Source organism: Amborella trichopoda, chromosome 8, assembly GCF_054954075.1.
Source record: "Amborella trichopoda isolate Santa Cruz 75 chromosome 8, AtrichopodaSantaCruz75HAP2 v2.0, whole genome shotgun sequence".
NCBI lineage: Eukaryota > Viridiplantae > Streptophyta > Magnoliopsida > Amborellales > Amborellaceae > Amborella > Amborella trichopoda.
In genome coordinates this window covers 44904791-44976879 of record NC_142343.1, presented here as the reverse complement: position 1 = coordinate 44976879, position 72089 = coordinate 44904791, and the positions used below count along the sequence as shown (strand labels likewise).

General features: G+C 36.0%; 3 protein-coding genes across 25 annotated transcripts; 2 read left to right on the top strand and 1 right to left on the bottom strand.

Annotated features, from left to right (window-relative positions):
* Positions 1 to 16969: 16969 nt before the first annotated feature.
* LOC18432440 (Auxin efflux carrier family protein) lies at positions 16970 to 29279 on the top strand. Of its 5 annotated transcripts, none has more exons than XM_020666173.2 (11): positions 16970 to 17103; positions 17958 to 18128; positions 22499 to 22578; positions 23350 to 23474; positions 25326 to 25447; positions 25921 to 26130; positions 26272 to 26346; positions 26601 to 26701; positions 27363 to 27415; positions 27540 to 27734; positions 28953 to 29279. In XM_020666173.2, the coding sequence occupies exons 2-11, from the start codon at positions 17964 to 17966 to the stop codon at positions 29072 to 29074; spliced, it is 1248 nt and encodes a 415-aa protein (XP_020521832.1). In that variant the 5' UTR covers positions 16970 to 17103; positions 17958 to 17963; the 3' UTR covers positions 29075 to 29279. The 5 variants fall into 5 exon arrangements, with proteins under 5 accessions (XP_020521832.1, XP_088730194.1, XP_006842607.1 ...); XM_088874068.1 differs by having other exon boundaries at positions 28933 to 29279; XM_006842544.4 differs by lacking the exon at positions 16970 to 17103 and having other exon boundaries at positions 17635 to 18128.
* Positions 29280 to 34506: 5227 nt separating this feature from the next.
* On the bottom strand, positions 34507 to 40716 carry LOC18432439 (Tetratricopeptide repeat (TPR)-like superfamily protein). Of its 5 annotated transcripts, XM_088874072.1 has the most exons (4): positions 40398 to 40521; positions 35601 to 35661; positions 35445 to 35524; positions 34507 to 35320 (listed from the first exon to the last, which is right to left on the bottom strand). In XM_088874072.1, exons 3-4 carry the CDS (start codon positions 35501 to 35503, stop codon positions 34729 to 34731), a joined length of 651 nt encoding a protein of 216 aa, XP_088730198.1. In that variant the 5' UTR covers positions 35504 to 35524; positions 35601 to 35661; positions 40398 to 40521; the 3' UTR covers positions 34507 to 34728. The 5 variants fall into 5 exon arrangements, with proteins under 5 accessions (XP_088730198.1, XP_088730196.1, XP_020521843.1 ...); XM_088874070.1 differs by lacking the exon at positions 35445 to 35524 and having other exon boundaries at positions 34507 to 35243; positions 40398 to 40712; XM_020666184.2 differs by having other exon boundaries at positions 34507 to 35243; positions 35445 to 35661; positions 40398 to 40707.
* Positions 40717 to 46135: 5419 nt separating this feature from the next.
* On the top strand, positions 46136 to 61827 carry ABCB25 (ABC transporter of the mitochondrion 3). Of its 15 annotated transcripts, none has more exons than XR_016060903.1 (21): positions 46136 to 47061; positions 48401 to 48637; positions 48976 to 49159; positions 49462 to 49523; positions 50383 to 50426; positions 50562 to 50664; positions 50977 to 51084; positions 51270 to 51353; positions 51513 to 51573; positions 52050 to 52181; positions 54254 to 54399; positions 54557 to 54673; positions 55080 to 55160; positions 56407 to 56495; positions 57273 to 57328; positions 57442 to 57522; positions 59361 to 59426; positions 59543 to 59635; positions 59842 to 59906; positions 60629 to 60764; positions 61402 to 61827. XR_016060903.1 is itself a non-coding variant. In XM_088874062.1 (21 exons), exons 9-21 carry the CDS (start codon positions 51294 to 51296, stop codon positions 61513 to 61515), a joined length of 1170 nt encoding a protein of 389 aa, XP_088730188.1. In that variant the 5' UTR covers positions 46166 to 47061; positions 48020 to 48116; positions 48401 to 48637; positions 48976 to 49159; positions 49462 to 49523; positions 50383 to 50426; positions 50562 to 50664; positions 50977 to 51084; positions 51265 to 51293; the 3' UTR covers positions 61516 to 61827. The 15 variants fall into 15 exon arrangements, 8 of the variants coding, with proteins under 8 accessions (XP_088730189.1, XP_088730183.1, XP_088730187.1 ...); XR_016060901.1 differs by having other exon boundaries at positions 55075 to 55160; XR_016060902.1 differs by having other exon boundaries at positions 55075 to 55160; positions 55436 to 56495; positions 61402 to 61610.
* Positions 61828 to 72089: the final 10262 nt, after the last annotated feature.

Below are 72089 nucleotides of genomic sequence, written 5' to 3'. Positions count from 1 at the left end.
GGTGATTGATCCATCAAACAAATAAATATAATGATAATAGAAAATAATGGTAACGTCAAGATTTGGAATCTCTACCTCTCTATAAATGTTTTAAGTATTCCATATACAAACATACATCCCACCGTCCAAACATTAAAGAAAGAAATTCATAATAAAATATGCAGATATAAAAAGCTAACTATTTAGATGCAAACACGTATCACCAACTCAAGGGAAATGAATAGTGGAGGTGCACGTGGAAGTTCTTTTTGAATATTGGCTTAATGAATTTATGCGGAAATTGTGACCTAAGATAAATCAAAACCTTAACCCTAAATATTTTAGGGTGTTTATACAAGGTGGCTATTATAAATACCGAAAAAGTATATAATGAGACTATGTATTTTTAGAATATATATATATAGAGAGAGAGCCAAGGCTCTAATCAATCAAATTTGAGCCTACCTTAAAAATTTCACAAGAAGAGGTTGTTTTGATGCCCAAATATCTTTAAATTGGTCATCTCGACATCAAGATGCGTGGACAAGAGAAAAAAAAGGATCACAAGTTTTGGAAATAGTCTATTTTGTGATGCATTTTTGGACCGTCAATTTTTCAATATTTTCAAGTTTTCATAGATATGTCGATCTATACTATTTTTGAAGCTTTAAACTTTATAAATAAAAATGAAAATATATTTTAAGACTATCATAAAGATTTCCAACATTGAAGCCACACACTATTTGAAGGTAGGCTCTAATTTGTTTGTTTAGAGCTTTGGCTCTATACAAACCGCACCCTTATTTTTATACATGAAGGCTTTAATTAGTATTGACCAGTGATTTAAAAAATATCAGGTCGGCACGGAATCGTTCGGTCCGATCCGGAAATCAGTCACTTTATGTTGATTCTGTTAATATATAAGAAATTGTTCGGGTCTAGAAGAGAACAGGGAATTTGTTAAAGAAAATGGCTTTTTTTTTTTTATTGTTAACAATAATTTCATTGAGATTACAAGGTACAAGGAGGAAAAGGAAAAAAGAAGAAGAAGAAGAAGGAAAATAGAGGAGAAAAAGAAGACCAAGAAAAGGAAAAAAGAAAAAAGGGAGAGAGAAAAAAAATGGGCATCGCCTATATCTCAGCGTGTGTCAAAATTGAATCTCCTCCCTCAATGACCAAAAAAAATACTGCCAGAATGGAAGTCAAACGCTAAGGGATTGAGGGAGGATGTTTGCACCAACTGATAACATTAACCAAATCTCCCTCAATCAAAATGCAAACATGGTTGCTCTGCAGTCTAGATACTCCTTCTTGCATTGCTCTCAATTCCACTTCATTGATATCACAATAAGTGAGGCCACCGAGGTAGGAGAAAATAGTGGAGCCCTCATGATTCCTAAGTAGCCCACCAAAACCAATTGAAAGAGTTCGAGGCTTAACATTGTTGTGAAAATTAAGTTTAAACCAGCCAATGGGAGGTGCAATCCATTGACATGGTCGCATCGTCCTCCATTGACATGGTCGCACCGTCTTGTGAGGACGATGAAGAAGAATGTCTGCAAAATTGGTAAAAAAGAGCTCTTTGGGTACATCGATAAGTTAAAAGATGACTGAGCTCACAAAATTATAAGCCTCATAATCCCCTTAAAGACCTCTTTGAGTGAATGCATACTGACCTCAAAACTCCTATGATTTCTCTCTTTTCAGATGGACCAGCAAATTGCTGCAACCAAAGTTTGCTAGATCCAAGTTTAGGAAAGGTGGTTGAGGATTATTGCGAAGAGTTCCCTAATGTTCTCCGGCATCACCAATTGCCAATTAGCGATTCCAACAACCCAAGACCATAGATAGATATCCCATGAAAGGGAAGGGGATAAAGAGATGGTAACAATCTTCATACGCATTCTTGCACAAAAAACATATATTAACAAGAATCTTCCCTTTCTGTTTTAATTGATCCCCAATAAGAACTCTTCCTTGCTCCAAGAGCCACATAAAAGCTCCAACTCGATTTGGGCCCAAACTTTAGCATTCTTATCGGTCATCTCAAAGTTTCTATTGTTATTGACCTCATCATAAAGAGAGCTAACCAAAAAAGTACAAGAAGGGGAAAGTTCCCATGAATCCTGTATGTGAGAAAAGATGCAAAAGGAGTTTAATTTCTGCATCAAGGAAATATATTGATGCTCTGGCTCTCACTCACCCTAACTCTAAGATCAATCTTCCAACTGCATTTCGTTCCCTGCCCATCCACAAGTTCTGCTATCGAAAACTATAAACCTCAGGAAATAAATCCTTCAAAGGAATATTGTCCAACAGTAAAACGGCGTTTTGCTATTGGAAAAATGCCAATCCACTTAACCAGACTGGTTTTGGTTAGTTCACTGTTTTTGCACATGTTTTTTTGTTGGTCCGCTATTTTTTTTGCACATTATAAGGGCAATCCAAATTGCTGATTCATCGATCTGGCCCAGCTTTTGCGATACCCAATCCGAGTCAACAATCCGTTTTTTAAATCACTGATCTTGACTATCGAATGTGAATTGAGTAGCAACCTTTATTCCATTGGCCTGGCTCAAAGTTTAAAATAGATTCTCTTGAACTACGAGACACTTCCAAGGTATCAAATTTCATATCAAATAGTTATAGGCAGTGGTTTAAAAAACGGATCGGTGGCCCGGATTGGGCACTCCAAAAACCCATCGGATCGGTTATCGGTGATCCGGATCAGAAATCGACTGAATTGGTAGGATTAAGCCTTAAAAAATTTTATTAAAACTCATTATAAATATTGATTTTTAGGAATCTAATAAGAAATGAGGGTACTACATTATTAACTTTCATTTTTTTCATCAATATGTGAATATTGAAATATTCTTTCCCTGTATGAACTTATGTTAACCATTAAATTTACATCGCACAAAAGAAAATTATAGAATTATCATGGAAGAAGTATATAATCATACATGGACTACAATAAGAATGGATTAAAACGATGAAAAAATGGCCACCAAAATCCCAAATTGGTCGGATTCAGCCTTAAAAATTTTTAAAAAGATTATTAAAAATCATTATAAATGTTGTTTTTTAGGAATCCAATAAGAAATAAGGGTACTACATTAATAGCTTTTTATTTTTTTGCATCAATATGTAAATATTGAGATGTTCTTTTCCTGTATAAAGATTCTTATCAAACAGTTATTAAAACCTAACTAAATACAACATTATACATTGAAATTAGAATTATTGGTTTGTATTTTATTATTTTATCATCATTTTACTATACAAATAATAATAAATATGAAATTCGTCTTATAATATATCTAATTTAAAAATCTAATTTACAACTACAACAAAAAATAATATATTGCATAATTTTTAATGTAAATAAATTAATATATAAAATACAAGATTTGATTATCATTGTAATTAGTATAATTATTAGTCACAATATTATAACACAAGGGTATGATCCTCACAAATAAATAAATATAATGTATAATAATTAGTGTTGATATAAATATAGAATTTCGTAACATCAATTTGCAATCATATTTTAATAAAATTTGGAAAATAAATAAAAAAATTCATATTTGCAATGTGAGATAATTGATAAAGCAATTTGACATAAATTCTAAAGTGGTATGAGCTAGTGTTATTTTTCGCTCTTAAAATATCTCATAACCTAGGAATTTTTTTAATGATCTAGAAACCAGCATTAGTATTATTTTTTGTTTCTTTTAATATCCTACGAGCTAGTAAAATAATTTTATATAATTATGTTAATTTTTGTAAATTATGATATGAAATTTTATTTTTGTAATTATATACAATTAAAGATTAATTATATGTACTTTATGTTTGTATATTATAAAAATAAAAATAAAAATAATTAATCTTAAAAAGATTAAATATTAAAAATAAAGAAATAAAATTAATTTTAAAAATAACTATAGACCATTTCATTTGTCCTTATATGAGAGAGAAAGATTTATTTATAGAACCCACCTATCCCTACCTAATACGAACACTATATATAATTTGGAACAAATTGTAACTATTGTTTAAAATAAAGTGCATGCTTTTGCAACAACGTTGGACTATATAAATAATAGTCCCCCATCGAAGTGATGCGGGACAAGGTAAATGTATATAAGCAATTGCAAAGCACAATCAATAGTGGGCAGGTTGATGCTAGGGCCATATGTATGGACGTGTGTAGCTGATGTTAAACGTCATAGTTCCTAATGTCAGTTTGGGGATGGTTGTGTTTTTCTTAATATCAGTTCAGGGATGGTAGTGTTTTTATATTATTAAAATGGTACGAATGGGTTGGATCTTGTTTTTCCTAATGTCAGTTTGGGGATGGTAGTGTTTTTCCTAATGTCAATTCAGGGATGGTAGTGTTTTTATATTATTAAAATAGTACGAATGGGTTGGATCTTGTTTTTTCGTTTGAATCGAAACGGTAACAATCACAGTTCGTAATGTCAGTTTGGGGATGGTAGTATTTTTTTTAATGTCAATTCAGGGATGGTAGTGTTTTTATATGATTAACATGGTACGGATGGTAGTGTTTTTATATTATTAAAATGGTACGAATGGGTTGGATCTTGTTTTTTTTTTTTGAATCGAAACGGTAGTGTTTTTATATTATTAAAAAAGTACGGATGGGTTCGATCCGAATCGCCCGAGCCCGGATAAGAACGGAGATTTTTAAACCACTGGTTGTAGGTAATTCAGATAAGTAGTATATACAATTCCCTCTAACTAGTTAGAGGGAAGGTGTTGTTTATACAAGGCGTCTAGGTTGAAGCAAAGAGCATTGATTTATGAGAGAAGATGCAATTCTTTCGTTGGAAGTCTTATAGTGGCATGAAACACGTTTTCACCACTAAAAAATGGTGCATATCAAATATATCCATAAACATTTGAAAATACTTAAATATATATATATATATATATATGATCAATTTCATATCATAATAACCTTTTTTAGTGTTATTATGAAGCACATCTCACTTCTATAATATAACATTGTCATCTTGTATGAACTTTTTCCAATATTTTATATCAAAAGAATGACTGTTTTTACTTTTTAGTAAAAAAAAAAAATTCACGACGACTTCTAGCTATCTGAAGTGAAATTAAGAGTTAGAAATTTCAAATTATATGATTTTTCTACAAATTTGAAAAAATAAAAGGTTTGAGAAGAAATATCCGTAGACATGATACAACCTAGCTGTCACAAAGTTTGAAAAAGAAAAAAAAAAATTGAGAGGAAACTAGCAATGCTTAAAGACACAGCCTTAGCCATTATTTGGTATATGTTAGAATTGCTTACAAAATTTTATTGGACTTTTGTGAGGATCTACACGCTTACATAAAGTGTTGCTTTCTACCAAGAAACGGCACTTGGTATTGATATATATAAACTCAAGCTTGAAGTAAAACAGACACTTATCAAAGGGTGTGGTTTCTATAAGGTTGCAACCTTAAACAATCCGAAGCACCTTCAAATTCGATTATAACATGTAATTTTTGTGAAAAATATTTTGAGGATTATCTTAAAATCTATTTTCATATCTAATTATAAAATTTTAAACTTAAAAAATGGTTAAAATCAAGTAGATCTATAAAAATATGAAAATCTTGAAAATAGACGGTCTAGAAAATATATTGTTATATACACTATTTTTGGGACTCAATTTTTTTTTTTTTTCATATTCATACATCTCGATGTCGAGATGATCAATTAGAGGTTTTTTGAATATTCAAACAACCTTTTCTGATGGATTTTTGAGGTGCATATGTGATTCTACATTTTAAGGTTGCAACCTTATGTAATTTTTTTCCTTTATTCAAATCCTTAAGCATTGTTTTTTAAGGGAAAAGTTTGTATCGAGCCGAGGCTCTAAACAATCATATTCAAGACTGCCTCAAAAATTTCACTAGACGAGAATGTTTTGAGCCCAAATATCTTCAAATTGATCATCTCGACATCAAGATGCATGGACATGAGAAAAAAAAAGATTTCAAGTTTAGGAAATAGTGTATTTTGTAATGCATTTTTTGACCACCAATTTTCAAGATTTTCAAGTTTTCATAGATTTGTCAATCTACACCATTTTTTAAGCTTTAAACTTTATAAATAAATATGAAAATATATTTTAAAGCTATCACAAAGATTTCCAGTGTTGAAACCACATTTCTCGGCACTATTTGGAGGTAGGCTCGAATTTGATTGTTTAGAGCCTAGGTTCTATACAAACCGCACCCTTGTTTTAATGACAATGGAAACAAATGCCCTATCATGAACCCAAACGTATAATGAAAAAGAATTATATTCACCTAGGGGTTGATGGAGCAGTTTTGGGTATAAATGTTGTATAAATGTTGAATTTGGGTTAATTTGGTTGTCAGGTGGTAGTTTATTATTTGATTATAATTTTTTTTATAAAAATTTGACATTAGATTTAATCCTCTAGTTGACCATCTAGATCGGCCTTAATAGTTAAATCTGAGCCATTGGGTTGATAATGCTATCTCCCTACGCAACATTCTTTTCTTATTATTAGTTAGGTTTTTAGTCATATGAAAATAAATTATACCAGATAATATTAGAAATCTAAATATTCAGATTGAATATGGGTTAATCTGATAGCCACGTGGTAGTTTATTATCTCTGATTATAACTTGTTTTTTTATTAGAAATTTGACATTAGGTTTAATCCTCTGTCAGTGAAGGTTACCATCTAGATCAGCCTAAATGGTTAAATCTGAGCCATTGGGTCGATACTATTATCTCCTTGCCCAACATTATTTTCTTAATATTTAGTTAGTTTTTTAGTCATATAAAAGTAAATCAGGGCAAATAATATTAGAAATCATGCTTATTTTAAGGTACAAGGAAGGCCCAACTTGTGATTGATATCTTGAAATCATGCGTATTTTAAGGTACAAGGAAGGTCCAACTTGTGTTGATATCATGTCCATCTATGAAGCAAAAAGATGTGAGTAATTTTTGTAATGTAAGGATGACTCTCACTTTTACTTTCTCCAAACGGGAATGATGGTTTTGATTGTTGTTTAAGGCGTGCAATCAAATATACAAAAAAGATAATAAATATTCACTCCCTTAGGTAGAATCCTATCAAAATTTTGGGACGGAATTTCCTCAACCTTGTGACTAGCCTTAAAATAAACTACACTATCTACTTAAAATAACATCCCACGCTTGAGCAAAAATTATCCAATTTTTTAGTAATATATCAACTTGCACTCTCTATGTGCCGAAAAATAATGAGGTCCCAAGACTGATCAGGAAGCGAGAAATATCTAAATGTTCGAGAACTCAAAATCCAAATTATTTTTCATGTAAATGATCATCTAGTGATATTGAGATGAATCCCAAAATTTCCTATAAAAAAATCCTCCCAAGTAACCATGCTACTGACGGGAGTTGTTGCACAATATGCTCTCACGGGAGCATGCTATGCGTGCCACCAATACTTTATTTACTATTGGTTGATTTCTATGATAAATAGTCCTATGGTCTCGAAAAATATGCCATGGTGAAATAAAGTGAGCTGAATTGTGAGAAGGTGGGGCATGTACCTTACATTATTGAACAATAAATAACATGAAATATACTTTCTCAACCACTATGAATCAAACTTTAGTTATATTTAAATGAGGTGATGGACCCATGCAGCAACTAAGTTTCATGGAAATAAAAGAAAATGTTAAAAGATAACATGCTCCTGCGGTATATGTATTCCTTCGCACACCAAACTAAGAGATCTGTTTAGAACTCCAAATTTTGGGATGTAACCTCCTGACGATCAACCCAACTTCAAAAAATAAAAGAAAAATTCTCAAATTACCTACAGGAGGTTGACTATTTAACAATTTAACCATATATTTAGATTTTATTTTAAAAAAACTATAAAAAAACACATGATCATGAGTTCAATCCAAACGGGTACCTTATTGAATATTTCATCTGTTGTTGGTAAATTGGTAAATTTCTCAAAATTAAATTACATATGCTCTATATTTTCTTTAAAACAATGGCATAGGGTTGGACAAAGATAGTCCAATGTTACAACCAGCTCATTTGGTGACTCTAAATCCTAAAATTTCAGATCGAGAAATATATAAGTGTATAATGTGATCCCCAGGGAGTACACCACATCAAGAATAAACCAAACTCTCATGGCATCATCACGAATTTGAATCATTCTAGAAACGGAAAAGCATTCCAAATACAAACATAAGAACACAATCTCCGCCAGTATTCGCGCAAAGAGACCTAAAGCAAATGAATATAATAAGTGCATATAGCATGCTCCCGTGGGAGCATACTGTACGACAACGCCCTTGGGGAAAAAAATTACTTTGAGAGATCCTTCTAAGTATAATCAGATGATTATTTTCAAAAAAAAAAAAGTTTTTAAGTTCTTGAACACCTAGATCTTGACCTCTTAAAATTGGACAACTCTTGTTCAATCTTGGGACGTTAATTTGTTTTTGTGGAACATAGAAATTCATCTTGTTACTTTTTCCTTTTTCCTTTTTTTAATTATTAGATTAGCTGTTAGGTTCTAGAGGCTTCGCTAGCATGAGTTTTACGAGATGCTCCCGCGGGAGCAACAGATATTTTCAATCTATGAGGATCTAACTATTTATTTAAATGATGAGGGCTATGACCAAAATTTGGTAAATGGACAAATTTACATGATTTGTTGGCCCATTGAGCATTGCTTTATTGGAGCTCTTTTAAGGATGGGCCTTATGAATTTTGATGGAAAATAATGACCTGGATAATATTTTTTTATAGAATTAGTGACCTAGATAATATAATCCATGATTTGATGGGGGTAAAAAAACATATTTCCACTCAACAGATCTGCCTAGATCCCAATTTCAATATCTTATTTTTGCTTTTTCTTTTTAAGGATTGGCGTGATAATATTTTATGAAAAATAGTCATCATCTTAGCCATTTCTCGAACTATTTCTAATCGGATTTATGAAAAATAATATTATTAATAATATTTCCTATAGAAAAAGTAACATAGATAAAAACTTTCATGAATTGATTAGAAAAAATAGTCCCACCCTCCCCAGCTCTGCCTATCTCTTTCATTGATTTATAACTTTTCAGTTTACACAGCACAGGGAAAGAACAAACTGCTGTTAGCTTTTTGCTTGTGCTTCAGAACAAGTTTTATCTTGGACCATAATATTTACTTTTGTCTTTGTGGTCTTGAGGACCATAGTCCTCCACATGGCCATAAGACTATTTATGTTGGACTAATTGCTTTTATAGAAATGCCCTTTAAGAAAAGCATAAGGTTAAAAGTTTACTGATAAGGTTGAAATTTTCCTCTTGAGATCATCTAGAATTGATAGGGACATTCTAGTGGTCCACCATAGTAATATTAAATGTTCGAAAAATTTGTCAAAATACACCTACTATTTAATATTTTACCCATATGTTTTGATAGTTAATATTAATTTCAAAATGCCCATCAAAAGTTTCGACAGTTAAAAAAGAGTAAAATGCCAAATAGTTGAAATGTAAAATATAATATCCTTGCCAATTTTTTATATTTTCTCAAAAACCCGAAGCTCCCATTAAAAAGTGGCCTCTATTTATTTCTTTTAAATTTTAATACACTGTACCAGGAAGATTTGTGATGTGCTTCAAGTTTACAGTGACGGTTAATTTAAGTATTAAAATGCTATTTAATATTTGTGGTTTATGAATTCCCCTTGTTCAATTAATTATATTCAATTTCAAAAAAAAAAGAAACAGAAGTTTTATGATCAACTTATAAACTAATAATGCTACCTTATATCCTAGTAAGCCACAATTCATTTGATCAAAAAATAAATAAATAAATATTTAAAATTAGGAAAGTTTATGAAAATATCAATATGAGATAAATTATTCAACATTTAACCATGAACATGTATCTTCTGATTAAGTTTAAAATTAAATAAAATGTATGGGTAGAACGTTTGATAATTGATCTCTCGTGGGTATTTGGATAAATTTCTCTTCAAATTTTATTGGTTAATATCTATGACGTGAATTATTCAACATTTTACCATGAACATGTCTCTTTTGATTTATTTAAACATGTCTCTTTTGATTTATTTTAAAATTAAATAAAATGTATGGGTAGAATGTTTGATAATTGATCCCTCGTGGGTATTTGGATAATTTTCCCTTCAAAATTTCTTTATTAGTATCTGTGATGTGCTTCGAGTTCTCAAATATTATTGGCTTTCAATCCTAAATCGCCCCAAAATCGAGACAGATAGATGAGTAAACCGACTCACCAAATCCTTTTCTTTTATTTTTGGGGCGTATCTGGAACTCAAAATTTGCCTCTGTTTTGGTCCCATCCCTACTAAAACAATATTTTACCAGCAGATGTCCCATCCCTACTAAAACAATGTAATTCTTGAGTACATAGTTAGCTCTAGGTTCGAGGGGCATTTCACCTCTAACTAATTGATGATTAGGGGTGGCAATCGATCTGGATCCGATGTTTGAACCCGGCACAGATCCGGGTATGGGTCTAAGAATTGGACTCGGTGGGTTGGTCCGGGTCTAAATATTGGACCCAAACACTACTCGGGTCCAGGTCCGGGTCCGAGTCCATCTTGACCTACCCGAATAGTATTATTATACATAATATTTAATATATAATCTTTTAATAATACTTAATTAATACTGAAATAAATTTAACTATATATTTAAATTATAATATGTAAATAATACATGCATATACTTAACATAACACACACACACACACATATATATATATATATATATATATATAATACATGCATATATTTAACATAACACAAACACACACACATATATATATATATATATATATATATATATATATATATATATATATATATATATATATATATATATATATATATATTACACACGCACACACACACACACACATATATATATATACTATGGAGTAATTTATCATTGTACTCAACAAATTTTGGACACTTCTATACCCTTATTTTGTATATAAATCATTTTTTTAATAAGGGTATTTTTTATCAATAGGAAGGGTATGACGTTATCCGGATAACATGGGGTGTGACATTACCCATACGGATTACACTAACTATATTTTATGCTTCATATAGGTGATGTCACACCCTATGTACATTGGGCCACACCTCTCCTAGTGACCAAAAATATATCCTAACTAAAAAAATTGAGCAAATTACAAAAGCCCCCCAAAAGACAATATCTATGCAACTTACTCACCATCCAAACCTTTTCTCACACTTTTTTCCCAAAAGTATACTTTCTATGCAAATACCCCCAACCAAAAAATTATTTTTTTGACAAAAATGCCCTTCCCGTACAAAAAAATCAATTGGCGTTGACTATCGGACCCAAGTAGCACATTGTCGGAGCACAGTATGTAACTACCGGAGCAAACTGTCTAGAACATATACTGTCGAAGCGCCTTCAGATACTGCTGGAGCGTTGTGACTCCAGGACAAGTACTGCCGGAGCGCCCTATTCAATTGCCATAGCACCTCGTCTCCAGAAAAAGCACTGTCGGAGCACATTTTGCAAATGCTGAAACGCTATCATCTCCAAAACATGCATTGCCAGAGCTCATGTGTCTCAATTGCCAGAGCAATGTCTCTCGAGTGCCAAAGTGCCCTGTGCAACTGCTGGAGCATTGTGGCTCCAAAGCATGTATTGTCGGAGCGCATTGTCTCTAGAATGTGTACTGTCAGAGTGCCTTCTGCTACTGCCAGAGCGCTGTGTCTTCAGTGCCGGAGCGCGCTATGCAACTGCCGAAGCGTTGTGGCTCCAGGCATCTATTACCGAAGCGCACTTTGAGACTGCCGAAGCCCATTTTTGTCAAAGAAAAGGGGCACTTTGTACGGGGAAGGGCATTTCCATAAAAAAAAAAAGAACGTTTTTGCTTGGGCAGGTATTTACATAGAAAGTATACTTTTGGGGAAAAAGTGAGATAAAAAGTTTGGTTGGGGGTAAGTTGCATAGATAGTATATTTTGGGGGGTTTTGTAATTTTCTCAAAAAACTTCATATACGAAATAAAGGTATAAAAGTGTCCATATATTGTTGACTACAATGAAAATTACTCCGTGTGAGTATCATATATATATATATATATATATATATATATATATATATATATATATATATATATATATATGAAGATGCTAGGGTGAGTCCATGGGCTCGTGGAACACTGTAAGCCCAACGGCCCAGATTGAATTTGGGCCAATCTGATGGTCAAGACTGTATATCGGTAATATAATTTTAATATTTTTTATATAAATCCAAATAACATGAATTTAGTGCATAAACTATTATCTTCAAGTCTCACTTAATAAAATATTAAAAATAATTCACATAAAATAAATTGACTAGACGCTCCAAATTTCAAGTAATTTGGATTTGTAGAAAAAAAAATTAAAATTCAATTACGAATATAATTGTGATCATTGGATCGGTCCATATTCAACCTAGGCCATTGGGCTTACACTGTTCCATGAGCCCTGGGCTGACATGAGTTTTTTATCTCTCTATAGATAGGGTCAGCCCACTAGCTAATGGAATAGTATAAGCCAACGGTCTAGATTGAATCCGGGCGGATTTGACGGTCATGATTGTATTTCGGTAATATAATTTTAATATTTTTATATAAATCCAAATAACATGAAATTTGGAGCATCAACTCTTCTCATCAAGGCATACCTAATAAAAATATTCAAAAAATAATTCTCATAAAATAAATTGATCAAATATCCCTAAAACATAAATTGACCAAAATACCTTTATAACGTTTCAGGGGTATTTTATGAAAATTATTTTTTTAATATTTTTATTAGGTATGCCTCTATGAGAAGAGTTGATGTTCCAAATTTCATTTTTCAAGGGTATTTTGGTGAATTTATTTTATATAAAATATTTATTTGATATTTTTATGGGTGTGGTTTCTATAAGGTTGTAACCTTTAACAATCCAATTAAGACACACCTCCAAATTTATTGTAACATGTAATTTTAGTATAAAAAATTATTAGGATTATCTCAAAATCTATTTTTATATCTAGTTATAAAATTTTAAACTTAAAAAATGGTCAAAATCAAGTAAATCTATAAATATATGAAGACCTTGAAAATAGACAGTCTAGATTATGTGTTGCAAGATGCACTATTTTTGGGACTCAAAATCCTTTTTTTTTTTTTCATATTCATACATGTCGATGTCGAGATAATCAATTAGAGGGTTTTTCAACATTGAAACAATATTTTCCGATGGATTTTTTAGGTGCATCTGTAATTCTACATTTAAAGGTTACAACCTTATATAAACTTTTTCCTATTTTTATTAAATTTTACTATTTTTGAAGAATAGACGTTCTAAAGTTCAAGTGGTTTGAATTTGTGAAAAAAAAAATACAAATCAATTACAAAATACAATTATAATCATTGAATCGGCTCAAATTCAATATAAACAGTTGAGCTTATACTATTCCATCAAGCCCTATATATATCCAATACCGAGTTACTTGACTAGGGCGCGTCACTACACAACGGATTCAATATGAAGAGCTGAGCTTATACTATTCCATCAAGCCCTATATATATCCAATACCGAGTTACTTGACTAGGGCGCGTCACGACACAACGGGTACGATATGGAAGACATATTTGAAATGCCGAAAAACTGATATTTACATAATTTTTGCTGTATGTTTTATAAATGCTGGCTACACCTACCCGTCACGTGGCTGAAAGAGAAACGCATGCAGCTTGCCGCGAATGGGACTGGTGGTTGATCAGCAACCAATATATTTCTCCCTCATTCTTCGAATATGTTCAGTCTTGCCCATTGTCAGATACCCAGCCCAAGTTAACAAAAATGCCGAATGTTTCAGTTTCGCTTTGGACTTTTTTTTGGTTCGGTGAGAAAAAAAAACAATTCAGTGTCTCGGCCGATTCGGGGAAGACTTCAAATTTTTTTTAATTTAGTATAAATAAATTAGATATTTATATATATATTATATATAAATAATAAAATTTTTTTTTTTTTTTTTTAAAAAAACTACATTTATATACCTATTTATTTGTTCGCCGAAGCAAACCTGAAGCAGTCTGAATTTGACCGAAGCAGCTCTAAGCGGTATGAATCTGACTTAAGCGACAGTACTACATTTCGTTTCTCTTCGGTTTATGCCTTCTCTTCGAAGAGAAGCGAATTTGATAACATTGGATAGGATTGACAACATACCCGGCCTATCTTGGGATCGGGTCTATAGCACGTTCGAAAAATCGAAGGGATCAGGTTTCACGTTCGAAAAATCGAATTAGCCTTGGAAACTGACTAAGGCAGGTATTGGTCAGTCCAAAAAATGTTAAAAAGACAAAAAAATCCAAAAAATATGTAACTTATATTTAACGCTTGATTAAACTAAGCATATCCAAATGAAGTTGAAAAGTAATGAAAAAAAATAGATTAAAAAAATCGATTTGTGGTAAGGGTTATTTTTAAAAAAATTCAAAACATATGAAAAAAATGTAAAAATGAATATTCATGGCCAAAACATTTTTCAATCCTTGCGAACACTTTTCAAACCAGACCACCAAAACCTGATTGGCAACTACATGGCAGTTTGACTGGCCGGTTCCAAGTTGGACCGGTTGAGTTTGTGAACACTGGTAGGGCTTAATAGACTTAAAGAATTAGAGAGAGAAATAATATCTAAATATTATAAAGAATTAGAGAGAGAAAGAAGAGATAAATATAGAAACAATTAGAGATGAAAGAGATAAATATAAACAGGATCAAAGAGACAAATATAAACAGTAGAAAAGGGTTTAAAATGCCGTAAAACATGAGTTAGTTTTTAACGGTACTTAAAATTGTGTATAACATTTTAGTTTTTACAGTAGTTTAAATATCGTAATTGTGCTTCACGGTAATACGACTACCGTGAAGGTTATTTTGGTAAAAAAATGCCTAAATTGAAAAAAAAGGGTGTGGACGACATTTATGAAAGTTGGAGGTTTTTTTCTAAATAGAGGAAAATTAAAGTATTTTTGTGATAGTTTCCCTAAATTTAAATTTGTTTTTAATTATTTTTGCCATAAAATAATATTGGAATTTTTATTATTTTGTAGAACTTTTTATCGGTATTTTTCGTTTTTTTTCTTATTGTTAATCAATTTTTTTATAAATAATTCATGCTAATTTAAAATAAGATGCTTAAATTTTTAAAATAAACTTTAATAAAAAAATTTTATATAAGGGTGAGGCCCTAAATAATGAAACACCTCAATAATTCACTAGAAGAAGATATTTCTATACCCAAAAATCCTGAAATTGATCATCTCGACCTGAAGACATATTAAATGAGAAAATTTGGATTTCAAGCAGGGCATCTTTTAATAAAATTTCAAGATCATCAAGTATTCATAGATCTGCTCGATCTACGCTATGTTTTATTCTTTCAATTTTATAATTTGAGATGAAAATAGATTTTCAAGCCATAAATAAGATTTTTGGTACTAAAATAATATACATTGTTTCATGGTGCGCCTTACTCAGCCTTATACAAACAAGATGATTAAAATTTTAAGATCAACTTCAATAGGGAGTCCTCCTTTCCCTGCACTTTCGACACAAAGATAATGAATTAGTTCCAATTTGAATAGTTTGAATAGAGATACGGTTAGTATGAAGATAACTACATCTAGGATATCTACAAATAATTTTGGGAACTTAATATCTTCATTTTAAAGGATATTTAAAAAATGACCCAATTTTTTTGAATTTCAAGTAGATCAGTTATTTTGAACTTATTGTTCTCCAAAATGCCATTAAATTCGGTACTCAAAGTACTAAACTAAGGGTTTAGCTTTACAATTACAAAATTAGTGTCATGTACTTGGATTACTAAACATCTAAACAAATTTTTTGTTTTAGCAGAAAATAGTTTGGTAATGGCAATACCGAACTAGTTTTTTGTTTTCTTTTTTTTTTCTTATAAAATCAAGTTTGGCACTACTAGTATCAAACTATTTTTTTTTTCTTTACAAAATCAAGTTTGGCACTACCAGTACCAAACTATTTTATGTTTTTCTTTTCTTAAAATTATACAGAGATTTTGTTTGGCATGGGGAGTACCACAAAACAACATTGAGCTAAAAAACATTCAGTACTCCCTATACCAGTCATTGTTTTCGCAATTGCAAAGTTATAACGTTAGTTCGGTACTATGAGTTCACCTTTGGTACAAAGAAGTCACGTACACTCTTGGCTAGTAGATGAAAATTTGACCATTTGAAGTATGTCACACCATTCAAAGAAATTATATCTTGTATATACTATAAGAACATTCATCTTTGGTAGAAGGCTGACTTATACACTCTTAGCTAGTAGATGTAAAATCCAACAAATTAAATATCTCACACTAATCAAAAAACTTATATTTTAGACTTTATGCTAGATCAATGATACATTACCGATCACCTAATTTTACAGCCAACAACCAATAATGAATATGAAATTATTGTGTAAAAAATATCTGGCCTTATTATGTAAAAAAAAAAGTTTACATAAGATTGACAAATTAGCGATTGAGTTGGAGGATAAATCATAAAATTTGATGCACCCAGGAGAACATGGAATCTTTTGGCCTCTAAAAAACGCAGGTCAATCGTTTCAGAGTCTTTTTTGGTTTAGTGAGAAAAATGAACTGCTTCATAGCTTTGGCCGATGCAGGAAAGACTTCAGATTTTGGCCAAAATGATTTTAGTTTTATAGAAATTTTACCAAAATAATTTTTGTATACAAAAAAAAAAGTTTTATCAAAAAATAATAAAATTTTTCTTTTAAAGTATTTGCATGAAAATTAATTTTTAGGTAAAAAAGTGAGAAAAAAAGATAGGTCGGCGAACCGTATACTTTTAAATCTGACCAAAGACTTTCATTTCCCGGGAGGGATATGGGTACCATTACCGTACAGCAAATTTCGTTAGGCACGTGGAGGAGCGGTCGATAATCACCAAGTCCAAACAAGGTAATGCCCATTTTTGGTATTTAGGGGTAGAGGAAGGTGATTATTGCGCACAGATGTCCATCTATAAAAGGAGAGAGAGAGGGAAAGAGTATCCAATTTCGTTGCAGAGGCTTTCTTCCTAATTTGGCTTCTCGCTCTTAAATTTTAGAGAGAGAGAGAGAGAGAATTTTTTGAGGGAGAGAGAGAGAGGGAGACTAATTTTGTTGCAGAAGTCGTCCAAATTCCTTCGCTTTCGTCACTTTGAACCTTTTTTTAATTTTAGAGAGAGAAATGAGAGAGAGTTTTAGGGAGAGAGCGCAATTAAGGATTCGGAGAGTATTGTGAATAAATTGCAGACAGAGAAAGACAGGGAATTTGGAAGGTATTGGAGACGAATTTTAAATAGAGAATCATTTGAGAGTTTCGACGAGAGAGAGAGTTTTTAGAATATTTGTCGTGAGGTACTTTTCTGGAGAAAGAGGCTTTGAAGTTTGCATTAACGAGGACAGTGTAATTCCGTGACTTAATGGTTGTCTTTTTTATGAGATTTGGTGGCTCACGTATTTTCCTGAGATTTCTAGAGAGAGAAAGAAAGGGAGAATTTTGGGTTTTAAAGTTCTTGTTAAATTAGGACACCGGTTCTTCTCATCGGTATTAAATTCCTGACTTTATTCTGAGTCCCTAGATTGTAGTATCTGTTTGGGTTTCACCAGTTCAGGGATTTAGGTTTTTGGACGTTATGGGTAAAAATTCATCGGACGATTCATGAATTTTGTGAGAATTGTTTGAGAAGAAGGGAAATTATTGGCTAACTTCTACTGAAATTAGGGTTGCCGGGAAATATTGGCTGATTTTTGTGAGGATTTAATTTGTAGAAAGTGATGGAGGTTTCAGAGAAAATATCGAGTGCTCAGGATGTGTTAGCAAGCATGAAGTTTGCAGTGTTACCCATTGCAAAGGTCTTCACGATGTGTTTTCTAGGGTGTCTTATGGCGTCGAAATATGTTAATATTCTTCCGGCTAGTGGGCGGAAGCTTCTAAATGGGGTAATTTTATTTTTGTAATTTTTATTGTCACCTTTATCCATGCATGCTGATTTCAGATTTTTTATTAGCTATTTGCCAGATTATTGCATGATAATTCATTGATATCTGAATAATTTGATTTGATATGGGAAAAAATTGCATGCATTAATGCTTTTCTATCTGAAAAAAATTGCATCCATTCCGATGCTTTGCTATCTGAAAATTTGGGCTCTGATATGGTTTAAGTATATATTTGACGCAGCTGAAAATTACTGGCAGCCAATTTCAGCTTGTTTGAAGCATCCATTTAGATGCTTTGCTAATTTTGTCCTGCATCAATATTTGGACAAAATTAGAGCTTCTGATGTATATATATATAAAAGAAAAAGTTTATATAGAACCGAGGCTCAAAACAATCAAATTAGAACCCACCTCAAAAACATCACGAGAAGAGGTTGTTTTGATGCCCAAATATCCTCAAATTGATCATCTCAACATCAAGATGCATAGACATGAGAAAAAAATGGATTTCAAGTTTTGAAAACAGTGCATCTTGTAATGTACTTTTGGACCGTCAATTTTTAAGTTTTCATAGATCGGCTCGATATATACTATTTTTGAAGCTTTAAATTTTATAATTAAAGATAAAAATATATTTTAAGGCTATCACAAAGATTTCCAGTATTGAAACCATATTTCTCGACTCTATTAGAAGGTGCGCTTTACTTCAATTGTTTAGAGCCTCGACTATATATATATACAATGAGACCATTTGAAAAAGGAGAGATCAAGGAAGATGTCGCACACATAATTAGAGTTGGGCGGGCAAAGTGGAGATGTGCAACTGGAATTTTATGCGATCGTCGCATATACCAATGAAGCTGAAGAGTAAGTTTTATAGGACAACAGTGAGACTAGCTTCGCTCTATGGGGTGGAATGTCGGCGAACAAAAAACAATATACCCATAGAATGAGTGTAATGGAGATGAGGATGTTGAGATGAATGAGTGGCAAGATAAGAAGGGATAGAATTCACAATGAATCTATTCAAGAGAATTTAGGCCTGACACCAATAGGCAATAAAATGAGAGAGAGTAGACTTAGGTGGGCTCGCCATGTGCGGCATCGACCAAGTACAACACCTGTTAGGAAGTGCAAATTAGTTCAAGTGGAAGGACTGAAAAGGGCAAGGGGTAGGGCCAAAAGGATGTGGTTGGAAGTAATCCAAAAAGATATAGGGAATTATGGCCTCACTGAGGAGATGGGGACCTTTAATAGAGTAGAATGGAGAACCAAGATTCATGTAGCCAACCTCAATTAATTGGGAAAAGGCTAAAATGATAATGATGATGATGACAATGAGACTATTTACCTTTGGTACAAGGTGGTCACAATTAATCTTGACCATTGGATGTGAAATTGGGTGATTGCATTTATTCGATTGACCAAGCTCAAAATTCAAATGAATTTTTCTTGAACTTTGTGACCCACCCTAGCTATCAGATTTCAAATCAGATGGTTGTAGGTAATTGTGACCTCCCTATACCAAAGGTAAATGGTCTCATTGTATACAATCCCTATATAATAAGACCATTTACCATATTATATATGGATTGTATATATTAAAAACTTCCATGGACATAACATGTTTGTGGCGGTTGCTCGTGTTTTTTTGTGTGAAAAAACCCCAGTACCACAACGGACACACTATGTCCATGAAGGTCTTTTAATTCACACCGTCCCAAAAAATCAGACAGCATCGAGCCTATGGGCGAAAATACTGTTCATTTTTGCCCATAGGCGTTGTGTATATCTATATATATATGTATATAATTTCAGCCAATTTGTTATTTGTCTATCAAATTGTGTTAAATTGGCTTATTTGCCATTTTAGAACTATGAACCACGTAATTCTATGAATGGGGTTTGCTTAATTTCATCTCTTAACTTTTTCTTAGCTAAACTTAATGGAGATTATATTGTTTGAAACACTAATCATGTTTCCTACTTTCAATTTGGGCAAATTTTAGCCAAATAATGGGAATTTCCTTCCCCAAGTTGACTTAATCTGGAACCATGAATTATATGATAAAAGAGCGGCATATGTTTCTTAAATTTTTCACCTTCTTTAACTTGTTGTACTAAACAGTGATTTAATGAGTTCAAGGGGCCCCCAAACAACAACAACAGCATCATCATTAACAATCTTAAGAATAATTTAGTAATGGTAATAAGAGTGATAGTGAATAAACGTGAAGATGGTAATGATAGTATTGCTAATAATAGGAAGTTAAGAATGATTATAGTAATAGTTAATAGCAATAGTAATAGTAATGGTAATAATAATGGGGATAGCGATGACAGTAAAAGTAATTATAGTAATAGCTATACTAATGTTGATGCTAATAGCAGTAGTATAATAGTCAAGAAAGCAACAATATTGTTGATGACTGCAGCTGCAGCAATTGATTTAATAGTAGAAGCAGTAGTAATGGTCATAAAGGAGATTATGAAAAATAATAAGAGGCCATGTTACATATTATTTTTTTCTGCATGTGAATGTTGCATGATTAGGCTATCTGAAAGTTCTCAGTAAGTTGCATGAATCCCCCGTTAAAAAAATTTCTATGACCAAGAAAAAACATGTTTGAATGTCACCATCTTGTAATGGCTAGAACCCTTTTGTAAAGTCCTCGGGGGTCCAATTAATGCCCAAGACCAATTACTACTGGTCACAATAAGGTCTATTTCATTATATTCTGGGGGTGATTGAAGTGACGGGGATTCAGAGTTTTGCTACTTAGTTGTTGATGGAGATCGAGAGCTGGGTGATCCAAAAATTTAATTGTACTTTTAACTTCATAGATGTGGGTGTATGTGTTATTTTTTTATTAGGGTTTTAGGAATTATAATGTGAGGTTAATCTCCAATACTTAGCTTCTTTTTCTTTTTCTTTTTTTACTATTCATAGGTTACTATTCATGTTATTGTTCATGGATACTCTTCATGGGTACTATTCATAAGGGTTTTTTGAAATTGTTAATATTGTTTAGGGGTATTTTAGAGTCTTAGACCTTGAGTTAATTTTAGGGTTTCATAGGTTTATAAAATGTGGGACTTCACATTATGGGATGCTTATGTTGTTGGAATGAATTTTATTTTATGAAAAGAAGAAAATTCTTCTTCTCTTGGCTTGATTGACAGCTGTGTTTTTTCTCCATTATTGTTGATTTTTACTTGTTTGAGGTTCAGCAAAAAGGTGGATTTAATTTCCAACCTTTCCTTCTTGTATCAAGTGGTGTTAGAGCTCAGTTCGAAAATGTTTAGAGATTGCGATGCCTGGTTGTAGATGTCTAGCCATAGGGATGCTGATCTGATCTGATTGCACAAGAAAATCAAAGGATAGGGCTACACAACTGTTGTGCAAATGAGATAAACAACAATGTGTTTTAAAGAAAGAGGAATCTACAAGGGTAGATCCAAATTGTGAAGGTTTTTATGGAGATTGGCGCAAATCAGAGTCTGAGTGTGAGCGGGGTCAGGCTGATGATGTGTCAAGTTACATATATGGTTTTGAGGTGCAATGGCATTGACAAAAGCATAATTTTGAAGGAGAACAACAAGGATCCAATCTCCAATTGGATTCAATGTTATTGGATGGTCCTATCGTTGATAGGATACTTATTTGATAAAGAACCAGGTGATCTTATCTTTGATAGTGATCCTATTTTCAATGAGCCATTGGATGAAAACGAAGAACTTGGAGTTCCTATATATGACGAACAACAAGTTGTAGGCAATGGCGATGGTCCTCACAATGATGGTAATGCTTGCGATAGTGGTGGTGTTGAAGTAGGTAAAAGAGGAGGCAACTGGAGGCAGCGACCATAAAGAGCTATTTTCTCTTACCAAGGTTGGGGCTAACCTTTCTTGTTTTCAATTAGAAGATTCCATCCCACAAAGGCAGGCTACCATATCTAGGTGCACAAAATTCTCAACAACTTGTTTGAGGATATTTTGGTCAGGCTTTTAATCCATAGGTCTCAGGATCAAGCCCCAATGTCAATGCGTAATATTGATCTTAAATTTATTTTAGGATTTCATGGGCTTATAAAAGGTAGAACATCACATTATGGGATGCTTATGTTATTGGAATCATATAATATGAAAGAATAAAGTTCTTCTTCTCTTAGCTTGATTTATAATTATGCATTATTGCTGATTTTTACTTGTTTGAGGTTTGGGAAAAAAGGTGGATTTAATTTCCTACCGTTCCTTCTTGCATCAGTTGTTGAGGAATATGATTATCTTCCTTGATTCGTGTATATACTGAATTTGACATCATATTAAGTATTCAATGTCTCACCTTTTGGTTCAAATTTGTATTGCAGCTTGTGTTTTCTCTACTCCTCCCATGTCTGATCTTCTCTCAACTTGGACAAGCTATCAACTTAAAAAAATTGTTAGATTGGTATGCTAAGTAACCTTTAAGCTTTTGTTTATTTCATGCATGAAATAGTTGTGATCTTCGCTGATTGAACTGTAGTGTTGATTATGTTGATGACTCTATTATGTAAGTTTTCACCTTAGACCCTTGCCTTGCAAATAATTCAATGCCTTCTTTGTACTTGCCTGATCGTTTGGTATTGCACTTACTTCTATTACCAGAGTCTCTTGAAAAGTGTTCATGTAATTGATTTTTTCTAATTCTCTTTGTAAGGTAGAGTTGGACTTTGAAATTTTTCTTTCATAAATATTGTCAGTTTGGGGAGGATTAAATACGTGGATTTCTTGCTACTTTATTTCTTACTAGAGCACTTGTTCCATGAAATATATCCTTTTGAAAATTATACATGAAATTAATATTGAAAAGGGAAAATAAAAGCTGAAAATTTTGCTTTGAATGAGTTATTTACAGCATCAATTTTCTGGTCAACATCTTTTTTATGACAGCAGAAGTTTTTGTGTGTGTGTGTTTTTGTTTCTGGTTCATCTTTTACTCTCTTAGAACCTAATTCATCTCCTGTCACCTGTGTAATTACTCTGTTTGCTTTGTATTAACTCTATGTTCAAAGGGCACGTATGTATCTCATTTTAAGTGCCTACAAAGACCAATAACTTTCTTCTTTGATTTTGAAGAATTAGCACATTCTGGTAAAACGCTGTTCAATAACTCGACTGATGCTTTCAACCTTTCCCCAATGAAGGGCATGGAACTAAAACTGAACGTTTCATTTTGCAGGTGGTTTATTCCTGTCAATGTTGTTCTTGGTAGCATATCAGGTTCACTGATAGGCCTGATTGTTGCCATCTTTGTTGAACCTCCATATCCATACTTCAAGTTTACAATTGTACAAATTGGAATTGGTGAGTTACCCCTGTCTCTGCTAATAAATGAAAATGCGGCACCAGTTTGTGGTCTTTGCTCTTGATAGGTGTTATAAACAATGACTTTGTGGGCTCAAAATAGTCATTTTTCATTCATTTCCTTATCTTTTGTTGCGAACTTCAGTCCACCTTTATTTGGCTTGCATTATAATCAAAATCATTAATTAAGATTCATAGCTGATAAAGATTGTTATCCTTAGTATGAGTATAGTTGAGATGATGATGATGGATGAGTGGCAAAACAAGAAAGGATAGAATTCAGAATGAATACATATGAGGGACCTTATTGGTGGCTCTAATAGGCAATATCGGAAAGTAGATTAGGTGGGCTGGCCATGTATAACATAGATCTAATACAACACCAATTAGGGGGGACGATTTGGTTTAAGTGGAAAGCTCTAAAAAGGCAAGGGGATAGTCTAGAAGGACATGAATGGAAGCAGTGAAAATAGATGTTGTGACTTTTTGTCTGACTGAGGGTATGGTCCTTGATAGAGTAGAATGACAGAATAAGACTCGTGTTGCCGACCCCAAATAGTTGGGGTAAGGCTCGGATGATGATGATTACACACACACAAGAAGACGAGTAAGTGAGTAAGAGGTTGATGCAGCAAGACGAGGTTAAGCCTCTAAATAAAGGTTGGGAATTCGTGCCGTACATGTGGCGACCTTTCATCTCATTATAAGAACCAATCCCATCCCAACTACACAAAAGATTAGTCAACAAGAAAGTACCACATCTTGAAGAACGGTCTGGGTCTCAATGATACTCGATAGTTGTTTAGGAAATTTAGCATCGACTTCCGAGATAAACTAAAAAGAAAATGGAGTGGTTGAAAACTTTTCAGATTTGTTTTTCATCATAGTTTCACATCTTGCAGCATGGCTTGTGCTATGATTAACATTTTCTAGTAATTTGAAGTATTGCTTTTTCTTTGAATGAAATCACCGACCTGAAACTTTATTCCACGCTGTCTTTTGATATAACTGTCCTATAGCAAAATCGTCTTAATTAATTGCTGCAAGGCTTTACTATCATCTGCATTCTCCTTAATTGCCTCAACAGTACTAATTTTATGCTTCTTTTGTATAGTCATATTTGCTTGTGCTATTGCAAGCTTCTAGACTGAAGGAGGATTCTTTTCAATGTGAACCTATATTTGATTCTCCATTAGGGCATGTGTGGTATGCGTGAAAATACTTCTGTGAAAGTAATTTCATGAAAGAACTCCCCTATGTGATTATGTGTGAGAATTTTTTCACACCAATTGGCTGCCAATTGGTGTGAAAAAACTCATGTACCTAAATACATGGGGAAGTTCTTTCATATTAAAATACTTTCATGTAAGTATTTTCACGCGTCCCAAATGTGCCCTTAGATTTTGTCAAGGGCTCTTTTGTGGTGTGAACCGTCTTTTTCTCTCTTTTTCTTTTTGAAAAGCGTGGCAAGGTATACCAATATCTAATGGAGAATGCTATAGTTGTACTCCAGAAAGAATCCAGCATCCTTTTTTTCTGACAGATGCTGGAGATTAACACTAGTGGGGCCCTCAGGGACACTCTCCCAGTTTCCGTTAAATCTCTTTCCATTATAGGGAACAGACTGTGGATGCCCATTTGGGTTACGCATACCAAACTTCATTGCTTGATGTTGGCTTACTTTAAAAGTTCGCTTCATTTATGTCCTTTACATCCTTTTTATGAAGGTCTGTTAAAAGTTGGAGTGCTCATTGGAAGTCCAGTGTAAAATTTAAGATTGGGTTGGTAAAGTGTATTGTTTGCTTTTGTATTGGAAGCTTTGGAGGGCTAACCCATTTGGTTTGAATGCAGGAAACATCGGTAATATTCCTCTTGTCCTGATTGCAGCATTATGTCGAGATGAAACCAACCCGTTTGGTGATTCTGATCAATGTAGTCAGCAAGGGACTGCATACATTTCATTTGGCCAATGGGTAGGTTAGGAGATGCAGTCCTCTCGACCATTCTGATTTTGTTTTTGTATCTTCTGTACATAATTTTTCTTATATTGCTCACTCGTGTTTTCATTGATCTTCTATTGTGATTTGGCTGATAGTAATATTTAGGGGAAAATATCAGGACAGTACGTGGAACAACACCTTTATTGGTCATGCATGCAATCTAAAAACTTTAAATATCAGGACAGTATATAGACCCTTTCTTTTTTTTAACCTCAGAATCCATGTTTAAGTATCAGACAAGAATGCTTTATACCAGGGGTAAAATGCTAAAATTGATAGGTCCGGAAGCTGTCCTTATATTTCATGTTTTTGGGTCACCGGCATGATCAGTGTGGGTGTTTCAATTTCTGGCTGAACAATTTACCAAATATTCATGAATTTTCAGTTTTATTCAGTGAGATGACTTTCAATCTCAATATAATGAAAGTGACATATATATTGGGCAGGTTGGTGCAATTATTTTGTATACGTATGTCTTTCATATGCTTGCTCCTCCTCCTGGAGATTCCTTTGAGAGCATTGAGTCAGATTCCTTTGAGAGCATTGAATCTGGAAAATCTCCCACAAACACTATTTCAAGGGGTTCTGGGCCTGAAACATTGCCCTTATTAGCACCACAGGCACCTGCAACACAAACTTCCAACAATACGGAAAGAGTAAGGAGGGTCCTTAGAGTTTATATCTTCATCTCATGTAGGCGAATGCATTAGTCTGCATGCAAAGTTTATGGAATTTCTGCTTCTTTGTCTACTAGCAATATATTTTAACATTTTCTGCTTTATCATGATTCTATGCAGATACTCAAATTCCTTTCCTCGCTTTGCGAGAAATTGAAGATTAAGCAAATTCTTCAGCCTGCCATAATTGCTTCTGTAAGTATTAAAGTGCATTATAAACCTCCTTTCTCTGTATGGAAGATATGATTTATTTTCTAAGAAGAAACCCTTAATTATTTGAAATCTAATCTAGAAACTCCTTATTACTTAAATCATTGGTTCCTTTTTCTCCTCACTATTTGTCATGGCAATTAGTGTACAAATAGTTCCTTTTGGCCAGTTAAACCAATATGGCAATATTGTGGTTTCATCTGATTTCCAATTAAATCATAAATGTGCTTCTCTTGCAGATCCTTGCAATGGTATGTGGCTGTGTGCCATTTTTGAAGCGTTTGATCCTTAACGATGATGCACCATTGTTCTTTTTTACAGACAGCCTCATGATTCTTGGGTATGTTAACTTCTCATAGGCATCAAATTTTGGATTTAATTTATGAGGATGTTCTTGTTTTTATTCAATAATACCTTTTCAACTTACAGTGTCAGACCATCCAAGCATTTTATAAGAGCTCCGTGTGTTGAACAATTCATTGCATCAATTGGATATTAATTGTGCTTAATTCACATGAATAGAAGAGAATATGAGTTTAGAATAATCATTGCATGTATCTTCTTCTTGTGAGTTATGCCTCTTGAGTTCAAGTAGCCTGATGTTTAATGAAAAAATCTCCATTAAATTTTTGGGTGGTACTTTTTCTTTATGTTGGCTAGAGGATTTCCAGGGCACACTTCAGTTTTCGTTCTTTTTAACAAACAACTCCTGATGTTTATAAAGGTGTTATTTATGTTGGTTTGTGGCTTCTCTACGTCGGTTGGTGGTGGGTTTAAGACCATGTTCCTGGGGGAAATTTACGCAATTTTTTAGGTCAAGAAGATCTTTTAGATATTGGTGCTCTAGAGCTGCGCTGTAAAAGTAGATCTACAACCTATAGTTTCATATTTGACATTAATTGCATAAACTAAGTAGTAATTCCTGTGGATATCTAGTTCTAGTCCTTCCTGGTAAGCTTTCTCATAATCAATATTTATGTTTGTTACTGATGCATTTACAGAGAAGCCATGATTCCATGTATATTGCTTGCATTAGGAGGCAATCTTGTTGATGGTAAGTATTGTTATTATGTAGACATAAATACCATTCTAGTTTCTTCTCTGATTTGTTGTGTTGAATACTGTGAGTAAATTACTGTGAAATTCATTTATCATTTCTCTCTCTCTATTTGTGACAGGCCCAGGTCCAGGAAGTTCGAAGCTAGGCTTCCGAACCATAGCCGCTATAATATTTGCACGACTTGTTTTGGTTCCTCCAGTAGGTCTCGCCATTGTAACCATGGCAGATAAGCTTGGCTTCCTTCCTGCTGGTGATAAGATGTTTCACTTTGTTCTTCTTTTGCAACACACCATGCCCACCTCCGTGCTCTCTGGTAATTTCACTTCTTTCCCGTTGTTCCTCTCTCTCTCTCTCACACACACAATGTACCCACCTCTGGTCTCTCTCATAATTTCCACTTCTTTCCTTTTGTTCCTGTGTGTGTGTGTGAGAGAAGGCATTACTATTTGTGTGTGGAAGCATTAACTATTAGAAAGAGAGCTATAAACTAGGTGTTGATATTAGAAAACTATGTTAGAGAACTATCATTGCAATGAGTCTTCATTGAGTAAAGAAATGTATAATAACCCAATAATGCCTCAAAGTCGACGAAATAGTCATAGATTTAAAATACTAGAGGGAGGCTTGGAGTTTTCACGAAAGTAATACACGGCTCCTGTGTGCAAACATTCTCGTCTCCCTCTCCCTCTCCCTCTCTCTTTACACATGCTCATCTTTATAATCCAGTGTTCTTTATAATTCAGTGTTTGCAAAATCCAACCGGAATGGTTAACCGGACATGGGCCAAAAGCGGTTTAACCGGGCCTAACCGATAAACTGTCTAATTCAACCGTTCTAACCAAGCAAGTTTCGGGATGGTAAAAAAAATCTATTAAAATATGAAAAAAATATATAGAGAATGATTAAAATAAAACATATTCAAATGAAATTAAATATTAATGGAAAAAATAGATTTTAAAGGTGCCTAGGGGTATTTTTAATTTTTTTTAAAAAAGATGGGAAAATATGAAAATGAGTATTAATAAGCAAAACAATTTCTAATCTTTACCATAATGTAAATATTATTAAAAAATGTACTACAAATCAAATTCTTTATTTTTGAGATTATATATATCTTTTTTTGAATTTTTTTTTTTAAATACCGGTCGATCATCAAAACCGCCTTAAACCGAGTGGCCGGTTCTGATCTAACCAAGAGGGTACCGGTTAGATCACTCGGTTTTTCCAACATGGTTCTAATCTCTCTTTCTCGCTCTACAGCTAATATCTCTATCTTTCATAACATAATCATCTTGCTTGTCTTTCCCTCTATCTCTCTCTCTTGACAAGGTTAAAAACTTCTATTGATAAAGTGCTGAAAAAGCATCAGACTCTCTCTCTCTCTCAACATGTTCGTCGTGCTAATCCCTCTCTCTCTCAAAACATGCTCATCTTGACACACACACATACTCTCTTTCAACGTGGGCATATTGCTACTCTCTCATTTACATTTTATTGGGTTGTGACCTTAGCAAACAAACACTGGTTGTAGGTGCGGTTGCGAATCTAAGAGGTTGTGGAAAAGAAGCAGCTGCAGTACTGTTTTGGGTGCACATCTTTGCTGTTTTCTCCATGGCAGGATGGATCATTCTTTATCTCAAATTGCTATTCTAATTCCATTTTACTCGATCATCTCTTCTCTCTTTCTTTTTCTTTTTAATCTCTCTATTCAGTGTTATGTTTATGGCTTGCATAGAGAATAATACTTTGGTGATATGTTAATACCAATGTTCATTAGTTACCATTTGTTGTCAAGTGACTTGGAGGTACCTATTTCTCAACCTCAACCAACTTGGAAGAAATGAGAGCAATTTATAAATATCTTGTGACTACATGAAAAAGCAATCAGCACCAATTTTTTGCAGGTACAAATCTAGTTGTTTAAATACTCTTTAAGAACAAAAAAATTTCTTTTTCCTTTTCTGAAAATGTGCTTATAACACTTTTTAAAAATGAATTGGTAGGGCAAACATTGGTATTAACATATCCAATGTTAATAACAATGCTTTTTTTTTCCAATATCCGGTTGGGATGGCAATTGGTTGGGTTGGGTCGGATCAACTACGATCCAGACCGACCCAAAAATAAAAAATATATATTTAAAATAGTGGACTTGGGCCCGACACGATGGGTCCAATTTTTCCAATTTTTTGACCCATACCTGGACCCAGGTCAGGTCCGGTCGTCGGGTCCCAATTCCATTGCCACCCCGAATATCCTGTTATTCCTTCTGTTTTTCATTGATGAAATCTATAAATGTACATATTTTGGGGTCCAACAACACCTCCAGAATAAGCCTGCAGGCATGTAGGAACTTTTTATCTTAGTAGTTTCTACTTTTCTATTAGCAAATAATAAAGAAAGAAATAATTCCATGACAAATATGTCATTCCAAAGAGCTAAGTGAAGACAGTGTTTGAAACTTTTTGGTGCATCTTAAAATGCATTAGAAAATCCTCGCAGAACTCGAAGGATAAAAGTGGTGCAAATATCATTAGCCATCCACTATTCTTTCCCTTAGGTTTCTTCCATATATTTTGCATCATACAGCCGATTCTTCCCAACTAGTGTTACTAGGATGGAACCGGTCATCGGGATAACCGGTCATCGAGATAAAGGAATCAGCGTGGAAGCGAACCGGTCAAAATATAACATAAAAAAAAATACTGGCGTAAGTCTATTAGCTAATGGAATAATGAGAGTTCAACAGTTTAGATTCAATCTGGACTGATCCTCACAACTGTATTTCATATTTGAATTTTATTTTATTTTTATAAATCTAAATTATTTAAAATTTGAAACATTTATTCTTAAAAAATAGGTGAATTTAATAAAAAAATTTAAAAAATTATTCGCAAAATTAAATGAATCAAAATACCCATGCAAAACTCTAGAAGAATCTTGGTTAATTTAAATTTTGCGAATAATTTTTTTTAATATTTTTATTAAGTGTACATTGATAAAAAAGGTGGAAGCTTCAAATTTCATGTAATTTAGATTTGTAGAAAAATATTAAAATTTAAATACGAAATCGTGTCCATCAAATCGGTTTAGATTCACACTGTTCCATCAACTAGAGGGCTTATGCCAGCCTTTCCCTAACATAAAATATATGTAGATAATGATTTAAAAATACACAGAGCTGGAAAATTAATTAAGTAGAGAAAAAGGTTTAGATTTTACATCTTTGAAGATTGTTGTTTTCAGGCTCAAAATCATCGGATTGTGATTTCCAATCTAACATCATGGTTTTTTAGCACAAAATTAGCCAATAATGACTTCTAATGCAACATAATATGTGCTCGAAGGATCGACGGGGAAAAAGGTTAAAAATCATGCAAAAAGATGCTAGAGAACGAAAACAAAAAAAACAAAATTGGTTGCAAAAGGCCATGAGATAAAAAGAAAAAATGTCAAGATTGTTTTTTTGCTAAGGCTTAGGAATTATGTTACTTGTATAAATAAGTAGATAGAATGAAAAGTGGAAACAAAGCAGCAGAAAAATGCTTAACGATCATGCCAAAACAAGGTTCAGATATCCAAAGTTATGACCTGGAAAGGAGCTCATAGAACCGGCAAAATTACCTAGTCAAACTACCTTTACCGATTGTTTTGCTTGGTCAGACATGTCTGTCCAGTCTTGATAAAACCATTTCTCACCAGTTGGCCTAGATTCCAATACTAAACAGCAAAAGCAACTACTCTGACCCCAATACTGATTGACAAATCATTATCAAGCAAAAGAAAGTAAGGTTGGTGTAAGCCAATCTAATTAGCCCTAGAAGAAACAAAAATTTGAGAGAGAAATCAAATATGTTATGGTTTGTTTGGATCTTAGGGTATGCAAACCCAGGTTTTGCATATTTAGATTAAGAGAAATATTTAAGTGAATTTTAGACATCCAAGACATGCATATGCATTTTCCCTCAAAACTTGTATTTGTTAAATAAAAAGTGTCTGGTTTCATCAAGCCCCTTCAAAATCATTCTTAGCGGTAAATTTTGGATATGAAATTAGTCGAGTCCATAATCTCAACCATGGCTAGGGTTGTTAGGTAGGATTCGCATCGACCCCAACCCCACTGGGTCCTAGCTGGACCCCGACTCAACCTGGTCCCATGTTGGGTCAAGTCTCGGTCTATATTATAAATAAATAAATTTTATCAATATATAAATTACGTTGCACACATACATACATATTTAAGTATCGGACCGAGTCAAGTCTGGACGACCTTGACCCGGATCCAACCCGATCCATCAAGTCCAGATTGGACCAGTTTCTGGTCAACCCGTAACCCCTAACCGGGTGATCACAAAACATTATAATTAATAGTATTTCTCCTCTAATGTTAATGATAAGCAGGAATAGGCTCAATGCGAGGTGGTTAGGATAGCGGCGCACCACAACATGACATCTTGAGTTCTATTGCTACAATAGGTAAGGGACCCTTACCCGTTGAACTACCAATAAAAGAAAATGTTAATGATAAGTAGGGCCTTGCTATTTATTTTACTTCCCTAAGTACAACTTATACTCCTCACTACTATCACCCTACAAAAACTCCAACTGGATTCCTTGAAGTGTCTTTGCCAACCCCCATAGGAATGTGGAACATAGTGACTTGTATTGTCTTCATAAAATAAAATAAAATTAACAAGAAAATATGGCAGATGAATTGTATAGGGGGATGCCGTCCTAAAGCCTAGGTTGAAGCTAAGACGAGGCTCAGATGATCATAGGCATGTTCTTTTTCATAAGAGGAAGGAATGAAGGGTTAGATCATGATGAAGGGATCCGTGATGTAGTGCCAAAGGTCTTAATTTACTCTAGCTTTACATGTTGTCATGGAGAGTGTGAGAAAACCATTGTGCAAATGCAAGAGAGGAATGGATCAGTATCAGTGTTACTAAATGGCAGTCAAACTGGGTTGTTTCTTGGGGAGAGTGAGAGAGGATCCTCTAACAATAGAGGATCCTTTTATGAGATATCTCAAAAAATCACAAGCTCTATGGATGGGATGGAACATAAGAAGCAATCTTCATAACCTGGAACCCAGACCTTCGTCGAGCCCATCACGACAACGAACTCGCGGCTTTTTTCCATCTCTCTGCTCTCATTTCCTCGTCCCTCCCTCCCTCTAGGGGAGAAGACAAAATCATCTGGTCTCTGGCCCCCTCTGGATTTTTCTCGGTTTCCACCATCTACCTCAAACTCATCTCGGTCCCTTTTGGGCCGGAAGCCTGTCACCCAGCTATCCCCAAAGCCTGGAACTCTTTCGTCCCACCCAGAATTTAGGTCTTCAACTGGCTGGCCTTGTGGGGCAGGGTCTTACTGGTTGACCAGATCCAAAGGAGAGGTATGCCTTTAGCTAACCGCTTCATCATGTGCCTCCAGGCAGAGGAGACCAACACACCTCTTCATCCACTGTCCTTTCTTCAATTTGCAGGGACACTCTATCTTTGTTCCAATGGGAATGGGTTACACCCGAGAGTGTGCCCCACCTCCACAACATTTCTTCTTGTCTCCCGTGGGCCCGCTCCAGGTCCTTACTATGGAAAGCAACAGTGGCTGCGGCCATGGGGACCATATGAAAGGAAAGCAACGATAGAATTTTCATGGGCCTTTTGGCCCTTACCCTGAAGATCAAGGAACACCATTCGAGACTCAATCATTTTCTGGGCCACCAACCATAGACACTTCAGATTCCTCCCCGCCGCTGACTTTCATTCCAACTGGGCCAATATCCTCTGTCACCGACTAAGGAAGGTGCCTCGCTTGGCACTCTAAAGGCCCCCAGACAGGGGTGTTATCAAGCTTAATTTCGATGGGTCGTTGCTTGGCAACCCTGGCCCAGCAAGAATTGGCGGAACCTTTAGAACTGCCAAGGGTATTTCAATCCTCTCCTTCTCCTCGTCAATCGGGACTGCTGACTCGACCGAGGCCGAAACTAGGGCCCAACTTGAAGGCCTTAGGAGGTTCAACCACTCCAGGGGCCCTCTCCTCATTGTCAAAGGGGACTCCCAAAACGTCATCTCATGGGCTTCTTGAACTTCACAACCGCCGTGGAGACTCTGGCATATGTTTGATGAAATTTGTGATCTTTGCAAGCATATGCAAGTCTCATGGAGGTAGGAGGACAACCACGTCGCAGATGATCTCGCTAAAAGTGGCGTCATTTTGGGTTCAGGGCACAGTTCATAATGTTTGATTGCTAGGCAGAGGGGGTCTTTGGGGGTTTAGGCATCTTTTTCCTTTTTGCTTTTTTGGGCTCTGTCACCTTTCTTGGTGACCTTTTTGTGTATTTCCCCTCGGGGCTCCTTTGTAATACTCTATTCCATCCAATGTTTTAAAAAACGGTCCGCCTGGCGCCTAGGCGGCCTGGACTAAAAATCCACGCCTAGACCCAGGCGGCCCTACTCGGACGGATGTACCTGGGCGGGCGCCCAAACGGGCTAGGCGTTTTTCGTTTTTTTTAAATTACGGGGCGCCCGAGGTTTCTGGGCGCCCGCTTAGGCTGCCGCCTAGGCGCTGGCGCCAGGCAGGCCGCCTAGTGTTTTTTGAAACCTTGATTCCATCTATCGAATGTTAACAGTATCAAAAAGGAAAGAAGCATTCTCTAGACAAGAACTCCTCAGCCCCACTACAGGAGGAGGACCTAAGATGTTCACAGCAGTTCATTGTGATTGAGAGCATAAGAAGCTATCTGTAGTTGGTTGTGGTTGAGGGCACAAGAAAAAAGCAACCAATACAATACATTAACTATAATATTAGGTGGATCAACAACAGAAACAGAAATACATGGAAACTAAAAAATGTTTCCTTTACTGGGGCCCACAAATATTGCTTGAGCTCCCCATGTTGAGGCTGATTATTTGGTATACCAGCCAACTTAAGCCGGCATCGTTATCGACAATTTATCAGCTTGGGATTCTCTACCAAGTTTTTTTTAGCGAAGTGTACTGTATTGCAAAAGGGGCCAAAATTACAATAGTTGTGGTGATTCTCTACCAAGTTTGCCTCTTAAGGATTCAACAAAACTTGCGACCTTTTGTTTTAGTGACTTAAAAAAATTTATCAGTTGTTGATTTGATCCATTTACTTTTCTAATGGCTTACAAGGACCATTGAGTTAGATATAAAAAGGGAGAAATCCCCATAAACAAAATACCAATCCAATTGGAAAAGATTCTGAACCTATTTTCGAAGCTGAACAAACTTGGGGTAATTCAGTCTTACAATAAATGAGGACCAATGTAAAATTACAACAAATTACCTCTTTTTTCTCTTGAAGTCACTTGGGCCAATGAGATTGGCACTACATGATCTGTGCTCTTCGGATAATCTCTTTGCCAGTTCCCATTTTCCAGCTTTCTTAAGATTACTTATCAAGGACCGGTATATATACACAGAGGGCTTTTGCCGCTTGTTCGTCATCTCACTGAAGAGCTCTAGTGCTTCATCAACTTGCCCCACACGACCTAGACAATCAATCATTGCAGTGTATGACCTCAGATCAGGTTCAATCCCATTCCTGACCATTTCCCTCATGAGATTTATGCACAGGTCTAATCTACCCATTTGACGAAAACTATTAATCAAAGTGTTATAGGTTATGATATCAGGAAGATGCCCTGATTCTTTCATGGAAGAGAACTCTTGAAGCATTCCATCTATCTTACCCATCTTCCCCAATATTGCTATCACAGTGTTATAAGTAATTTGATCAGGTTTGCATTTCGCATTTTTCATATCTTCAAAAATCAAAAGGGCCTTCTTGTTCTGCCCTGTTTCAGCAAATGCATATATGATTCGGTTCATTACAAGCGCACTTCTTGGAAATGTTATTTCTGATAACTCTCGGCTGAGCTTAAGTAACAAATCTGTATCAGTCACATTTAGGAAAGACTTTGCTAGAGAAAAATAAGAGGCAGAATTTGGAGAACCCCGAATTAGTAAATCCTTAAAAATTTGAGAAGAGAGCTCACATTGGTTTGATTCCCCTGCTGAAGTTAGAAAAAGGTTGTAGGTGTCCAAGTTTAGGCATAACTGTCTATCTCGGAGCTCTCTGAATAAGTAAAAAGCATCTGCTAAGTTGCCCGATTTGCAAAGCTTTTCAATACTATCAATGCACTCTCTCTTACCAGCAGTCGGGTCACCTTCAATTCTAGCAAGAAGTTGCTTCAAAGCAACACCATTCACCTCCTGTTCTTGAGCAGGTGCATATATGCAAAAAAGGATGGAAATAGAGGTCAGCCTTCAGATCTTTCAATGAAATTATGATTTTTTTAGCCAAATTAAGCTTTTAACTAAAAGCTCGGAATCATGATGGTATGGATTATATCATTTACTAATAATACTTCATTATCTACATTTAGAATAAGAAGGTAAGGAAAGCAAAATATAAAATATTAAGTGACTAACACATTAGACTACTATAAAAAGACAAAGAAATATTTGTATCCAAACTCTCCAATAAAAGTGAGTATGACATGTCATCATCATATGGAAAACCAATATAGCACGTGTGCTACTTAGCACAGATTGATCATTCGAGATGCCCATCAAATATGCTGCCTAAAAGATGCTGCTCACCTACGTGCTTGAGCATATGTTCCCCGTGCTTATACTAGAGAGAGCTAAAGCCCTACCCTTAACCGAAGGTCTCGACCAGGTGCGAAGCAACACTCGACTGCGTTGGAGAGGTACCACAGTCTTTATTCTTAAAGGGTGCATAGCTGGTAAAATTCTACTACCTTTCCCCCTTCTATCAATGCCCTAATTATCTAAGATTCAACACTGACAACTAGATTTTATATTCATTTGCAATGAAATAGTCAAAGGCTGCACTTTGGCAAGTTCAACCAGGTAGAAGATACCTTACAGGGCTGAAAAAAGAAGTATTTACAAAACTAATACTTAGAAAACAATAGGGCAAAAAAAACTAAATTAATGAAAACAATAACACATGGAACATGACAGCACTTTCCTTGTTATCTCAGCATCTTAAGATTTTTACATCATAATAGACTGGATCATGCAGTTTCTCTTTCTCACATATATGACATTCACAGGTATATGAAGTGACTCTATATATATCTATATCCGATTGTCAGGTAAAATTCACGTGACATGATGTCCTAGGAGACCACAATCATTGATGAATTTATTTCACCATTATCAGAATCGTGTTTGAAGGTCTATATGCACAAAATTGGAACTACACCAAAACACCCAGAGACGCCCTTTGCTGGAGCATATGCTGAATTTCTGTGAACAAGACTTTATCTGATTTCAGTTTATTAGTAATTTCTATGTTTAAAATCTGGAAATAAATTTTGAAAGAATGAGTAAGCCCAGTGTACTAAAGTTTTGTTGGCAATCTAGAACCCATTTAGATGTAGAAACCGCATATTGAGATCCCACCAGGATTGTGTATTTCAATGGCTAGAAATGAAATATGTGAGGACAAATCATAATATAAGCATGAGAATAAAGCATAAAAGCACACATGCCACAAAAACACACAATATGTGTGGTTCACCCCATAAGGCCATGTCTACAGACAATGGCATTACTGAAATCCAATATATGGATAACATAACAGTTACAACAAATATTTTGGGTCATGAAGTCACTTCTCTAGCCCTTGACAATACCCTGCTGATCATCCCTTTAAACCATTCTCCTTATCAATATCAATCATCGATCTTCCTTCTCTTTCTGTCTAGTAACCACTACCAATCAGTACCAAATAGAAATGTAAGAAGCATGCTTCTCTCTTTCTGGAGGCCCCAGCCTCTCTTTCAAGGAAGCTCACATTCTCCATTCAGTGACCCCAACTAAAGTACACATACTCTTTCTCTCTCATTCCTTATATATATTGGGATTCCTATCCAAAATAGATTCCATTGAACACCACTTTGTGGAACATCCCATTGAGATCGCATATCTCCGAGCCGAAGGGAGTGTTTGATGGCCAAAGAATTTGCTAGTGGGAGGGAGTCTCCTACAAACTATGGAAGACCGCCCTTCCATCATATTTGATGGGAACTTTTTTGACGTTAAAAAAATTCTGTGGAAGGCCGCACTTCCACGCAGTGTCTTCCACATTGCGAAATCAAACTTGGAAGTGGGATGTTCAGCTCCTACTTTCAAAAACTCCTTGAAATCAAACACGCCCTAAGAGATATATGATAATACAAATGGAATTAACCTATTTGGACTTCGCTTTTTGTTTATTGATTCTTATACTCACAAATCCAATAAATGGTAAAAATACTTTAGGATGGTGATATTTGTCTAGCACCATCTCCAACAATCTCCACTTTTATAGTAAAATCACCATATTTTCCTTACTGACCTACATTTGATAGATTTCTTGATTTCTTCCTTCTTGCCGAATATATCGAATTTCTAGAACTCTTTGTATCCATTCTTTTTCAACTTAAACCATGTATTCACCTAACTTTTCCATGTATATTTCTCCAACAAAAATGCAAACCTTAGTTTAGTCATGTTCACACCTTGTGCTGTAATACAAATTGTTGGGTCCTCGGAAACCCCTAGCATGTGGAACTAGGAACCTTGAATATTAAGATTTTACTCAAGATTGTCTAAAGAGTCAGTTAAATGCGAAATAGAAGACCACAACAAGAACATGAGTACGAGAGACACAGTAAAAATAAAACAAACCACAATAAAACAAGCTTTACATGGTTCACCCCAAAGTGGGTTACATTCATGGCCTCGACAAGTCAAAACTAAGTGATTATGAAGATTATAGTTTTGGGTTAGAAGAGATTTACTTCTCTCTATACATTAGCAAAACCCTCATTGATTCTCTCTTCTAAACTAGATCTAATGACCGAAAAACGCCACCGATCAATCAGTGTCTTTCCATCACTTCACTGCTAACATGAAGAGAACCTTGAGAGCATCTCGAAACTTTCTTTATCTAGGAGTGGAAAATTCAAGAAACCCAAAACCCACAAGAAAACCAAGTCTCTCTTAGAGGTCATGCCAATGTTGTCAGATTCGCTTCGGAATCTTCTTCAGTTTGGTGAGAAAATGAAGCAATTCAGTGCTTCGGCCGATTTAGGGGAAGAGTTCAGACTTTTTTTTTAATCTAATCTAAATAAATTAGATATTTATATATAAAATATATACAAATAATGGAAATTTTAAAAAAATAAAAATTACTTTTATATAGCTATTACTTTGCTGGCCGAAGTAGACCCGAATCTAACGGAAGTAGCCCGAAGCGGCAGCACCAGGCTTCGTTTCGCATCGATTTATGCCTAAAATCTGAAGGCTTCAACTGAAGCAAAGCGAATTTGATAACATTGGGTCATGTCATGCTTCTCTCTAAGAGAGGGGCCACTCCTCAATCTCTCTTAGAGGCCCTACCTCTCACTCTAAAAGCCAATTACTCCCAAAGCCCATAATAGGGTGACTCCAAAAAAGGATGGGTATTACATCACTTTTCACCCCTTTATATAGAGATCATTAGGACTTCTTTATTTCTACCCAAGAAACTCCCATTGTCTTCAATAAACATAGGAGTATTGAGTTTGGCTATCACCAAAACCAACAAGTTTTCGAGTATCCATAGTCACAACCCAAGATTTAATGTCGTGTCATGGATTGCCTTCTAGGATGGTCTTCATAAAATGAGAAAATATAAAACAACACAATTCACCAAACAATTGATTCATAAACATTCTCTAAGCACCCAAAAACCCAATTGGCTTCCACACGTATCCTTAATACCTAATAACAAAACCAATATACAACAATCCATGAGTCATTTAAAACTCTATGAGTCCAACTCAGACTCGCCCGAGTTACTAAGGCTCGGCAGGCTGCCATTCCAAAACATAAACCTCGGGAACCAGCCAAGCCTCGCCACTTCCCAAGGGTTTATTGATAATCTTCTTAAGGCTCGATCAAGTCCATAACAAACTCGGTTGAGCCAAGTTGCCCAAGTCGGGTTCGAGACCCTGGCATGTGCCAACCCTAGTCCTTGGTTTAAAACACTGATCCTATTTACCAAACTCTTGGAGTCTTTCCATGCTACCTCTGCCATTTTCCAGCAAAGCCTAATTCACTACCCTTAATCTAAAAATTCAAAAACATCCTTATCTTAAGGTATGCAAAACTCAATGAAATGAATGAACCAGAAACTCCCCTCCCCCAACTACCTGCTAGATAAAGTTCACAGCAAATATAAACACATATCAACTTTCTTGGTGAAGTCTTACGCTAAACCATTCAAAATGACTTACTATTTCTTTGTATCTTGTTCAAACTGGCAATTTCTTTTCTTTTTTTCTCCCTTTATTTTTTGTTATTTTTTGAAAGCAAGAAACTAACAAACCAATTTCAATGAACTGATGACAGATAGCATTGACAAATAACATATTGTTCTTACCCAAATAAAAAAATTAGAATTTTTTATACCAACAATCCGGGGAAATAAGAGAAAAAAAAAAAAGAGGCAAGCCATGGTTTTAAAGATTCACCCCTTATTCTTATCAGTTGCAAGAAACTGACCCTTTTCGTATCCACTTAAGATAGCAGTCAACTTTTTAATTGTTCACGGCAAAAAAAAGAAAAAAGAATTGGTTGCAGCCATTTTTACGAACACTTGTGAGTATTGTCCAACAATTTTGCAAAAACCCACTATCAAAATCAACACATTTCCTGCTTCATGAACACAAATTCAAGGTGGGGAAATTGTCAATTTACCACCCCGTCAAAAAAAATTTATTCAAATTCGAATATGGGGTTTTTTTTTTTTTATCATTTTCAAGCATTTGAATATTCATGTGATAGAATAACAGAGAGAGAGATTGTGTGTGTGATACGAAACTATGGAACCTGAGCATATTTGTTCACCGTGAAATTTTTAGGATTTGAGAGAGGAAAGAGCAGCTCACCTTGTGCGTCGTTTCTCTCTCTCTAGAGGAGGCAATGGATTGAAATAGAGTTATTGAAGTGAGAGAGAAGCAGAAGGGCAGTCTAACCAGTCTTCGTTTGGAGGAGATTCGATGAAAGAGAGAGTGAATATTCATCAAAGCTCATGGGCAATGCTGCCTTTCTTCAATACTTCGACCACCTCGCTCCCTCTCTCTCTCTGACTCTCTGAGCTTTGCTGCCTTCTTCGATACTTAAACCACATCCCTCGTTCTCTCTCTCCTTGGATTACCCAAGCAAAGTGTTTCTCTCTCTCCAGAATACCCAATCCGCCCACCGTCTCTACGCTTTTAGTACGGGGACCGAGGACAAGCCGGTGTTCGCAAAAAGGAACCGGAACCGTTAACCGGACAAATTTATGAAAGCGGTTAGCCTGCCTAATCGGTCATTTAGCGGACTCAACTGTTCTAACTGGACAAGTCCCATATCATCAAAAACATATTGAAAAAAATAAAAAAAAGATATAAAAAATATTTAGAAAAATATGAATAACATTTAAAAAATGATTAAAATAAAACACATTCAAATAAAGTTTAAAATTAATAAAAAAATAGATTTTATCGAATCGATTTGTGTCTAGAGGTATTTTTTAAATTTTATGAAAAATATGATAAAATATAAAAATGAGTATTAACCAAAAATAATATTAATCTTTACCATAATGTAAAAAATATTTAAAAATATATTACAAATCAAATTTCGTATTTTTTAGAATTTATATACATTTTAAAAAATTTAAAATACCAGTTGATCACCAAAACCGTCCAAAATACTGGTCGGTTCCAATCTAACCAAGCGGTTAGCAGTTAGATGGTCCGATTTTGCGAACAGGGACAAACCAAACTTCCCCTCCATAATTAATATTGAAATAACAAAATTAAGGTTTTCTTTTTAGCCTTAAAAGTGAGCGATGGAGCCAATAAAGGGTCACCCCGATTACAGGGAAAACTAGTTTGGATCATCAAATGAACGGTTCAAATTGAGGAATCGAATGGATCAGCGAGATCTAGCCTTAAAAAATAAAAAATAAAAATACTAACTTTTTTTTAGGAAAAATTATAAAAACCCCTCAAGGATACTATCTATGCAACTTAACGCTAGCTAATTTTTCTTCTCACTTTTTTCCCACAACCCCCTTTCCTTATAAAACCCCCCAAGGTAAAAAGTTGTTATTTATTGGATGGAAATGCCCTTCTTGTACAAAAAAAAAGTAAATTGGTGGTCCCAAGTAGTGTATTGCTGGAGTGACCAATTCAACCGCCGGAGCGACCAATTCAACAGTCGAAGCGACCAATTCAAACGTCGGAACGATGTGGCTCTAGAAGGTAGACTGTTGGAGCGCGTCTTCGTACTGCCAGCGTGACCTATTCAACCGCCGGAGCGCTGTGGCTCCAGAAGGCGTACTGCCGGAGCCAGTCCTTGCATTGCTGGAGCGTGTGTCTTCATTACCGGAGCGACCCTCTGCATTGCTGGAGCGTGTGTCTTCATTACCGGAGCGACCCTCTGCATTGCTGGAGCGCGTGTCTTCATTGCTAGAGCAAGTCTCCGCATTGCTGGAGCGCGTGGGTAAAACGCACGGGGCGAGAGTCCGAGGTAAAAGCCATGATGAGAGAGTGAGGGGTAGTTTAGTCTCTTTTTTCTTTTTTATTGGATTAGGGGTATTTGCGAGGAAAGGTGGTTGTAGGGAAAAAAAATGAAATAAAAGATTAGCTTGGGGGTAAGTTGTAGTATACTTAGGGGGGATTTTGTAAATTTATTTTTTATTTTTATAAGGGTACGGTGCCTATAAGGTTGCAACCTTAAATAAATCCAATTAAGGTGCACTTCTAAATTTTATCAATTTTTTTGTGCAAAAATTTTAGGATATCTTAAAATCTATTTTCATATCTAATTAGAAAATTTTAAAATCCAAAAATGGTTAAAATCAAGTAATTCTATAAATATATGAAAATCTTGAAAATTGAAGGTCTAGATAATGTGTTGCAAGATGCACTATTTATGGGATTCAAATATTTTTTTTTTTCATATTCATACATCTCAATGTCGAGATGATCAATTATAGGGTTTTCCAAAATTAAAAGAACATTTTCGATAGATTTTTGAGGTGCATTTGTGATTCTACATTTTAAGGTTGCAACTTTATGCAAACTTTCCCTTTTATAAATATTATTTTTTGAGGTCCAAAAAAAAAAGGAGGGAAGAGAATTATGTGCTTTCATTGTTTTTGTAAAATATGTGAATATTATGATGTTGTTTCTTTGTAAACTGACAAGGGCCCAAATCCCCTTGACCTGCCATTTTTGTTTGTTTTTCTGTTTGGACATCTATTGACCATTAAATACAAATTGGTCACCCCTGTACCTGCTAACATATGATAAGGAACTGCTAATACATGATAAGGAAAAGTGTTATATGAGTCAGCGGGTGCAAGAGCCAGCTTAAGATGGATGTTGTGTAAAGCACATCGGGTCAAATTCAATATGGAAGGTGCCAAAAATACCCCAAAAAAAATGTATCTTTTAAAGTTTAATTTTTTTTATTTTTTTATTTTTATTTTTCATATTTGTAACCAGCTTGGCTTGAATGATGAATCCCTAAAATTTTAGATAAAAAATCTATCTTTAAAGTAAATTTTAGCGGGAGCCGCACATATACATATGAGTCACTCATGGAAACCCATCCATATAACAAAGCAGCATTAGTTTGTGATCTTTCAATGATTGTGTAGGCTCAAAATAGTCATCAGCATTAGTTTGTGATCTTTCAATGATTGTATGGGCTCAAAATAGTCATTTTTCATGTATGCAGTCCACCTTTCTTTGCCATGCAATATAATCAACAACAATACAACATTAATCAAGCTTAATAGTTGATAAATACGGTTGATTGCCATGCAATATAATCAACAGCAATACAACATTAATCAAGGTTAATAGTTGATAAAGACAGTTGATGTTAGGATGGCAACAATTAAATATGAATTTTCAAACTACAAGAAGCATTTTAACATGTGAATTGCATCTTTCACAAAAATATGGAAGTTTATTTTACTTATATTGTTTGACCAGTGTTTGAAAAATCAAACTGGCCCCGAAAACCGGTCAAGGGTAGGTTCCAAGTAACCACTAAATCGCCCGGTTCAATCGGCCTAACCAGACAAGTCTCGGGCAGTCAAAAAAATGTTAAAAAAATATAAAAACAATCTAAAAACTATTAAAAATATATTTAGAGCATGATTAGGCAAAATACATCCAAATGAAGTTGAAAATTAGCACAAAAAATAAAAAGTATTTTAAAAAATCAATTTGTGCCAAAGGGTATATTTAATTTTAATTTTTTTTAAAAAAAAGATGTAAAAATAAGTATTCATGGACAAAATATTTTTCAATCTTTTCCAAAATGATAAAAAAAAACACACAAAAACATGTTATAAACAAATTCCATATGTTTTTAGGATTTTATATATTTTTTAATTTATTTAAAAATACCTCACCGAATCACCAAAACCGGTAAAAACCAAAACTAATCAGTGCCAGGTTCCGATCTAACTGGATAGTTATTATTTGAACCGGCTGTTATTGCAAACACTGGGTGGGCACCTTATACAAACCTCACCCCAAGTTAGATTCAAAAGTCCCATCTCTTCAATAAAGGTTAGGTATTAATGCCGAGTCCCATAGTGCGGTCTTTGACTCCATTCTCACCAAAGGGTAGAGGCCCAAATCCCCACTAACTTACCGCTTTTAACACACCCAAAAAACAAATAAAAGTTAAGTAGTAGAAGAAAATTCCATTTAAAGCCCATTACTTAGATTTAATCCAATTACTCAATACAATTGCAAGAAAGATGAAAGGTCACATGTCAAAAGAAATACAGTATGGAAGTCTGAACAATGACTTAGCCCATTGAGTAAGTAGGTTCATGTGGTTCTTTTTCACAAGCTACACATGAGATATAGATAACATTATATACACGAAAAAAGTACATATAAGGGTGAGGCCCTAAACAATCAAATTGAGATGCACATCAAAAATTCCCTATAAGAGGTTGTTTTGATGCTCAAAAACCCTTAATTCAATCGTATCGTCCTCAAGATCTATGGACATGAGAAAAATAAAATTAAAGTATTGGAAATAGTGTATGTTATGATACATTTATCTACACTGTCATTTTTTATGATTTTCAATAGTTATTTAATGTACTTGATCTACATTATTTTGTAATTTTTAAATTTTATAATTCAAGATGAAAAATAAATTTTAAGGCCATCATAGAGATTTCTTATACTAAAACAACATATTTCGGCACTATTTGAAGTTAAGCCTTACTTTGATTGTTTAGAACCTCGGGCTTGCACAAACCATACCTTTGTATACATGTATGGTCCAAATCAAAGATAAAAGTTGAAGAGAATATTTCAAAGATGAAAAGCTACAAAGAATATTTAAAGAAATGCGTTTTCATGTGTTATATTTTTACCCATTAAGCTATTTCAACTTATGATTATTCACAATTTGGTGAATTTTTAAATATTTAAAATAGGAAAATATTCAATAATTTTATCACCTAACAATATTTTTGATAAATTTCCCTAAATCAAATTAATGTGGATAATTCATAAAAGTAAAAGGGAAAGGACGAAAATTTATAGAGAAAATTTTAAAGGAGCTTATGCACAAATTTTGTTCTCATCAAAAAATTAGGAATTACTAGATAAAAAAATCTCAAATTGAGAAAAAGAGATGGGATTTATTTATAGGGTGTCACCTTATACTATATCGACACCGCACCTCTAAAATCAAAATTCACATCAAATGATTGTAACGAATTGTGACCACCTTGTATCAAAAGCAGTTGGCCTTATTGTACACAACCTCTCTCATTGTATACAATTCCATCTAAAAAATAGACGGACAAGCCAACTTGTTACAAAATATACTATTTTCAAAACTTGAAATATTTTGATTTTATGTTTTATATTCATACATCTTGATATCGAGATGATAAATTCGAAGGTTCTTCAACTTCAAAACACTCTTCTACTTGGTTTTTGATGTGCACGCTACTTCTACAAGACAAGGTTGCACCATTATATGTAGTTGTCCTTTATTTAATATTCTAAAAAATAAATTATTAGATAAAAAAATTAGAGAACAATTTAAGATGAAATTTCTATAAAACCTAGGCTTTATGAAAATAAAATAAAACCTAATATTAAATCTTCATTCAAAAAGCACTTTTAGCAAGAGAAATCTTCATAGTGGTTCTAAAATCAAATTCCAACACCAATAATAAATTTTGAAGCTAAAAAAAAAAATCAAATTCTAACACTAATAATAAATTTTGAAGCTAAAAAAAAGTAAAAATAATATATATATATATATATATATATATATATATATATAAACACTCATTTTTAAGGTGAAATAAACGGTCTAAATAATTTTAGTTTGAAATCCTAGTTTTTTTTTACAACCGCAATATTCAAGCTGCAAAATTGGAGGAAATTACGTATTATTTGTCAACTAAAGGTGCGGCAAAAAGTCATGCACAGCAAGGTGGGCATTTTCGTCTTTTACTACATAAATACTGTTTTCTTCTTAAGGATCAATCTGTCAATTGAACAGAAAGATATGGATAAAATTTGGTTCTTTCTCCACGCATATATCTCTCCGTCTGTAAAGCAAACATTTTCCCTCTATATATTCTGCGACCACTTCACCGAATCACGAGCGACCCCGCCACTGCATTTTCTCTCTCTACAAATATCCTCTCACAAGGAATCTCCAGTTTCTCTCTCTAAGAATCCTCTCTCACACTAGAAATCCTCAGTTTCTCTCTCTAAAATTTCTCTCGAGAAAGCCTCCATTGATCTCCTACATTCTCCTATCTGTAATCTCCCCCCTCTCAGAATCTCTGTTTCTCTTTCTATATAAATCCCTCCCCCTCTCTCTCTCCCGGAAGTTCCACTCTCTCACTCGAAATCCATCTCGCGCCTCTCTGTGCATCTCTGCTACTCTCTCTCTAGAAATCCCTATCCCTCCTCATTGTCAAATTCTGCGTTTCTCTCTCTCTCGAGAAATCCCTCTCCCGCGTCATTGTGAAATTATGCTTTTCTCTCTCTAGAAATCCATGTCTCGCCTTCTGTGAATCCCTGCTACTCTCTCTCTCTCTCTCGACAATGTGAAATAAAGTTCGTTTGCTTAAAGAAGTTTCCCCTTAATTATCAGTTTGACCGCGTTCTCTCTCTAGGTGCAATGTCAAAAAGCAGTATGCGCGCCGCTATGAGGTGCTTCAAGGCCTGCAACAATATCAACAATGTCTACCGATTCGGAGGAGAGAGAAAATGCCTTCATATTCGCAGCCTTTTGTACGATGCAGCTCGTTTTGGTGGATACTCGAGGCCTTTCCTTAATGGAAATCAGTGTAAAAGATTTTTCTCTCTATACGATCAAAATGCTATGATGGCCTTTACCAGGAGGGGTTTTGAGGAAGATGGATATTCAAAAGAATCTACAGGTTCCTCGAAGAGTTTGAGACAACAATTGAAAGGGAGATCTCTTAAGCAGTTTCAGGGGTTTTTACATGACGCTTCTCCAAGGGGGTTCAATTCATCAAAGGAAATGGTAATTTTTTATGCTTTAATAAATGTCCAGAAGATCATTATGCATACAATTGTTTTTTTTTTTTTTTCAATCACAATTCAGCACTCTTAGTAAATGAAGCAGTCCCTGAAGTAGAGCTTTTTCACTTTACCAATTATGGTTGCTTCTTATTGGAGGGCACAGATAACTCATTCATCACATTTCTTATTTATTTCATGTGTTTTATTAATATTTTTTATTACTCCAATTGTTTTTTTTTTTTTTTTCCACTTCAATTCTTCGAACTTGTTTATTTGCCTCAAATATGAGCTTTCTAGTTCACCTGTTCTGTAACAATTGTGCATTGTGCATCTCACGAGGGTATACTGTATAGGGTTCATGGCATTTGTTTCATTTGATTTGCTTATCCTTTACACAGGAAATTCTAAACTCACTCCAAAAATGCATAGTATTTTTTCTTCCATTGAGAAAATGATCTAAATAATGCACAAACATATGTTGTTTACTTGGCTAATTCTTAGATGCTTTGTGCTTTAAGCACTACTTATGGGTTTTAATTTTGAAATTGTGCACTTCTGATGACATTTTCTTGTTTTATCCAATCAAATAATTTATTGTTGATCAATTATTGTGAATTCTATGTATCCTATTATGGTTTTTCCTTTTCTTATAAAAACATATGTATTATGTTGGTTTGATATTTATTTTGTTGTGGGACAAGAAATAACCTGAGAAATAGGCCATATCAAAACAATAATATCAAAAGACTCATTTTCCACATGTATGGAAACCTTATGCATTTGGTCTGTGTTCAGGAAATTTGGCCACCAGACTCCCACCTTGAGTTGTGAACATGTTGTTTTTGCATAGGATGCTTCTTTGCTGGGATATTTATTTATTGATTTTGACACTCCTAACTATGGGGCTGGAAGCACATTGCAGAATAAATATGTTTTCATCGTCTTTTGGGGAAGTACAGGAGTATGCTATAATCTCATGGACTATAACTGGCAATGAAATTGATGGATGGCTATGGAGAGAGTATGTAACTCAAAGTTGGGAAATTTACTATTTTGGTAATCCGACTCTCTCCATTATTTGCCATTATTTTCATCAGATGGTGATGATTCCAGTAGGCTATGTTATCTGAATCAATTGGATTATAATCTACTTTCCATTGCTTTTTCATTCACATGAAAATGATATATGATTATTTACTGGGACTCTTATTGTGATTGTAATAAAAAACAGCTACCTTTTTTTTTTCTTCGGAAATGTTTGCGATTTTTCCTTTTATAATTTCATTTTATTTTGGATTGGTTATGTTCTCATCACTCGCATAATTTAATTATGCAAGCAGAACTATCTGCATTGGACCTGCGCATCATTCTCAACATCCGCTAGTGAGACTGCAGGCATGAAGCCAGTTAATGGAAGTGAAAAGCAAATTCAAGTTAATGTCGTCAAAAAAGAACAAACAGAGCAAGTAGCAGACATGAAAATCCTTCGGACCCTTGCAAAATATTTATGGCTGGAAGATAACCTTGAATTTCGTGCAAGAGTTATCATGGCTTTGGGTCTCCTTGTTGGGGCTAAGGTGAGGTGCTATGCCAGAATAATGACATTTAGCCCGTTGTTCATTGTTCTCTAAGATAGTATTTTCTTGCATTCACATTACTGCTCCCTTTCAATGTTTTGCATGAACTAGCTGCTTGAACCCCCTTGATTTTAACTTGTGCTTGTTTGCAGTTGGTAAAAAAGTCATCTGTTAAATGAAATGTATCACATTCTAATCAAGTTATCAATAAAATGCTCTACTTCTCATTAGTTGTTGTTTTTTTCTTTTCTTTCTGTGAATTGAACATGATGTTGAACCCGCAGATGAAGAGTCATTCCTCCAACACCTAAAACTTGGGTGTTTAAAATGAATTTCAGGTTCTTAATGTGCAAGTACCTTTCTTGTTCAAGCTAGCCGTAGATTGGTTAACTGCTTCTGTTGCTGGGGTTACAGTTTCAGAATTTGCAGCTGCCAATCCCACTGCTGTGGCACTTTTTGTGAGCCCTGCAGCTGTCCTAGTTGGCTATGGAATAGCTCGTGCTGGGGCCTCCGCCTGCAATGGTAACTTCTCTTTATGCATATTGAAATATTTAAGAAGAAAACGTAAATTTTCTTTTTATGCTTAATTATAGCAAGAATTTCACATTGCAAAAAGATTTAAAATGTGAAGCTGTCAATCCTAACCGAACCATCAGTTTTCTGGGTCTGGCTTATTACTTTCAGTGATTGTTTTCTTGAACAGTGTTGTATGCTAATGTAGCTAGCCATTTGGCAAAATCATTCACAATGCTGTCAACTTTTTTGAAAAAGAAATATGGTAAAATCATTGTACTTATTTGTAGCATGGATATCATGTTTTACAGAGCTACGTAATGCCTTGTTCTCAAAGGTGGCTTTACGTGCTATTCGGACGGTGTCTAGGAAGGTAAGCCTTCTCTACAAATTATTGGAAATTGAAATGGTAGATTGCATGAATGCATGATCTCCACTGTTCCATGTCCATAGATTTTAGTTTTACCTCTTTTCCCATGCTTTATGTAAATTAGTGAGTCATCACTTCTCACCAGTGGAGAATTTTTAGAGGCTTCAGGTCACATTGTTTGCCCCATTACAAGGCCTATCAATGATTGGTGCTCTGTCTAAGAGGGACTGCCTTATTTTACTGCACTATTTGCATGGCCATCACATTGGCTCTTGTTAATTCACGAGCTCGTATTAGGGATGATAAATGATGACTCCCTGCTATTTATTTGACACATTGAAAAGGAACAAGAAAAGAAAAAGAGAAGAAAGCCGCATTGGTGCCTTTGGTATTGTTTCATGATGATCTTCCTCCATTGTATCACTGTTCCGTACAATGCACTAAGTAAACATTTTCTTTCAAGTTAACCTTTTCTCAAAAAAAAAAAAAAAAAATTTCTTTCATAGTATTTCTTCAAAAAAAATAAAAACATTTTATTTCATAATAGGTATGATTTCTTAAGGGAAACACTCATTGTTTGAACCCAGTACCTCCCTTTGCAACCATGTCACACTATTGGACCAAAAGGCAGGAGCATATTGTGCATTATGTGTCAAAATCATGAAAATCAGTTTTTGATATACCAGTTTTTGTGGGCTATCAGTATCATGCTTTTATATGGCATGTGGATGGTTTTGCATTTTGCATGTGTGGTTGATGCTCTAAGTTTTAAATGTGTTACCTCTTATGTTTGATGCCTGCAACATTAGCATTCAGATTCTTTTCCATACTACGAGCCATAATTTAGATCTCATTTCTCTAGGTATTTGCCCATCTGCATAACCTTGATCTCCGGTATCACTTGAGGTATTGTTCCTCGTCTCATTGATTTCAATGATTACATTCTTCGTGTATTTTATGCATATGGATCAACTTGTTTATTTGTAAAGAGGGCATTTGAATGGTTTTTACTCTCTTACTGATCCAGTTCTGTAAATGCAGTCGGCAAACCGGTGCATTAAATCGCATTATTGATCGTGGTAGTCGTGCAATAAATTTTATATTGACAGCAATGGTATTCAACGTAGTTCCCACCATATTAGAGGTATGTTCCATACCTTTCTAATCTTTAAGCTACTATACTCAGGTTGATCTTTTCATACTAGATAGTCTTTATCTATCAATTGGATCATCCCTGTCCATTGAAATTATGGGCGGTGATCAAGAGAAAGTGGGATCCACCAGAACAGGATATGCTTCTAACTCTCTCCCTATCACTGTTCTTCATGATAATGGATGGTCAATTGTTCATTAACATGATGGCCAATTGGATGGTGATGGTCATTTGTTCATTATTGTGAGATTATTATATGAATAAGATATAGGACTTCTCTGAATGCAAAACGTATTTCTTCAGATATCTATGGTATCAGGCATACTTGCTTACAAGTATGGAACATCCTTCGCTTGGATCACATCTCTATCTGTGGCTGCCTATGTTGCATTTACTTTGGTTGTTACTCAGGTGAGGAGCTATGATCTTGAAAGATAATCTCATAGCATGCTCATCAACTCTTCTGTGGTTGTTCCTGTTAATAATGTTGACTTTGGGGCTCTCTGTAGACTTGTTTTCTTTTCTTTTGGAGTTCCTATGATCATAAAGGAAAGTTTGCTGTGTTCTAATGTGCTTTCTCATTTTACGTAGTTCAGTGGCGAACTAAGTTTCGACAGGCAATGAATAAAGCTGATAATGATGCGAGTTCAAGAGCAATCGATTCATTAATTAATTATGAGGTGTAGTTTTACTATTTTGTACTTAATGTTTATTTGTTATGTAATTCTCGAAAACTTCTTTTAGCTTTTGTTTCCCTGCTTATCGCAATATCTTTTCTCATGTTATTGTTATTCTCGAGAAATTCTCTTAAGTATTGCAGTGGGGCCCTGTGTTTGCAGACTGTCAAGTACTTCAACAATGAGGCTTTTGAAGTCAGAAAATATGATGAGTTTTTAAAGAGTAAGTATATCATGATTACAATCCAATGAGTTTTTAAAGAGTAAGTATATCATGATTACAATGCAATGAGTTTTTAAAGAATAAGTATATCATGATTACAATCCAATGGTTTCCTAACAAATATATCAGAAAAGAAAAAACCCAAGATAGTAGAATGTTTGTTTATGTAACATCTGAATAAGTTAGTCTCCAACACCCCAACCCAAGCATTATGATCACAATGATGACAATAGAGCAATGATCCTTGACTACTAGCACTTTTGACATATCCAGCAGTCCAATAGGCTGGACCATTGTTTTAAAACCCACTGATCCCGATCCAGAATCGCCATTCTGGATTTGGAATCAGCTGGGACTCTTAGTTTCAGGAAGGTACAGGTGCCATTCCCCCCCACCATGCAAAAAAAAAAAAAGAAAAAAAAAAAGAAGAGCAAAACCATAAAAAAAGGAATAAACCTCTTTTAAATTTTTTCCAGATTGCCAATTCAAGCGGATGCGGATTGATGAACCGGCATGGATCTGTGGGGCCGACGATCCACCCCACTAATCCAGGTTTTGAAATATCGGGCTGGACACATGGAACGGATTGAAAAACAAGTGACTGACATGTATAATGTTTCTTTTGGTTGTCGAAGCAGCACATTGCATTGCATTTGAATTAATTTTATTTTCTTAAGTTGCCTTTTTTATTTTATTTCTGCATCCATAATTGTTTGGTACTTAATTATTGACAATGGTTCCTATATGGATCCTCTACTGAGTTTGAATTTGGTAATTGGGTTTATTTGCCTGTATCACAATAACCTTGTTTTATAGTTGGGAGGCTCTGATGATGATGATGATCTCAATAACCTTGTTTTGTTCAATGGTTTGGACCTTGTGCTTTTTTTTGGTAATAATTAACGGTATTTCATTGAAGACAAAGTTGGGTGTACAAGTATAATGCCTGTACAAAAATGTATCCTAGGCAAAATGGGCTTATATAATATGTAATTTGAATGACGAGGAAGGTCTTATAAACACCCTCTTTACCCAAGTAATCAGAAACCTTATTAGCCACCAACAATGCTGAAAGTAGGCTCTGAATTGCTGATGATGTCAAATACTTTGTCTAAGACATTGTTCGGCCTCCATGGATAATCTGCACATCTGGCTGCCAAGTGAAAACATAAAATCTGTCCCCTTCATTAAGGTGTCTTTCCAACATGGATCCAAGCAGTGCAGCCCCGTGAGAAGGGCATTGGCTTGGGCTTCATTGCTATTGCAAGCATGAATGGGGCCTGAGAATGTTTTAAGGATTCTTCCAAGGTGGTCCCGGAACACACCTTCAACTCCGGCACATCCATTCTTACCAACAACACTACAATCAAAATCCATTTTGATTGCAACTTCAATAGGTGGTATCGAGTTAGCAGATCTGGCATTCCTTTTATGTGACTCGTTGAGATAAGCTGCCACTGGGACTCTTAAGTTCAAAATTCCTTCATGCCAACATGCAGGACATAATAGTTGTGTTTATCCTCTCTTTTAGCCATGTCAGAGAATGTTGCTTTTCTTTAGATATCCTTCTCTCGCATTGGAGCTGAATTTCCCACATCAAAGCAATTAGGCTCAACCTCCATAATATGTGGCTTCGTTTGGGCATTTGTGGAGTGAACCATTGATTAAACACATCCTCAATCAACTCAATTGTTACCCATTGTATCCCAAATAACTCCAAAGATGCTGTCCAGATGTCACCAGCAACTGGACAATGAAGGAACAGATGTTGCACTGACTCTGCATCCTCTTTGCACATAGTACATCGATTCGGCACGGACATACCTTGATTGATGAAATGGTTGATACTTAAGACCTTATTCAATAAAACCAGCCATCCAAAGGCTATTGTTTTACGAGGGGCCAGATAACCTGAATCCTGTACGATAAATTATTTTCTAAGGGTATGCATGTGAGTTTATTGTAATAAGACTTGACTCTGAACTCACCTTTGCTTTTGGTGGCCCAGATCATTCGATCTTCTCTAGTGGGAAGCTAATAAATGCCCTGTAATTTTTTTTGAAGGAAAGGTTAACAATAAATGCCCTGTAATTCTGCTAACAGGTTAGTGAATTCATCTGTTTTGTCATCTTTGAGGCCCCTTCTAAAGCATGGATACCACATGGTCCTGTGCCACTGTACTATATTTGCCACCATTGGGTTTGTATCACTAGACATAGCGAATATCCTTGGATGCTTTTCTTTTAGTGGTATATCATGTAGCCTATCATGCCACCGAAACAGTGTTCTCTTCCTGTCTCCAATCTGCACACATGCATTAATAATGAACCTTTCTCTCACTCAATCTATCCTTCGCCATTCGACCTATGCCTTTGCTCCTCTTCTTGAAGGTTTTCGTACCCATTCATCATGGTCCACACCATACTTGATGCCTTCAGCAGTCTTCCATAAGTTGCTTGAAGGTTCAGAAATCCTCCACCACTCTAAAAGGGCCATCTTTGTTCTTTGATACTTCATTGGACCTTGTCTTATTGCGAATGCTCTTTTCATCTCATCTCATTATGTGAATAGCAGAGTTAGTGCTGATTTCTCTTAATAGAACTGTAGATCTTTCTATTTATCTCTGTTGATGTTTAATGCTTAGTAACTGATGGAAACAATATTTTTATCTAATTATCAGGGTATGAAGATGCTGCTCTAAAAACCCAAAGTAGCCTTGCTTATCTGAACTTCGGCCAAAATGTGATATTTAGTACAGCTCTATCCACGGCAATGGTATTGTGTTCCCATGGAATTACAAGTGGGACCATGACTGTTGGTGATTTGGTATGTAACACCCTTTTAAAACCATGGATTTTGGCACTTTGTATCTTTTGTTTTTTTAAAGATAATTTATGTTGTATTTTCATTTCATCACTGATAATTTATGTTGTAATTTTTCAATGCATACGTGTCTATATATATGTTGTTTATAATGGAGCAGGTCATGGTTAACGGGCTTCTCTTCCAATTATCTCTACCTCTCAATTTCCTTGGAAGTGTGTATCGTGAAACTCGACAGAGTCTTATTGACATGAAGTCCATGTTTTCATTGCTTGAGGTATGTTTTCTTGATATTTGCTAGTTGCTTTTGATATTTTGAGTTAGTGTATGAAAGATAAACTGGCCTTGAAGAACTGAATGCACTCCAATGTATACGGTTATTCTTTGGCATTTCCTATTCAATCTTCATTACCTTCGTAACCTCCAAAAAAAAAAAATTAAAAAATAAAAAGGGACTAGAACCTTCATGCTCCCTCAGTACTCGTGCCCTTGCCCACCTTGCAAATATTGTTTCTAACTATTGCCCCCAGAAAAGTTATTGTGGTGCTTGTCCAAAAAATTATTTATTCTCAAGAAAATATTGGCATTGAAGACCTCTTTTTTTTTTCTCCCGCACTTTTGATGTTATTTGCTTGATCCATAAGCTAACTTTATCCCCATCATTGGTTTCAATTGTAGGAAAGGCCTGAGATTAGTGACAAGCCCAACTCAAAACCTCTGCAATTGAGTATGGGAAGCATCCAATTCGACAATGTATATTTTGGGTAAATGATTTTTCTTGCAATTTAATATTTTTCTGATTGTATAGCAAGTCCTTTGAACTTCTTCTCTTTTAATTGCATACTTAGCACCTGAATGTCAAATCTGCCAAGCATCAAAATTGAGTTTTAAAAATCATGCATGTGAGATGGCTTACATGATACTAATTTTGAGGATATCGTGATTGTCTCTTATACTGGAGATGTACTTTATCCATTATATCGAAATGGTGTTTCGCCTAAGCTACAAACTGAAAGACCTTGAGTTTCTGCTTCAGCAGCCACAACCCTTACCTCGCATGGTAGACCCCACAGTTCAGAGGTGGGTTAGAAAGGTTATGCAAGCATATTCTGGTGTGGAGTCGCTCAGGAGGAATACAGCTTTGCAGAATTTTAATTCTCTTTCTGTTAAAATTGTAAAGTATTTTACCTGCAATGTTTTTTTTTCTTTTCCTTTCCTTTCTCTCTGTTATGTATCTCTTTATCCCTCCCTCTTACCTCTTTCCCAACACTACTCTCCTCCATCACTATTCTCCTCCATCCCACTTGTTCTTTGGTTTTTGTTTTTTGTTGTAAACAGAGCACCCAACTTGTGGGCTGCCATTTTTTGAAGTATACGGAACACCCAACTTGTGGGCGGCCAATTTTTGATAATCATGTAAATGTTTACCTTTTAATACCAAGTTAACGTTTCTCAAAAAAAAAAAAGGGTGTTTCGCCTAGGCATGCCTCCTTTCAGTATCATATTTTTTCTTTCAAAATAATCAAATTTAGATTACGTTCAACAAGGATAATATATGGTGTTTCAAAAGTTATTAGTAAATGGCTGAGTTTTTCTATTCAATTAATTTTGGACCAAATTGGTTACCATGGCTATGAAGTTTTCCGTTGTCTAGTCCACCTATTTGTTCTCTAAATTAAAGAAATAACTTTGTAAGTTTTGAAGCTGCAACCACTCAGGGCTTTGGACCATCTTGGTTACCTTTAAATTATTCTCTAAGAAAAAAATAATGTTCTCCATAGTTAGTAATTTGATTTTTTAAATATAGGAAATTACAAGAAAGTTCTAAAACTCAGATTTGGTCTGGTACCTAGCCTATTCTAATCCCCAAGTACTGAGTCGATTTGGATGAGCTGCAGATGTCCTTCTCCTTTCTTTGCACATTTCTTCTGTCACTGTTATGTTTGCCACTACGAGGGCCTGATGTATTTGCTGTTCGTCACTTGTTTTGATCATTATTGTCTTTTTTAGGTATCTAACAGAGCGCAATATTCTTGATGGAGTATCATTTGAGGTAGCAGGTGGGAGAAGTGTAGCTATTGTTGGAACCAGTGGCAGTGGTAAGGCCTTAGACGTCTTCTAAATGATCTCACCAGATAGAATAGTTTAGCAAGAATGCCCCAATTTACAAACTCCCTAAATTTACTAGTTTATATGATATTATATGTTCTTGTCTGGAAACATTAATAATGCATCTCTCTAATAAACCAGTTATTCAGTTTCTTAATGAATGTTCTTGTCTGGAAACATTAAATAATGCATCTAATATACCAGTTATTCGTTCAATGTCTATAGAATATTATTAAGTGGATAGCAGAAATATTTGTGATACACTTTTGGTCAAATCATTGTTGAGCTAGGGTTTCTGTGTGTGGAGATTCAGTTGCTCCTTTTATGTCTCCAGAATGTATTTTTCTCCGAGGCAAATGATATTTGTATGTGACTGTCTGAATAGTTTGAGATGTTCTCCAAAGAAAATGTGATGAGGATTTGATATATAAACCCCAGAACCCAGTTTCGATGAGCTGATTCCTATATACCTTAGCTTCACATACGTGAAGAGAGAGAAAAGTCCCAGCATCTATATAAATAATTCTACATTGTTCCTTTTCCCTTAGAGATGGATATCTACATTGTAATAGCATGTAATTTAATGGATATAGCACACATCACTGTATGAATTTTTTGTTGGTTGAAAAGCAACCTTCGTGATCGATCCAAGTTTTAACCCGACACATATTGGTTTTTGTTGTTCTTAACCAACTCTTTTTTTTACTGGATTGCCTTATTTACTTAGCATGGCTGTTTGATCCCAGTTTGTTAATATGTACGTGTAGGTAAGTCAACCATTCTTAGACTTCTGTACAGATTCTTTGACTGTCATAAAGGAGCTGTAAGAATCTTTAACTTCTCCACACTATTTTATATTTTGTTACGTTACATTTTATCATGTTACTATTGTTACATTTTGTAACATCTATGGATTCTGAAATTTTACTGTGACAGATAAGAATCGATGGTCGGGATATAAGGGATGTGACACTTGAGAGTCTCCGGAGATCAATCGGTGTTGTACCACAGGATACTGTGAGTTTCTGAGTATTATCTTCAGCCTCGTTTCCATCTTGAGTTAAAATAAATGTTCTGGACTTCTTCTGAATTTCATCAATACCAAAATTAATGCACAACAGTGTTTCCTTTCTTTACAAACTGAGTCTATATCCACCAGCCTCTACAATTGGCCTCACAAGATTTAGGCCATATTTGGATACGCGTTCCCTTGCTAATGCATCTGCTTCTTTGTTTGTGTCTCAAAGTGAATGAGAAGTGTAACCTTGACTTGGTTCTACAGTCTAAAATTTCTTCTACCACACTGTTTAGCTGCTAAGGACTTTATTGACCCCGAAAAGAAATTAGTTCTTTGCTTCACAATCATTTTTTATAGTGAAATTCATTAAGAAGAAAATGTACAAAAAGGACAATGATCAGGACACGACATTCCAGTGACAAGCTCCCCATCTTCTACTTGAAATATCTTGTTCTCAACCCTCTATTGACCAATGCTCAGCTTCCCTGTTTGCACCTCCCAACCCATTTTGGGACGGAACATCCTTAGATTGTCATATATCAACACTTCGATAAGTTGTGACATCTCCCAAAGAAACCAGCAAATGACTAAAACTTGATATCGGTTAATGTTGAATTTTATTGGATGATAAGATGTAATTAAAAGTTTGTACAAATTTTTCTGGAAGCAACTAAATTCCTGGCTAGGCCCATGTCCTTTTGGGCCTACCTTTTACCCTTTTTGAGAGTTAGTTCAAGTGGAGGGCTCACAAATGGCAAAAGGGTATGCCGAAAAGGATATGGTTAGATTGTTCAAAAATTTGGCCGCCCAACCGCCTAGGCGAAAAAATTCAAAGGATGCTTAGGCGCGGTCTGGGTGGGGTCATTATGCACCTTGTCTCTGGGCGGCTGCCTAGGCGCCGGCCTGTAACACTTTACAGACGTGTGGAAAAAAAACCTCGGTACAGGTCAAAAATTTAATTTTTACGGGGAAAAAGGGTTTTGGGGGGTATTCTAAACCCCCCCCCCCCCCCCCCCAAAAAAAAAAACCGTGGCCTTTAGGGTGAGAAAACCCCCCAAAAACCACTCTTTTGTGGTTTAACGAAAGATTGATGAATTTTTTATTTTTTCAATTCTTCCCAAAACAAAGGCAACAGTTCGTGGTTGGGGATTTGGAGCTTCTAATAGTTGATTTTGAGAACTTTTGGCGACCCAATTGACGAGGTTTTCACACCTATTGTAAATATTATTAAGTCATACTGTTTTGAAACTAACATATTAATGATATCATTTCGTATATCTTAATTCTTAAATCCTTAATTATATGATATCTTAATGAGTAAAGTCTTATTATAAAACTAACATAGTAACATCTTAATCTCATATATTCATTTAAAACTTAAAGGGGGGGGGGGGGGGGGGTTTCAATTTTTTTGAGGATTGGGAGGGTACCTTGTTCCTGGACGGGCGCCCGGCCGCCTAGGCGGCCCGTCACCCAAAACACCTAGGCGCTCGAATCTGCATTTTTGAACATTTAACCGTAGTGAGAAAAGATATGGAGACTTATGGCATCACTAAAGGAATGACCCTTAATAGAGCAGAATGACGGATCAGGATTCATGTAGCCGATCCAAATTAGTTGAGAAAAGGTTTCGATGATGATGATGAACTAAATTCCTGGATTTTATAAAGGAACAATGATAAATTTGTTTTTGATTCTTTTTTTGTGTGGTGTAGCACTAATGTAATAAGTTAATTACTCTTGACATTCAATCCTACAGTTGAATGCTGGATTATAAAGGTCATATAAAGAAAGCGAACATTGAATTTATACCTATGTATGCATTTTTTCATTGCAGGTACTTTTTAATGATACTATATTCCACAATATACATTACGGTCGATTATCAGCATCTGAGGAGGAGGTTAGTGAAGAGACTGTTTTGGCATGCAATCAATTTTCTTTCTATTGGTAAGACCATTAATTGCAAAGCACACAATCAACTAGGTACTGACTTCAGACATTTCCTATTCTTCTTAGGTCTACGATGCTGCTCGACATGCTGCCATACATGATACCATCATGCGTTTTCCTGAGAAATATAAAACTGTGGTTGGCGAAAGAGGACTTAAGGTACTAGAAATATTCATATTTGTTGTGGTGATTGGGACAATGTACTTTAACAAACTGAAACAAGGTAGGATTTAGTAAATGATTACAATTTCCTATAGATCATACCTTTTAAAATGTTGCCATCTATTAGTGTGAAATACATAACCATTTAGTAGATACACTGGTAATTTCTGCATCCTGTTTGTGAGATACACTGTCTTTTGCAGTTGAGTGGAGGAGAGAAACAGCGTGTGGCCCTAGCTCGTGCATTTTTGAAGGCACCTCCTATTCTGTGAGAGCTTTTCCTTCTACCTATTCTTCAAATCGTTCCTGTTATAATAGATTCCTTCTTATAATACATGTAATCCACATTCATAGACACTCAATATTTCACATCATTATCTATAGGGTGCGGTCTGTGTAGAGCCTAGGCTCTAAACAATCAAATTAGAGCCTATCTTTAAGTAGTGTCGTGAAATGTGGTTCCAATACTGGAAATTTTTGTAATAGCCTTAAAATATATTTTCATATTTATTTATAAAATTTAAAGCTCCAAAATAGTGTAGATCGACAGATCTATGAAAACTTGAAAATCTTGAAAATTGACAGTCCAGAAAAGCGTTACAAACTACACTATTTCCAAAACTTGAAATCCATTTTTTTTCTTATGTCCTTGCATCTTGATGTCGAGATGATCAATTTGAAGATATTTGGGCATCAAAACAACCTCTTTTGGTGAAATTTTTAAGGTAGGCTCAAACTTGATCGTTTAGAGCCTCGGCTCTATATAAACTTTTCCGTTATCTATAAGCAGTTTACAGGAGCTTCATTATTTAGCTTACATGGAATCTAAGGGAGTAGCGGCAACGTTTAGTCCTTATAAACGCACTCGCACCATGTGTGTACGTGAGTGTGTGAGAGAGGGAGACTGTATAACATGCATATAGTACTTGATATGATGAGCTATCATCTTGAATTTGACAACCTATTCTAACCGTTTTATCTATTTGCCAGGCTGTGTGATGAAGCCACAAGTGCTCTTGACAGTACAACCGAAGCTGAGATTTTAAACGCATTAAAGTCCTTGGCGAACAACAGGACAGCAATCTTCATTGCTCATAGGCTTACAACCGCAATGCAGTGTGATGAGGTGAACCCCACCCCCCCTCTCTCTTTCTCGCACACACATTAATTCTCTAAGGGGAGGACCCCTACATAATCAATTACGAGGGACCTCGTACATAATCATTCCCTACATAAAAGCACACCTATTTTTCCATACACTAGTGGGGGGGTTTGTGCAAGAACTGCATCTGCTATTAATTTTTATGAAAATTTGCCATATCCAAGGACTTAGTTCTAGAAAAGTGTACAATGAGACCATTTATATTTGGTACAAGATAGTCACAATTAATCTTGATCATTGGATATGAAATTGGATGAATGCATTATTCCATTGACCAAGCTCAAACTTCAAAAAAAAAAATCCTCAACTTTCTGACACAAACTATCAGATTTCACATCGAATGGTTATAAATAATTGTGAGCTCATTGTATCAAATGCAAAATGGTCTCATTGTATACAATTCCGTTAGTTCTTGTGTGATATTTATACACAGTGGGCCTTACTACAAGTTTCTCTCTATCAGTCTATGTAAATAATGTTCTCGCTACATTTGCTTCGTCTGCACAAAAATCATATTCACTTATTTTTTTTTAAATTTCGTCTTCCAATCTTATTTGTGCTTTAACTTGCTCATTTTCCCTATTTTTTTGATGAATTTCAGATAATTGTTTTGGAGAATGGTAAGGTTGTTGAACAAGGGCCTCATGACATTCTTGTTTCAATGAGTGGAAGATATGCACAGCTTTGGGGACAGCAGAACAATGACATAAATTAATTAGGGATCAAACTTGAATCTTGAGTTTATTTGTGTTGAATGTGTTATAATATAAATTATATAATTATAAAATAGGAGAAAATTTGAGTTGATAATTTGCGGGAGGAATGTAATTATGCGGAAGTTGGATTTTTGGATTTTATTTTTTTTGGAGGAGAATTTTAGAGGGTTTAGGGTCCTTTATCACTGTTTATAGACCCTCTATTTTAAGGTATATATGTTTTGCGTTATGAGGATCTATACATGAGTTGTAGAATAACCAGTATAACTTAACCTTCATTTTTATAGTCTGATAAAATGTTTGTTTGACCAGTGACTGTAGCTTCACTTTTATAGTGAAGTCTGATAAAACGTTTTTTTGCTTGAATATTGTGTTCATCTCTGATAAAATGTTTCTTAGCTTGAATGTTGTGTTCATCTCTCTCTCATAAATAGTGAAAGTGCTCTTTTAAAAAGTTTTCAATTTTATGTTCTCTCTCTTCATCTAGATGATCAATTAGAAAAATTCAATTTACACTCTACAAAAGGTCAAATTGAGTCTCTCCAACAAGAAATTTTACACCATCCTTTTATTGGATATTGAGATCCAAGTTGTTATTTTTCCTTAAAATTGTCTGAAGATGATAAGGCTGTTTTACAAAAATTGGAATAAAACAGGTACCTCTTGAGGCTTAGATTTAATTGTCTGAATATAGTTGGTGAAACGGATGTTAAAGTGTGTTTGAATTTTTTATTTTTTTGAAAACTGATTGTCACGAAGTTCGAGAATATATCTTTTTGGAATAGTATCTATTCAATGGCATTTTTACAACTATCCAATTTAAACATCCAATTAAGGTGTACTTCCAAATTTTATCATAACATGTAATTTTGATATAAATTTTTTTTAGGATTATTTGAAAATTCATTTTTATATCTAATTATAAAATTTAAAACTCCAAAAATGGCTAAAATCGAGTAGATTTATAAACATATGAAAATCTTGAAAATAGTCGGTTTAGATAATGTGTTGCAAGATGCATTATTTTTAAGATTCAAAATCTCTTTTTTTTTTTTTTATATACATACATCTCAATGGCGAAAATTACAGGGTTTTTCTACGTTAAAATAACCTTCTGCAATGGATTTTTGCTATCCATTAGTAATTCTACATTTTAAGGTTGCAATTTTGTATGAACTTTTTCTTTTTACAATTTAAAGGACAAAAATGATTGTAAAGACAATCTCGTATACAATTATCTTCACAATCTAAAAAAAATTAAAATTTTGCTTTAAAAAGTATTATTTTTATTGGAATAAAGACCGGTAGTCATGCACCCAAATTATGAACACCAATAGTCCATCTGATGGGATTAAAAATAATTTCTTTTACTCCAAAATTTGCAAACAAAATGTAGATGGATTTATCATCACACGAACAACTAAAAAAAAAAGAAAAATTGGCTTATATCTCAAACCAAAACCAAATGAATGATATAGGTTCTTAGAGATAACCTTGTAGAATTGCAATGTTAGACATTGACTTTTTAATTGGACGGTGCAGAATTGACGTGTTTTAAGACAATATCAAATCCCCACAGTGATAATGTAAATTACTAAAACCCTACCAATTTCAAGCACCGGAGGTATACAAAATAAAAAAGGGATAAACATATGAAAAAATATATAAATAGACCATTTACTTTTTGTACAAAGAGGTCATAATCACTATTTGTCCTTCAAATTTCAAATCGGGTGTGTAAGACTAAAAGTTCAAAAAAACATTTCTTGAACTTCGTAACATACCCCAAGCCATCCAATTTGACATCTAATGACTAAGAATAGTTATGACCTTGTAGCAAAGATATATGGTCATACAATCCCTAAACATGTTACATTCAAAATAAAGAATTAAATATGTTCAGCAGTCCACACAAATAAAGCCCTCGGATTTTTTCTAGTCCAGTCCCTAGGATTCCCCAAAGCTCCAAGCAAATATCGCTAGTAGCTCGTGTGCGAGAGAGAGAGAGAGAGAGGTCGCTGGAAGAGAAGGGATCAACACGTTCGGGACAAGTTTCATCTGCAAAAACAAGAATGGGGGAACTACAAATATCAAATGCAACCATGAGAGACGATCAATATAGAGAAGAGCATAACTACCACAGCATACAATCACAAATTTCAATCCTAATCTAAAGAGTACATGCATTGAAGTGAAAAATCATTCATCAATCTTTCTTGTTTCTCTCCTTCCAAATTCCTCACAGGCAACGAGATTAAGATCTCCACGTAAAAAGATGTGCTTGCAATAAATATAGGATTACAGTGACTCTAATAACCTGTAACTTGAAGAAATTACCATCTAAAGTTAATTATGTTATAATTTTTAGCACCATAAGAGAAGCTTAGTATCATATAGTTTCAGCACTTTTAAGGGTTTCTTTCAAGTTGGTCAGTTGTAGGAATCAAACTTGAAATATAGCCTCGGTAAAGTCAACTGCAAACTACTTGAGCCCAAGCCCAATTCCTACTTAAAGGTTAATAAACATCAGTAACATAATATAAGCTTGAAGAAATTACCACTTAATGTCATTAAAATAAATATTCAACAAATTTAATTTTCAAAATCCAAGTTAACATGGCGACACTAGACCTTGGACTTGAGGTACGCCATTAATGGTGTCAGATGTTCTTTTTGGTGTGGTACAAGCAGTGTTTAAAAGTTCAGACTCGCCAGGATCCCGAGAGTGAGTCAGAGACCGACTTTATTTTTTGTGAGAATATTTACTTGTATTGAGGAAAAAAGAGAATACAAAGGTTGCCCTCCCACAAGGAATGGTGAAGGACAGTAATACCCTTTACAGGGCAACAGAAATAAAGCCCATAACAGGCAACAGAAGTACAAAGCTATATTAGGATCAAAACCAAAGTAGGTGATCTACGGTGGACGGTCCACAGATTTTGAGCCCAGAGCTCCAGATTTGGCTAGAGAGTCAGCGATGGAGTTAGCCTCTCTCCATGTATGCCTCCAAGCGATTTGCAAGAGGGAGCACCTATGTTGGATTTCGTCAAACACGGACTCTAGCCTCCATGGGCTAGGATAGAAGCCCAAGCTATAACATTGGCAGAATCTCCTTCGATCACCAGAGAGTCTCCTTAGGCCCTGTTGAAGTGTCGAAGGCCATGAAGGAGGGCCATTGCCTCTGCCTCGGTGGAGTCTGAGCTACCGATGGACTGCTCAAAGGAGAGGAGGGTGCAACCGGCATGGTTGCGATAGATGCCACCTACACCAGAGGGTCCAGGATTGCCCAGGGAGCAACCATTGAAATTAAGCTTAATGCACCCCGGAGAGGGAGGTAACCATGAGGCTGATCTAGGAACTCGGGTAGGCCTTAACTGAAGCATAGCCTTCCAATTTTGATGGAAGTCCACTACTGAGAAACACTTAAAAGGTTTAGAGTTGGCTGCCCAAAAGATGACCAAAGATCTCACCTTTTCCATCAGCATGACAGGATTTAGAAAATTCGCCCCTAAAGATTCTCTGGTTCCTTTCCAATCACAGAGTCCAGAGTAAGGCTGCCACAGAAGTTTTCCAAAGAATAATACCTGATCTAGCCCACGGGGGAGAAAGGTAAGAAGAGAAGAGTTGTGGAACAGTCTGAGGGGTGACCCAAACCCAGCCAAAAAGTTGGACAATAGAGCTCCAGAGGAAAGACGCTCCGTCACAATGTAGAAAGAGATGAGCGTTGGTTTCAGCTTATTTCTTACACATGGTGAACCTGTTGGGTAGTTGTAGGCCCCTTCTTTGAAGATGGTCCATGGTTAAGTCCCTCTCATGGGTGGTCACCCAAATAAAGAAGGTGATTTTAGGGGGAGCCAGAGAATCCAGGCCTTAGAGCAACGTGGGCAGGAGAGGGGGGGGGAGGGGAGAGGAGAGCCTCGTAAAAAGAGGCAACTGAAAACACTCCTGAAGGGGAAAGGGTCTAGACCACCTTATCGAAACCCGAAGAAGGGAGGAAAAAGTTGTGGAGCAGGGTCTGCAAATCAATAAAACCTAGTAACTCGGAATCATTAAGGGGCCTTCTGAAGGTAGGGGTCCAAACCCATCCCCGGGGGCAGGGTTCAAAATTCTTAGCAATGGTGGATAACTGGTTTCTAGCCAACCGGTAAAGGGTGGGGAGTAGTTAGAGGCCGACTTCAACGAGTGCACTGCCTGACTTGGCTGAATCTCATAAGAAAAATATGTGAAAAAAACCAAAGACTACAGAGTTGCACCTATTTTAGAGTTTGCCATCTGGGACCACATGAGTCAGGCAAGTCCGAGCCAAAGTCACCATTTAAACATTTTTTTTTATACTGTTGACATTGTATAGATGGATAAGAGAAATACAAAAGGGAACCAAAGGGCCAAAATACAACCATTTTTTGAAACATTGGATACAAGAATAAGAGAATGTGGAGCCACAACAATTTACTGGTCAGATGTATGACTTAGGGACATGGTGCTTCAAGATCGCTTTCAAAGACTAGCAAATGCATCCAGCAATCAAGAAGCCTAAGCCTTTAAATCTTATGCAAAAGAAGGGCACCAGGTTAGCTGGTGCTCTGATTTGCATAGAGACCTAATAGATGATGAAACTTACGAACTCAGTTACCACGTTTGCCCAAGTCGACCTATATACCCAGGTTGGGCTGACAGACTTGTTATGTGCTACGACACTAGCAATAGATTCTCAGTGAAGCCTTTTGCCAAATTCCTCCCACTCGGCAGTCTGACTACCTCTCTATGATCTAGAATCTAGGACGCAAACCTCCTTCCCCCCAGTGAGTCCTCTTGTTCAGATGGTTGCTGACAAACCCCTTGCCACAATTCACTGAGAGTCAGCCTGTCGCACGATTTGTACGTTTAGTGAGAAAAGGCAAGGCCGTGACCACCTGCAACAGAGAGCGATGCAGGTCCTAATATCTGTCTCATGTGCCACAACACTGCAGAGACCTTCAACCATCTCCTTTATTCAGTATTCTTTTGCCTCCTCCATTTGGGCCTACTTTCTTCACCTATTCAATGTTCTTGGGTCACACCTCAAAGCTGTTACAGAGGCTCTTGATAGTTGGCATTATTGGCTCTTAGGCTACTTTGCCCCTTAGCCATTCCTGGGGCATCTGATTTGAGTTGAGAGAAACAAGTGTCTTCAAAACGTAAATACTCAAGATCTAAGAATGCAGGCGAAAAGGTAATAGACTCCATCATTGTTTGCATAGTTGTCTGAGAGGAGTTCTTTGGATATACGGCCATGGAACTGGTAATTAAAAGTGAAAGGTGGTGACCTCTATTTTTATTCCAGAGGGTCCCATTTATGACTCAGAAAGTGCCCTCCTGAAGGAGCTCCGAAGCTCCATTTTGATGGGAGCTCTAATACTCTAGAGTGAGAGGCATGAGTAGGGACCACAGGGTACCTTAGTTGCCTTGAAGGGCCCCATCGAGTATTGGGGATACCGACAAGGCTTGTGGCTGCTCTTCTTACCAGTTTTAAGAGTCCACTTCCAGAACTTTTCAGCCCACATTGTAGTTGAAGGGGACCCCACGACTGCCATCACGGGGGTAGGAGAGAAGGACCTTGCCCATGGAAGCTTGCACATCACTTTTTTTTCATTTTTCTATTGAGGTTGATTATTCGTATTGCATATGCTGAAATTGTACATTGAACAAAATCAAGTAACCCGCAAGCTCAGTGCTACAGAAACCAAACAAAGTACATAAAAAACGAAGGGTGATTAGCCCCAGAAGTAGCGATGATAAAGTTTTCTAGCTGTTCACTAAAATGCTACCTGCAGCGGCTACTTTGCAAGAGAATCAACAATAGCATTGGTCTCAAGCCAGATGTCCTTGAAGGTGACTCAGAGAGAGACCTGCCATGATAAAAAATGTTACCAAACAAAGGTTTGAGACGCCACAGACACTGAGCAGACTATAAAGCCCATAACATCGCTTTTTTAGTCCCGTGCCACCTGAAGGTTATTTCCCCAGATTGGATCGAACTGCTTTTGCCCTTTGGGTATAATATCAGCCATTGTTGAGTCAACAATACCTATGTGCCGTTGGAATGGCAGCAAAGAATGACCTTGATCATCCCTAAAAATGCCTCCAAACCAACTGGGCAGGGTTGCCAAGGCAGCACCCATCTATGTCGAGTTTGATGGACCCATGGTCGGGTGGTCTCTGAAGGCTAGATCTTGTTGTTGAGTCTGTTTTAGAAGACAGGATGGCCTGCCAATTACTCACAGAATCAGCCACAGAGCAGGTCTTTTTTTTTGTTTGAAGATGTGGTAGCCACAATCTCGGTTCTTTGTACAAACCACAATCACCCACAGAGCAGGTCCTTTTTTTTTTTTGAAGTGTGGTAGCCACAATCTCGGTTCTTTGTACAAACCTCAACGAGCTGTCAAAAAAAATAAAAATAAACATCCAACAAAATGGGGTGCAGCCAACATAAAAACCAAAATAGAATGGAAATCCTTAGGGGAAAAAGCTACCAAAAAGGTCTAGGGCATGGTTCCTGTAATTGCTCCATTATCCGCGAGGCTATCAGCTTTGGAATTTGTCTCACACCACTTTAGTTGCCAGAAGATGCGCATGGGCCAGCAAAGATTGAAAATCCCGTAAAAAATGTGATCAAGTCTCCATAATTATGATGAAGCTCTTGAAGCCCATGAGATTTGACATTCTTGGAATCACCTTTTATGACCAAAACAGGGCTCCAATCTGGATTGGAACATTTGATGCCCTCAAGGAGGGCGAGAGCCTCCACTCCGCATGACCGAAGGATTTCGAGAAGGAAGAGAGGGTAGTTCCATCTTTGTCTCTGAAGATCCCCCCATACCAGTTGGGCTGGGGTTGCTGAGGGAGCAACCATCAAAGTAAAGTTTAACTTGGCCTTGCTCCAATGGTCTCCAAGGTGACGCTCGGGGAACCTGCAATGGGCCTTGCCTCCCAATCTTGGCAGAAATCTGTGTAGGTGTGGCACCTAAATGAGTTTGTTGGTCTCTTTTTTTATGAAGAAAGAAGAGTTTGTTGTTCGCTGCCCAAAAAATAACCAACGCTTTGATCCGGTCTTTTAAGTTGCAAGTGGTAGGTCCTGAAAATCCTATTATTCTTTTCAGTTCAAATCACCGATAGAGTGGGTCACAAGTGCTGCTTTCCAAGGAAGATAGCCAACCTCAATGTAGGAGGGGATTTGAGGGCAAGGGAGAGGTGGGGGACAGATATGGAACTCACCACATCCATGTGAAGAGCTGCAACAACTACCTCACCAAGGCCTATGCCATGTCACAATGGAGGAAGCGGTGCCCATTGGCTTCTTCTACTGATTTACACATGGCGCATCTGTTGGGAATTATCAAGCCCCATTTTTGTAGCTGGTCTATAGTGAGGGACATCTCGGATATGGCTATCCAGCTGAAGACTTGGATCTTAGGAGGAATAGAATTGAACCAGGCTCTGCTAGCGATGGAAGCGAGAGAGGGGAAGGTTGGTGGCTGTCACAGCTTCTGGTAAAAGGACGACACCATAATTTACTCGTGGCTGGCGTCCAAATCAACTTGTTGTCTTCAGTAGCATGAAGAAAGGTAGTTTGCAAGAGGGAGGAATGGACCGCGAAGTCCGATAGTTCGCAATATGAAAGGGGTTTTCTAATTTTGTTTTTCTTCTTTTTTCTTTTCTTATGGAATAAAAAACAGAGGGGCCATCTAAAATTTTGAGTCCAAATCCTTGCATTGCCAGCCCAAGTCTTCGAACTGATCAGCCAAGGTAGCCCATTGGTCCAGTGCCAAAAGGAACAAGTTACGGAACCAATTTTGTAGGATGGAGTTCCCTATCCAAAGCTTGGTCCAGGATCTAACTCTATTGCCTTCCCTTGCCCTGAACCGAATGTTTCCTCTGAAGAGCTGGTATCTGGTCAGCAGACTACGCCATGCCCCTGAGGACTGACCATTGACAGTCTCCCTAGACAGCCAGGCTGATTCCTCACAGTGATATTTGTGACAGATGACCTTTTGCTACAGGTGGTTCTCTTATGTTGTGAAGCGCCGCCACTACTTACCAAGGAAGATACCGGACCTCAACCAAGGAGGGGAGAGGTAGGGGACAGATTAGGGAGTCACCCATATCCCAATGAAGGAAGAGGTGTCTATTGGTTTTTTTACTGATTTACACGTGTCGCATCTGTTGGGGATTAGCAAGCCCCCTTTTTGTAGCTGGTCTACAGTGAGTGAAACAAGTGGTTATGTAGTAGAATTCAAGGGAGTAAAATTAAAAGTTTCTCCTTTTCTTCTATTAATGTATCAGAATTCCACTTACAAGTGCCACATAAAATTGCTGTAAACAAGAAATAAAGGTCCTAAATACAACATTGGACCTGTCCATTTACTCCCAATAGAATAAACTCATTCCAGGATTGAAAAAGAACCTTTGACGATAAATTTTGTACAAATAATGTTCCTGGAAATTCAAATAAGCAAACAAATAATGACCGAAAAATAAACTCAAACAGCTGGAAAGACTTTCTTGAACTTGCCTAGGATCACACCTTTAGGACTTAGTACACCTCACACCCGATTACTTGACGGATGACGAACTCTAATCCTATTGGGGCCCTGCTGAATTCTCTAAACAAGATTAGGGGTGCTAGACCCCTTTTTTTGAAGCTGTTAGCGTTTGTGTCTAGTATAGAAAATGTACAAGTTGCAAAAAATAGGCCACCCTTTATAAAAAAAACCACCAAGAGGGTGGCCTGAGTCAAAAAGCTATACATCCATTATATCAAGATAAAAAAAAGGAAAAAGGAAAGGAGGAACCAAAAGCTCAAAAAAGATGTCAAAAGGTTCCAAATGTGTTCACCTGAATAGCTCCTTCCTTACCGAGTGCGTCGGCCTTGAAATTGAGCTCGCGCCAAATATGTGTCCATGAGATGAGCATAGGCTTGCAAATATAAAAAATTTCATCAAAATGTGTGCTAGTCGCCAAGGGCAGGTAGCAGAACCCAAAGCCTAGGAGATAACATTTTTTAAGGCCTCCTCAACTATCAAAACCAAACTACATAGGGGATTGAAGTTCTTGAGACCTTTGACGAGGGCGAGCGCTTCCGGCTTGTGGCAGTCAGCATGGCCGATGAATTTGGAGGAGAAAAGAGTGTGGCCTTCATTATTCCTGACAATGCCCCCTATACCTGCTAGACCAGGGCTGCCAAGAGAGCAACCGTCGAAGTTTAGTTTTGATTGGCCTGGTTTAGGGGGTCTCTAGAGGCTCAAGGAACACTGGAGGGCCTTGGGAAAAGTAAGGCATGCCAATTCTGGTAGAAGTCCATGTGGGAGAAGTCCTTGAAGCAACTGTGGTTCTTGACCCAGAAGATAACCATCATTTGGATGCGGTCTTTCAAGACCTCTGGGGAGGCCCTTTACCTTCAGAACATCTTGTGGTTTCTTTCTGTCCATATCACCCACAGTGTGGCTGCCACAGAGGCCTTCCAGAGTAAGATGCCCGATCTGGGCCAAGGTAGGGGTTGGATACAACTGTGTATGTGTGGGACTGACCTTGGCGTCTCCCAAGACCAATTGAGGAGTTGGGAGTAGATTCCCCCACAGTTCCCTAGCTAAGATGCAATGGATGAAGGGCTGGGCATTGGTCTCTTCTTCCACCGTGCACACGCATTGGTTGGGGATATGCAATCCCCTTCTTTGAGGTTGGTCCACGGTTAGAGCTCTTTCAAATAGGACTAGTTAAACATCTTGACTTCGCAGGCTTTGCCATTCGTTCTGCATCTCAGATCTTTCTTGATCCGAAAACTCAATCAGCCATCTAATCCTTCTGGGATCAACGTGAGAATGTATAGACTCCACTTGGGGGCTATTTGGCCCTATATCCTCCGCGTTTAGCGTCTTGCTCATGGAGGGTTCCTTGCTGCCTCTCAGGTGCATTCTGTGCTGGAGAAAGAAAAGCCCTTATAAAGCCAACGAAAGCCTCCATAGCTGGGCTATTTTGAGCCATAGCATCCATGCCTTGCTGTTGGCATGTCAAAGGTTCTTCACAGGGAGGACTGATTTTCGAAGAAGGGAAGAAGACCTTCTTCAGTCCTGCAACGGCGTTCGTAGAGAGGTCGTCCTTCACCTTGCCTTTCCATTGAGGCGTAGTTGACTCCCTACTTCTTGGATTTTTTGGGGAATGAAAGAGAGCCAAGCCTTAGCAGCTAAAGAAGGAGGTGAAGCGGGAAGGGTCGGGGGCAATTGGAGTTTGTGGTAAAAGGAGGAGACAGAGAAGCTACCCGATGCTGCTAGGGACCAAATTAATTGGTCCTTACCATGGGAGGGGAAGTAGACGGAATGGATGATGGAGGAGAGCTTGAGGAAGTCATCCAGCTCGTGGGTCTATGAGGGACCAAAAATTGGGATTCCAGACTCTTTAAGGACCCAACAAATCAAAAAGATCAGCCACATAAGCATTCCTTGCCAAGATGAAGAGATTAGGAAACTATCTATGATTGGAGTGTGACCTAACAAAGATCAGACAAGAATTTCACTCTATTACCTGCCCTTGGCTGGTA

What these genes read in the sequence shown, in the direction of transcription:
- LOC18432440 (XM_020666173.2), top strand. Translation starts at nt 17,964, where the DNA reads ATGGAGGTTTCAGAGAAAATATCGAGTGCTCAGGATGTGTTAGCAAGC. An exon ending in GGCGGAAGCTTCTAAATGGG is followed by an intron (nt 18,129 to 22,498) that starts GTAATTTTATTT and finishes TTTGTATTGCAG; the next exon opens with CTTGTGTTTTCTCTACTCCT. An exon ending in CTTCCAACAATACGGAAAGA is followed by an intron (nt 26,131 to 26,271) that starts GTAAGGAGGGTC and finishes GATTCTATGCAG; the next exon opens with ATACTCAAATTCCTTTCCTC.
- ABCB25 (XM_088874057.1), top strand. Translation starts at nt 46,693, where the DNA reads ATGTCAAAAAGCAGTATGCGCGCCGCTATGAGGTGCTTCAAGGCCTGC. An exon ending in TTCGGACGGTGTCTAGGAAG is followed by an intron (nt 49,524 to 50,382) that starts GTAAGCCTTCTC and finishes TCATTTCTCTAG; the next exon opens with GTATTTGCCCATCTGCATAA. An exon ending in TGTTGGAACCAGTGGCAGTG is followed by an intron (nt 56,496 to 57,272) that starts GTAAGGCCTTAG and finishes ATGTACGTGTAG; the next exon opens with GTAAGTCAACCATTCTTAGA.
- LOC18432439 (XM_011624401.3), bottom strand. Translation starts at nt 40,532, where the DNA reads ATGAATATTCACTCTCTCTTTCATCGAATCTCCTCCAAACGAAGACTG. An exon ending in AGAGAGAAACGACGCACAAG is followed by an intron (nt 35,662 to 40,397) that starts GTGAGCTGCTCT and finishes GCTCAAGAACAG; the next exon opens with GAGGTGAATGGTGTTGCTTT.